The following is a 61,275-nucleotide window of genomic DNA, read 5'->3' as shown; positions in this document are numbered from 1 at the left end:
ACAAGAAACTAAAACTTTATAAGTTACACAAACTGTAATCAAAGTTGGAAATAGGAGCAACAATATCATTAGTAAAGATTTAAGCCAATATCCTCTTGAACCATACCATTTTCCTAGCATTTCCCTTAAACTGGGAAGATGATCATTCAGAGTGGAAATCCAATTTTTCATACGCATCATAAGCGGGGGTTGCATTAGAAGACTCATCAGGTATAAAAACAAAACGTTCACTATGTATTACAGCATAAGCTCCCCCTTGGGAAGCTGTTAGAATATTGAGGGCCATGCAATTCTGTAGGACTGCTTTTCTCATCATGGAAATTTCTGAACTGAGCAAACACACGGCTTGGTTACTATCATTTAAGGCTTGCTGGGTGAATTTTGTTAAAGCCTCTATATGAGTAATGATATCTTCTATTCCAAGTGAAGGAATAAATATTGCAGCCAAATAATCATACCATTGGAAAACTGACTGAACCCAACATGCCCACATTGAAAGCAGGATGACAGCGGCTGTTTTCAAGGCTACCTGTAGGTGACATTGAGCCTAAAGGAAACCAATTGTACACCTTCCTAACCAATCTGGGGAGATCCAAGGTCATAAATTTGTTGTATAAACCTATTGGGTCCTGTTAGAAGCTATCCCACAACTTTAACCTCTAGTGAAAACTGTCTTTCAGACATTGAAACATACACCCAAAGGTTATCAAATATTAGGTAGGATTCATTTGGGATTTAAAAACATTTACTAATGTGTATCTGAGGCCATCGTTCTGCAACTTGCAGTTTGAAGTCAGGAGGATGCTTTCTTCTTTTAGTGTCTCTCTTGTGGTTTGATGATTTTCTTCAGTGTTATGTTTGTGTTCTATTCTCTCTAGTTTTGGTAGATCTATAGTAGGTCTTTGATTTATGGTTACCATGGAGTTCATTTATGTTGACCTATAACTATTTGATTGCAACCGATAGTCATATATGTTCAAACACATTCTGAAAGCTCTACATTTTTTACTCACCTCCCAGCATTTTGTGTTTTTGATGTCATATTTCACATCTCCATGTCTATCATTTAACTGTTTATTGTAGTTACAGTTGATTTTACAATTTTTGTCTTTTAACCTTTGTACTAGCTTATTTAACTGGTAAATACCCAGCCTTTATGATATAATTGCTTCACCAGTATATTTTCCCCGTCCTTTAATTTCTTATTTCCTGTTGTAGCCAGTGTTTTTTTTTTTTTTTTACTTCAAGAAGACCTTTTAACCCTTCTTGTAAGGTTGGTTTAGTATTGATGAACTCTTTTAATTTTTGCTTGTCTGAGAAGCCTTTATCTCTCCTTCAATTCTGAATGATAACCTTGTTGGGTAAAGTATCCTAGGTTGTAGGGTTTTCCCTCTCAGCACTTTAAATCTTATCATGCCACTCCCTTCTGACATGCAAAGTTTATGCAGAAAAATTAGCTGATAGGCTTATGGGACTTCCCTTGTATGTGACTCTTGTTTTGCTCTTGCTACCTTTAGAATTCTCTCTTTAACTTTTGCCCTTTTAATTATATGTCTTGATGTGGATGTGTATGGGTTCATTTTGTTTGGGACTCTCTGTGCTTCCTCTGTGTTTCTTTCTTCAGATTAGGGAAGTTTTCAGCCATAATTTCATCAAATACATTTTCAACCCCTTTCTCTCTCTCTTCTCCTCTGGGACCCCTATAATGCAAATGTGAGTATGCTTGATGTTGTCCCACAGCTCCCTTAAATTATTCTCATTAAAAAAATTGTTTTTTGCACTTATGATTGAGTGATTTCCATTATTCTACTTTCCAGACTGCTTATGTGTTCTTCTCTGTCACCTAATCTGCTGTTAATTCCCTCTAGTGTATTTGTAATTTCAGTTATTATATTCGGCTCTGACTTGTCCTTTTTATATTTTCTAGTTCTTTGTTAAAAATTCTCACTGTTCATCTATTCTTTGCCCCAGTTCAGTTAGCATTCATATTACTACTGCTATGAACTCTTCATCAGTTAAATTATTTATCAGTTTCCTTAGGGTTTTTTTCAGCATTTTTTCTTGTCTTTAATTTGAAACATGTTCCCCTGTCTACTCATCTTTTTAAAACTTTCTCTGTCTCTATGAAATTAGGTGAGACAGTTATCTATCCCAGTCTTGAGGGTGTGTTCTTGTGTGGGACCATCCCTGTTCAGTCTGCACGTGCCCAGTGGCTCTGGAGGGAGAGCTAGATATGAAGTGAGCATGGGCTGCATCTTCCCCTAGGGCGTGGTGGCAGTCACTGCCTGGGTGGGAAACAGGTCTGGAGTTGAAGGGGCTAGAGCCAGAATAAGGTGTGAGCTGGGGCTGCTTCTCTGCTCAATGGCCCTCACTGCCCTTTCAGGTGTGGGGTTGGGACCTGAGGGGCCAGAGTTAAGAGCCCTGAGGAAGTTGGGTTTCTCCCAGGTGTGATGGCAGTCTCCACATTGGTCTGGGATATAGCCGGGTCCTGAGGGCTTGGGGCAGTATTTCTCTTCTGGTTTCACTTTTCCCCCAGTGTGCACACTGTGGTTAGAGGCTAGAGGGAATGGGCTCTGAGCCAGAGGGCTTCAGGCCGGAAGGGATGGTGCCATACCACTGAGCTGGTCCCATACCCTCCATAGTGTGCACAGGGAAGCGAGTTCCTGTGATGGTGGTCTCCAGCCTGTACTTAGCTTCACACTCTCCAGAGTGTCTGCAGGGACACAAGACCTGGAATGACTGTCTCTACAGGTTAGAGGCAGGTCGAAAGTCTACGCTGGCTCTGTTTCCTCAAAGTGCACACACACTCATTGGTAATGGCCTCAGCTCAGTGGGGAGCAGTGCCGAAGCAAGAGGGGCTAGAACATAAGCCTGGTACAGGCTGGACTGGGGGGGGGCACTGGGTACATCCTAGGAATCCAGCCAGAAGCCTGGGCACCAATCAAGCCCACCATCTCCAGGGAGGGGTTTGAGTGGATTAAATCCCACGAATGTCCTTTTCTGACCCTGAGGTCTGTGACTGCCCCATCCCACATGTGGTCTGTCCACCTGAGCTCATGCCATGGACTCTGGGAGCGAGTCACTGTGAGAATATGGGGGAAGGGTGGACTCAAGTGCTCCCCATTGTCCAGGCGCAGTCACTCCTTACTTCCCATCCTCACTGCGCCCACCCTGCCCCTGTCCCAGGTAGCTCATGTTGGGTGGTCACATATATGGGTCCCCTGATTCTAAGATGAGCTACTCTGAGGAGCCACTCTTCCCAATCTCATTCCATCCACACCCACAGTAGCTGTCAGACATCATAGGATCACAGAGTAGGATCGAGAGCCTCCTCCAGCGAATCCAACATTTCGAGCATCCCGACACCCTGTCGTGGGGTTTGGTGACTTCTGCATCCTCCCCCGCCTATGCTTTGGGAATTTAACGACAACCCTTGAACACAACAGATCCGACCCTTGCTTTTGCTCATTCAATGACTTACAGAACCTGGAGTAGCCTCTACTCTCTTTACTCCCTGAATCACATCTTTCTCCCTCAAGGGAGATTATCCCTGATTACTTTTATTCACACACAGGGACACACAGTCACCAACCTTGAATGTCCTATTTACCATCATACCCCCTTTTGTGTAGTAAAATACCGGTCTTTTGGGAAGGGTGCCAGGCAGAATCGCCTCACTCAAACACAGATCTGTCCCTCTGAGTCTCAGGCTAGTACAGCCCTGGGTCCCGGCTGAGGGAAGGAAGTGCTCCCCAACCTCCAGTGAGGGGGAAATTGAACATGGAGCTCAGAGTCAATCTCGTGTGTCCTAAAGAGGCAGTCTGGGAGATTGAGCTGGGACACAGAAATATAATTTCCAGGAAAATGTGTCATGGGGCTGGTGGAAGAGTATTTGACAGGGACCATGCAAGAACACAGACCTACTAACCACACTTGCCATAGAACCTGACGGGCCAATATCCACTCAAGGGTATAGAGACGACCAGGCTGGAGGAGGGTGGTCAGCTGGTGAGGGCAGGGAGGATGTGAATGCTTCCAGAGTGGAGCTCTGGAAGGGGGTCATGAGTTCCTGCTGATGGGGAGGGTGAATGGCAGAGATGAATGGGAACCACCAGACCCCAAAGGAGGAGGGTGGTTTGGAGAGAATTAGAAGAGGGCCTTCGGGGGCAAGGGAGGACGTGTCAATGTGGCCAGGGAGAGCACACAGACGACCCAGACCTGGGGCAGTCCGCTGACTTGACTGCAGGGATGGTAGCAGAGGCTGGTCCAGAGTCCCCACCACAGGATGCGACAGATACTGTTCTGGAAAAGGCTCTGACGTGGAGCAGTGCCCCGCCCCGGCCCCCTAACCCTACCCCTACCCCTCCAGAGAGAAGGCAGAACACATAATATGAGAGGTACTTTTTTTGGAAACTGCTGTGAAACTGGGGAGGGGGCAAAACAAGGGTAGAGGAAGCCCTAGCTGAGGCAGAACAGGAGGGAACGAGCTTGGCCACAGCTCCCGGGCTCCAAAGGTACCAGCTGCCCCTCCTGAAGGAAGACGATGGGCTCAACCTGTAAAACAGCAGAGTCAGGGAAGAGCCTCAAGCCAGGGCCGGCCCCCAGCCCTGCTCAACAGCCAGGACTGTGGGAAGGGGTACGGTGTGTGTAACACTCACTTCAAAGTTTCAGGATCTTGAGAGCCATGTCCTTCATGGTGTCTGCAACAGGGACAGGCATTAGTAGGCACTCCAGAGAGAGGGATATGGAAGCCCGTCCCCTATCCCCGTGAGGAACCGCGTAGCCCTGAAAGCTGAAACCCCCTCCAGACCCGATGCAAAGAGCTCTGGACCAGATCACTCCCCACCACCGGAATTGAATGTGGAACTGGTTCCTAAAGGGAAACAAAGTGTGCCAGCAGCTCTGATGCTGTGGGCCGTGCCACAACCAGTCAGATCCCGTCACACACACAAACAAACAATCCAACAAGAACCTTAGAAGCCACACCAAGCAGCAGTTCAAGGGAAAATCAACGAGGCATCTCTCAAAGTCCTATCAGAAGGAGATTCCCTAGGACTGGTCTGGTTGGCAAAGTGTGCATGCAGTCCAGACAGTACTTTGCTACTTGTACACACGCCCAGTTGTACATGCACAGCTGGCTCCAGGGCCAGGCCTGCTAGGTTCTCCTCGCCACAGGGATGTTGGTCCCTGCGAGGCCGACTGCACCTCCAGCCCACCCCCACCCCAGGTGCCCACCCGGGTTCTGAACTAAGACACCGCTCTCCGTCCCTGGTTCCTCATACCAAGTTTCTTCTTAAGGTTGTCTACTTCTCTCTGTAGCACGAGACACTAGGCCAGCAGACACAGGAGGAAGAGAAATGATTAGTATAATCTGGCCTCCTCTCTCCTCCACCTTCTCCTCTCCACTGGGCCCTGCACCCCAAAGCCGGGTGGCTAGAATGGCAAGCGCTCCTCAGTGGAAAGCAGGTGGGCTCCCTCCATGGGGTACGTGATGGGGGCAGGGGAGGGGTGGCCCCACACATGTCAGCTGAACTTGGACCCAGATCCCAGCCTCGAGTTTGGGCCTGCATTTCCAGGAGCCAGAGGAAGCATTACCCAAAGACAGCCCGGCATTCCCAGTGGCTGCTGCGGCATTTCCGGTCTTGGGGGATGGTCCAGTGGCTCCCAGTCACCTGAGAGGGAAAGGACACACAATCCAGCTTCGCAGGCTCCCAGTGAGGTGGAAAGGGCCAAGTGGGGTCTACGGTGAGGTGAGGCGGCACCACCCTCTGCTGGCGACCAGCTGCCCCTGCTCTGCCCAGAAGCCCGAACCTTCTCTCTGGGGCTGCCTCCGCTGTTACCCGGGGGCAGCCATTTCCCCATTGCATTGTGGTCCCCAAGCTATGTGCCTCTGGATTCGCCCCTCCCAGAGCTGCAGCCACAGCCAGCACGTGGGAGAGCAATGTGGGCGAAAAGGACTTAACAGAAAAGGCTGTTCCCCTGTAAATCTACACCCGGAGGAGCTGTGTGTGGCACTGCCACCGATCAGCCCTGCCGCACAAACCCCCCACACAGGATGATGTGGCTCAAGGCCAGCCCTGCCAGCACCCCGTCTCCTGTGGGAGAAGCTGCCTGAGAGAATGGCTGTGCCCCCAACAGAGACAGAGACAGAGGTTTCTGCCCTCCACCCCTCTCCCCTCCCCTCCTATCAAACCCACGACACTCACCTGAGGGGGCAGGCCCCCCGGGCATGACTTCTCCCTGGTTCAGGGCCAAGGGCTCTGAGTTTCTTGGATCTTGGGGGCCTCTGGTGTCGACCTCGCCACTGCTGGCTTTTCCACGATGCATGCGTGGATAAGATGTCCCTGGCCTGTGAGCTGGCAGCTGAAACAAAAATTTTTCACCGATTTGGACTAAGGAAGTCTGTCTGTGTGTGTGTTTGTGTGTGTGTGTGTGTGTGTGTGTGTGTGTGTGTGAGAGAGAGAGAGAGAGAGAGAGAGAGAGACAGAGAGAGAGAGAGAGAGAGAGAGAGAGAGTGTTGTGTGATTTGGGCCGGGGTGAGGCAGGGAATTGGGAAGGGAATTGAAAGGCTGATCTCATTAGCACTTTCTCCCTCCGTCAGCCCCAGGCCAGCAGGCAGAGGTGATCTAGGGACAACAGTGGGGCACTGAGTAAGCCCAGGGCCCCTGCAAGGAAGGTCTGGGGAACACCTAGGAGATAGGATTCAGGAAGCTGGTGAGTCTAAATACTGAGGCTTTTCGGGGAAGCTTTTAAGGGATCCCCCGACCCAATTCAGCTACCAACCCTCCCTTCCATCCCAGCCCCAGTCTCTCAGAGGACGCTGGAAACAGGCCAAGGGTGGAGAACCAGGCCCAGCACACCCGAAGTGCTACCTTACTGTTTGTCCCTAGTAAAAGGAGCCCGATCAGGCATCATAATGACCCAGTGACCGAGGGGCACCCAATGACGACCCCTGAGGGGTGGACAGAGGCAGCATGGGTGAAGACGTGTGCTCTGGGTGCGGTGGGGGCGGGGAAGAGTGGGGAGAGAGGAGGAGCCTGGCCTACTCACTTGGCCCTTTGGGGCTGGGTCTCTATTTGGGTCCTTATCTTCTCCCGCCACAGCCTCAGACTCCCTTGTCCACGTGACCACGGATTTCTTCCCAGCGCTGGTGTGCTTGGCCTGTTTGGTTCCAGAAGGGCCCAAGGTATACCTCTTGGATCTCCCAAGCAGCGGAATACCAGAGACTGGGGGGAAGGTGGCCGGTTCCAGCGGAGGTGCCCAGATTCGCTGCCCCCAGGAAGGGAAGTTTTTCCCCAGGGCAAGTGTGGAGGCTCCCCCGAGGGATTTCTTCTCCTGGGTCCCCTTCTTCCTAGGAGTGACCTGCAGCAGGCCACCTGCCGTAGCAGCAGCAGCAGCAGCTCCCGGGGAGCTGGGCTTGCTGCTCCCGTCCCCCCAGAGCACGCTCTGCATTTTCTTAGGGGAAGAGATGCCCTGCTCTCCCACGCCCTGCCTTTCCACAACCGAAGAGAGTCCTCGCAGAGCCGAGGACAGGGAAGAGCCTGTCACGTGAAGGAAATTCTCCCTGACTTGGAAATTCGAGTGACTGGGAGTGTCCCCGGGATCCTCGGGTCTGCTGGGCTCGGCCTGGCTTCCTCCTCCGGGGTAAGTACTCACCGTCATCAGCTCTGTGTCACTGAACTCATCTGAGGACTCGGAGTCGGATAGCAGCAGGCCCAGGGCTTCCGCGGAGAAGCGCTGGCAATCCGCAGCCACGTTCAACCTACGCTTAGTGGCTCTCTTAGGCTCCCCCCAGGCCCGACCCGCTTCGGACCCACCGAGGTGGAGAGGGCCGGCCAGAGCCGGCGGCGCTTCCCCACAGCTCTGGGCGGTCGCTCCTGGACCGCCGGGACCCGCCTCGAGGCCGGCGGACACTTCCAAAGAGGCGCAGGGCTCCGCCAACGGGTATCTGCAGAAGCCCAGCGTGTCCCAGTCGTACAGCTGCTGCATGGTGCCCGCCGCAGACTCCTCGACCAGGTCAAGGAGGTCCCTCATGTCATCAGCCGGGGAGCCAGGTCGGCCTTCACGGCCACACAGCACCGGACCTCCCGCTTCTAGCATCTCCCACTCTGACTGGAAGCTCTTGGGATCCGGGCAGCTGCTCCCGCCCCCGCCGCTCGGCGGCTTCCTGGGCTCGGGGCCGCGGTCGGGTCCCCGCGGAACTGCGCGGCCGGCTGGGCGGACGCCGGCCCGCTCCCCGCCCCCTGGGCCGAAACCCGTTCCCCACACAGACACCTCATCTGGGGAGCTCATGTCGCGACCCAGGCGGCCGCGGAACCGGGGCGACTGTTGATGGCCCGAGTCGCGGTCGCGGTCACGGCGGACGAGGCGGGCGGCGCTCAGACGGCAGCGTCAACCACCTCAGGCGCTGCACGAGCTCGTCTCAAACGAAACGACGCGCCACTTTCAGCGCGCCTCCCACGCCCGCGACGCGGCCTCCTCATTGGTCCGGCCCCCGCCAACCAGCGGGCGCCTTGTTCGCCTGTCCCCTCGAGGCCTAACCAATGGGGTCGAGGGCCTCTGCTTTGCCCTCAAGCCCGTGGGCGGTCCGAGCAGTTGGCTGCTGAAGGGGATGGTGGGAGTGCTTCCCTCTGTCAAGACTCTCGGCCCGCCTCCTCCTGTCCCGCCTCCCCTTTCCGGTTAGAGTCACAGCTCTGAGCCTCCGTTTCCCATCTATACAGGGGGTCGGGGAGTGAGGGCGCCGGGCTCCAGGGGTGGTGAGGATGAAATGTCAAGATGGAGGCACTGGATGCCTAGCACGCGCCAAAAGCATTTGCCAGCCTCCCTTCCACCGCAAGCCTTACGACCCAACAGGAGAATGGGCACAGGAGTCCCGCAGTCAGTGATCAGGGGTCGGCCAGAGAGCAAAGGGATCGTATTTTCGTTCTGTAAGGTCTCTGTCTCAACTGCTCCATCAAATGTGGCTCAGCAAACGTCATTGGCAGGCAGGTTTGGCGGACAGACTGGGGTTGGCGGACAGATTGGGGTTGGCCTCGCTGCATCAGCCCTTCCCCCTCTCTGAGGCAAATTCAAAGAAGAAGAAATCGCAGTGGCCAGTTACACCCCAAAAGATGCTCGCCACCGCTGATCCTGGAGATGTGAACTAAAACCACGAATCGGGTTTCACACACTAGGTTGACAACCTTCAAAGAGCTTAACCATTCCGAGGGTGGGAGAGGTGAGGAGCAAACCCCTGTGGCGGTGGTGCAAGAGACCCATTTGGGAGGTAATTTGGCAGAATCCATTGAAAGCAACTTAGTGCCAGCACGGACTCTGTGCCTGGCACTCTTCTAAGCGCTGGGCATAAATAGTAATGCATCAGCGTGACACTCCTAGAACTATAGTACCAACTATTACTGGCCTCTTACCGGTGAGCAAACAGGCACTGAGAGGTTCAGCCACTGGCCCAAGGTCATTCGGCTCGTGGGGATCAGCGGCAGGATTGAAACCAATCAATCTGACTCCAGAGTCCTTGCTTTGAGCCGAAGACCTTAAAAAGGAAGAAAAAAAAATAGGTATTTCCTCTATGTTCCGGCAAGTCCGCTGCCTGGTACTTCTTCCGGAGACACGCTGGTACCTGTAGTGTACAGGAGCCCATGCACAAGGGTGTTGGTGATGGGAAAAACTGGGAGCACTCCAAATTCCCATCAGTAAGGAAATGGATGAATGCAACGTGGCTTAGCATCCAGTAGCATAAAGCGTGGCAGTCCAACGGAATGCATCAGGCCATTCTCACAGCTTTCGAAAGCACCTGCCTGACTTCAAACTGCAAGTTGCAGAACGATGGCTTTGGATTCACATTTGTAAGTTAAATCACTTGCGTGCGTGGGCACACACACACACCAGTCAATCCTACGTAATATATGAGAATTCATTTAAGTATATGTACAAGTATGTTTTAAAGTTTTGAAGGACGCACAACCAAGGCCTACCAGTTGTGATGGCAGTCGGTGTGGATAGCCAGGTGTCTCTCAATTTTTCTTGGAACTGTCAGTTCTCAGCTTCCCTGAGCTGAGCAGTACTGATGTCTGGGGAGTGGTGCCTCCCTTGGTTTCTCTATGGCCCATGGGTGTTAGAATTTCCCTTGTCTGCCACCCAACTCCTACTCTGACACCCCTCCATTCCTCCCATACCTTCCTTCTGCTCCTTCCCGTTCATACTCCTCTGTCTTCAGTCACCTCTCTCTCCTGCATCCTGCTCTGGCTGACCTCCTGGAGAGTCCTGGCGTGTCTGAACCTCTGTTGCCTGTGGAACTCAAAGGCCCAGTTTTCTGGGCCTGAGTTTCTGCACCTGAGAAGCTGGCCATGCTGGAGAAGTTACAGAGCAGGGGAGACTGGGTGCACTGTAAATCTGCAATCCTCCTCCTCGAGCCTGCCCCCGATGGTGCCTGCCTGTTTGTGGATACCGCCCTCTTCCACTTCTCCCAGTGACTTTTTAAGGCATGGTGTGCTATTTCAAATATGTTAAAATGGATAAGGAAGGATATAGCAAAATCTCCTGCATCCACCAGCATCCTATGAAACATTACCAGTGGATCCAGTGGAAGCCTCCATCTTCCCTCTCACCATTTCCATTCCCTTCCTCCCTCCCCCATAGAGGGACTCCCGGAACTTCTCACCTTCTCCACTCTCTTCGTCCCTGTGGCTCTCCTACCTCCTTTTCCCATACATCCCATACGTCTCCAATGATGTCACTAATCTCTGCTTTACCCCGTTATGCTCACCAGGATCCAATACTGGCTTTGATGTACTCTCTTGGCCCGGGGTGGGAGCCAGTGGCAGAGGTTCCTTTTGGCCTTCCCCACCATGATAGCTCTTACTCCACAGACCAATGACCCAACGTGTAGGTCATTGCTCCAACTGCCAAGTGTATCACTTAGAATTATCAGCTTGGGGACTGGAGAAATGACCACTATGTTTGTCCAGGGACCCAGTCAGCTCACCGTGAACTGATCTCTATCCCCAACTCCTTTTACTGCCAGAACCTCATAAGCCCCACTCTAATGGGGCCCCATCATGACACTTTGGGCTTCCGGGATCAGTGTCAGCTCAGAAACAGTGTCCAGTAGTCCTAGATATGTCTGTGTCCGGTGCCAGTGTGCAGTCGCCCAAGCATCTAAGAAAAGTGCTGTGAACATTTGCATACAGATTTTTTGTGAATATAAGTTTTCATTTCTCTTGGGTAAATATCTAGGAGTTAACTTGCTGGATTGAATCGTTAGTGTATTTTTAACTGTTTCCAGAGAGTCTATACCATTTTTTGCATTCTCACCAGCAATGCAGGAGAGTTCTAGCTGTTCCTCAGTCTGTCTAGCACTTGGTATTGTCTGTATTTTGTTTTTATTTCAGCCATGTTTATAGCTATGTTGTCGTATTTCATTCTGGCTTTAGTTATGTCCCTAATGACTAATGAGGTGAAACATCTTCTCAGTAGCTTACTGACCATCCAGTAAGCACAATGTCAGTTCGATTTTTTTTTTTTGCTCATTGTTTATTGTGTTGTTTGATTTCTCATTACTGAATATCGAATGTTCTTTATCTCTTTCGGATACAAGTTTTTTATCATGTGTGCTTTGCAAATATTGTTTCCCAGTCTGTGGCTTATGCTTTCAAAAACAAAGAAACAGACAAAACCCAAATAACACAATTTAAAAATGGACAAAGGAATTGATTAGATATTTCTCCAAAGAAGACACATAAATGGACTACAGGTATATGAAAAATGCTCAACATCACTAGTCAACAGGGAAATGCAATTCAAAACCACAATGAGTTATCACCTCACAACTGCTAACATGGCCAGTATTAAAAAAAAAAAACAACTCAAAATAGCAAGTGTTGGCAAGGTAGTGAAGAAAATGAATTCCTTGTGCATTGCTGGTGGGAGTGTAAAATTGTGCACCCGCCATGGAAAACAGTATGGAAGTTCCTAAAAAAATAAAAATAGAACTCCCATATGATCCAGCATTCTCACTTCCGTATATTTACATTTACATTTACATTACAAAATAATTGAAATCAGGATCTTGCATAGATTATTGCACTCCCATGTTCACTGTACCACTATTCACAATAGCCAAGGGGTGAGGACAACCTAAATATCTATCAACAGGTGAATAGATAAAAGGTGGTATATATAATGTATACATATAACCGAATATTATTCAGCCTTTAAAAAGAAGGAAATCTTGCTATATGCTGTAGTATGGATGAACTTTGAGGATATTATACTAAGTGAAGCAAGCCACTCACAAAGGACAAATACAGCATGTTTCCACTTATATGGGGTACCTAAAGTAGTCAAACTCTTAGAAGCAGAAAGTAGAATCCTGGTTGCCAAAGGTTTGGGTGAGGGGGAAACGGGGAGTTGTTGTTCCATGAGTATAGATTTGCAGTCATGCAAGATGAAGAATTCCGGAGATCTGATTGCAACAATGTTCATATAGTTAACCACACTGTACACTAAAAAATTGTTAATAAGGTAGGTTTCCTAGTCTGTGTTTTTGCAATAAAAATGAATTAAGAAATAAAATGCCTTATTCAATGGCTTTTCGTATATTCACAGTTGTGCATCTGTCACAATCAATTTTAGGATATTTTTGTTAGCCCAAGAAGACGCCTTGTATCCCTTACCCAACACCCCGAACCCCCCAACCCACCCCCAGCCCTATAGGCAAGTAATAAACTACTTTCTGTCTCTATGATTTGCCTATTTAGGAAATTTTGTATAAATGGAATCACACAATATATAGTACATGTTGTCTGGCTTCTTTCACTTAATGTAATGTTTTCGAGGTTCACCCATGTTGTAGCATGTATCAGTACTTCAGTTATTTGTATTGCCAAATAATATTCCATGGTATGGGTATACCACATTCTATTTATACATTCATCAGTTTATGGGCATTTGGGTTGTGTTTAGTTTGGGAATGTTATGGATAATATTCCCAAACTCAATGCTGTTAAGCATATTCATATACATTTTGAGTTCATGAGTTTTTGTGTGAACATATGTTTTCAGTTCTCTTCGGTAGATCCCTAGGAATGGACATTCTGGATCATATGGTAACTCTATGTTTAACTTTTTAAGAAAACACCAGAATATTTTCCAAAAAGATTCAACTATTTTACATTATCACCAGAAGTGTATGAGGATTCAAATTTCTCCAAATCCAAATATTTGTTATTATCTGTATTTTGGATTATAGCCATCCTATTGTTTTGGCAACATGGTATCTCATTATGGTTTTGATTTATATTTCCCTACTGACTAGTGGCTGTGAACATCCTTTCATATGCTTATTAACCATTTCTATACCTTCTTTGGTTAAATGTCTATACAAATCTTTTACCCAATTTTTTAATGGGGTCATTTTCTTATTTATTTATTATTCTTATTCTTTATTCTGCATACAAGTTCTTTGTTAGATCTGTGACTTTCAAATATTTTCTCCCAGTCTGTACCTTGTCTTTTCATTTTCTGAATAGTGCCTTCTGAAGCATAAATGTTTTAAATTTTGACGAAGTCCAATTTATCAAGTTTTTCTTTTGTGGATCATGCTTTTGGTGTTGTATCTAAGAAATCATCGCCTAGCTCATGCGTACAAATATTTTTCTCCTAGGGTTTCTTTTAACAGATTTATAGTTGTAGGTTTTACTTTTAAGTCTCTGATCCATTTTGCATTAAGTTTTGTGTGTGCTGTGAAGTAAGGCTCGAAGTTTGTAGTTTTGCATGATATCCAGTTGTGCCAGCACCATATGTTGAAAAGACTATCCTTTCCCCATTGAATTGAAAATCATTGACCATAAATATAAGGAGAGTTCGTTATTTCTAACCTCTCGATTCTGTTCCAGTGATCTATCTCTATGTCGGTATCACACTAACTTGATTACCTTTATTTTTATCGTAAGTTTTGAAATCAGAAGGTGGAATCTTCCAAGTTTGTTCTTTTTTGAAGTAGTTTTGGATATTCTGTTTTGTTTTGTTTTTCATTTCCATATGAATTTTCTGGATCAGCCTGTGAGTTTCTACAAAGAAAGCCTGCTGAAATTTCGATAGAGATTGAATTGAATCTATATGTCAGTTTGGGGAGAATTACCATATAAATATTGAGTCTTACAACCATGAACATGCAATGCCTTTCCATTTATTTAGATCATCTTTAATTTCTCTCAACAAACATCAATTTGTGTTTCTCAGTGCATAAGTATTACATTTGGTTTGTTAAATATATGCCTAAGCATTTAATTCTTTTTGATGCTATTGTAGCTAGAATTAAGTGTTCCTTGATTTCATTTTTGGATTATTTGCTACATGTATATAGCAATAAAATTTGTTTTATGTATTACTCTTGTATTCTGTGATCTGTTGAACTTCTTTATTAGTTCTACCGTTAGATCCGTTTTTGTGGATTCCTTAGGATTGTCTGCATATGAAATCATGTCATCTGAGAATAAAAAAAGACTCCCTTTTTATTTCCTATCTGGATGACTTTTAGTTCTTCTTCTTCCCTGTTTGAACTGGCTCAAACTTCCAGTGCAATAATGAATAAAAGTAGTGAGCATGTCTTTGTTGCTGACTTTAGGGAAAAGGTATGCAGTCTTTCACTACTGAATATGATGTTAGCTGTAGGTTTTTCATAGATATCCTTTATGATGCTGAAGAAATTTCTTTCTATTCCTAGTTTTTTTAAATTGTTTTTATCATGAAAGGTGGTGGAATTTTGTCACATGCTCTTTCTGTGTCAGTTAATATGATAATGTTTCAGTGCTTTCTTCTTTTAAAATAGTGTGTTACATAAATTGATTTTTAGATGTTAAACCAACCTTGTATTTCTAGAATAAATCCCACTTGGTTATGGTATATAATCCTTTTTATATGTTTCTGAATTCCGTTTGTTAATATTTTCTTGAGGGTTATTTCATCTATATTCATGAGAAAGATTGGTATGCAATTTTCTTTATTTTGGATGTCTTTGTGTGTTTTGGGCATCAGGGTAATTGTGCTGGTCTCAGCCAATCGACAGTGATACTGTCAGCTAGAAATACCTGGAGGCACTTACCTGTACTCCAAGGCGAGCCCCCACAGATATTTCCCCTTTCAGAACCAATGTTGTGGTTGAACTAGCCCTTGTGGTTCTTATTATAATTGCAAGAGGCACCTCAGCAATAACCTTTAGGAGACTTTGTAAGGACGAAGTTTATTACTCATAAGTCATGGAGGGTACATGGCATGCCTTGGACCACACAGAAAGGTTGTGGGTGGAGAAAGAGAGCTGGGACCTGGGGTTATGTATGTATTGGGGTCAAGAGTGAGGGGCCTAGGGTTTCTCAGATTCACTCTTTATCGATGAACTTAACACAGAATGGGAATTAAAGCACAAGAAGGGAAAAACAAGTAGCCAAAGGGTCAGTTATCTAAGTCAATCAGAGATCTCTAAAACAAAGGAAACTTCAGGGGTGTGGTGGCCTGGCTCTTTACCTAGTCGTGTAGATGGCAATTTGTTCTTTTTGATATAGCTGTCTTTGAAGTGGTGCCTCAGCAATCAAAAGCTTAATGTCAGGCACTTGCATTACAATTAAGAAAAAAAAAACTGTCAGAGGCTCACACTACAGTAATATTGGCCTACTAGAGCTATTTTGAAAGTATTCATTCCTCTTCTATTTTCTGGAAGAATTTCTGGAGTGTTGCTATTATTTCCATCTGAAATGTTTGATAGCATTCAGCAGTGATGCCATCTGGACAGGAGCATCATTGTGGGAATATTTTTAATTATTAATTTAATTGATTGTCTATTATTGAGTCTGTTTTGAAGTTTGTGTCTCTCTACAAATGTTTTCATTGCATATATGTGTCTAATTTGTTGGTATAAAATTTTTCATACTATTTTCTTATGTTTTTTTAAATTCAATAGGCTCAATGGTGATGTCTCCCTTTTCAGCCCTGAGTTTAGTGATTCCTTAGGAATCTTTTTTTTTTTCTTGGTCTGTCTGCCTAAGGTTTGTGATTTGTTATCTTTTTAAAAAACCATCTTTTGGTTTCATTGTGTTGTCCAAAAAAATTAATCAAGAGTCAATCGAAGAAAAATGGAAATTTTTATTTGAGCCAACCTGAGGACTATAACCTGGGAGACAATCTTCAGAAAACTCTGAGGACTGTTCCACCCATTGGAGGTAAAACCGTGATATAAGTTTTTGAGACAAAGTAGCATATTAATAGTTTACATAGTCCAACAAGGCGAGTAGTGGGTATTAATGAGGCATTACAGGATTGAGAAAGGAAAGTTATCTCTTAAGGAGTTACCTCGCTGATTACAGGAGGAAATTTCTTTTTCTTCTTTCTTTCTTTCTTTCTTTCTTTCTTTCTTTCTTTCTTTCTTTCTTTTTTTTCTTTTCTTTTTTTTTGGTGTGTGGGCATTCCTGTATCTTTTAAGGGGATCTAGTTAATGTATAATGTGATGCACAAATCACACTAAAGGTGAGGGTGTAGTGGCTCAAATGGGCAGAGAGAGAATTTTATGTTTAAAATGTTTCTTGTCCTGCCTGAAAATAATTTTATTTCAGTAATTCCACTTTTGATCATTAATCTTTCAATAGAAAGCATTAGGTGATCAAGTATTTGGTCCCTAAATGCTAGGGTGGTTCTTTACGTGCCTTGGGTCCATCATGTCCCTCGATGCTGGGTCCTAATAGCCCGGTTCTTTCTTTCCTTTTAGGGGGTGGTACTAGTAAGATGTCTGGCAAGGACTAACGGCCAATTCCAAGTTGTCCAATAGGACTTGCACCAATTTTACCTTGCATGTGCATTGTGCATGTCCATTATTTTATAGAGAACTATAGATGTGATCAATAGTTTCCAGTTGTTTAGATATCATTATCTTAGTAGGAGCAGGTGATACACAGTGCAAAAAACAAGAAACTAAAACTTTATAAGTTACACAAACTGTAATCAAAGTTGGAAATAGGAGCAACAATATCATTAGTAAAGATTTAAGCCAATATCCTCTTGAACCATACCATTTTCCTAGCATTTCCCTTAAACTGGGAAGATGATCATTCAGAGTGGAAATCCAATTTTTCATACGCATCATAAGCGGGGGTTGCATTAGAAGACTCATCAGGTATAAAAACAAAACGTTCACTATGTATTACAGCATAAGCTCCCCCTTGGGAAGCTGTTAGAATATTGAGGGCCATGCAATTCTGTAGGACTGCTTTTCTCATCATGGAAATTTCTGAACTGAGCAAACACACGGCTTGGTTACTATCATTTAAGGCTTGCTGGGTGAATTTTGTTAAAGCCTCTATATGAGTAATGATATCTTCTATTCCAAGTGTGGGAATAAATATTGCAGCCAAATAATCATACCATTGGAAAACTGATTGAACCCAACATGCCCACATTGAAAGCAGGATGACAGCGGCTGTTTTCAAGGCTACCTGTAGGTGACATTGAGCCTAAAGGAAACCAATTGTACACCTTCCTAACCAATCTGGGGAGATCCAAGGTCATAAATTTGTTGTATAAACCTATTGGGTCCTGTTAGAAGCTATCCCACAACTTTAACCTCTAGTGAAAACTGTCTTTCAGACATTGAAACATACACCCAAAGGTTATCAAATATTAGGTAGGATTCATTTGGGATTTAAAAACATTTACTAATGTGTATCTGAGGCCATCGTTCTGCAACTTGCAGTTTGAAGTCAGGAGGATGCTTTCTTCTTTTAGTGTCTCTCTTGTGGTTTGATGATTTTCTTCAGTGTTATGTTTGTGTTCCTTTCTCTCTAGTTTTGGTAGATCTATAGTAGGTCTTTGATTTATGGTTACCATGGAGTTCATTTATGTTGACCTATAACTATTTGATTGCAACCGATAGTCATATATGTTCAAACACATTCTGAAAGCTCTACATTTTTTACTCACCTCCCAGCATTTTGTGTTTTTGATGTCATATTTCACATCTCCATGTCTATCATTTAACTGTTTATTGTAGTTACAGTTGATTTTACAATTTTTGTCTTTTAACCTTTGTACTAGCTTATTTAACTGGTAAATACCCAGCCTTTATGATATAATTGCTTCACCAGTATATTTTCCCCGTCCTTTAATTTCTTATTTCCTGTTGTAGCCAGTGTTTTTTTTTTTTTTTTACTTCAAGAAGACCTTTTAACCCTTCTTGTAAGGTTGGTTTAGTATTGATGAACTCTTTTAATTTTTGCTTGTCTGAGAAGCCTTTATCTCTCCTTCAATTCTGAATGATAACCTTGTTGGGTAAAGTATCCTAGGTTGTAGGGTTTTCCCTCTCAGCACTTTAAATCTTATCATGCCACTCCCTTCTGACATGCAAAGTTTATGCAGAAAAATTAGCTGATAGGCTTATGGGACTTCCCTTGTATGTGACTCTTGTTTTTCTCTTGCTACCTTTAGAATTCTCTCTTTAACTTTTGCCCTTTTAATTATATGTCTTGATGTGGATGTGTATGGGTTCATTTTGTTTGGGACTCTCTGTGCTTCCTCTGTGTTTCTTTCTTCAGATTAGGGAAGTTTCCAGCCATAATTTCATCAAATACATTTTCAACCCCTTTCTCTCTCTCTTCTCCTCTGGGACCCCTATAATGCAAATGTGAGTATGCTTGATGTTGTCCCACAGCTCCCTTAAATTATTCTCATTAAAAAAATTGTTTTTTGCACTTATGATTGAGTGATTTCCATTATTCTACTTTCCAGACTGCTTATGTGTTCTTCTCTGTCACCTAATCTGCTGTTAATTCCCTCTAGTGTATTTGTAATTTCAGTTATTATATTCGGCTCTGACTTGTCCTTTTTATATTTTCTAGTTCTTTGTTAAAAATTCTCACTGTTCATCTATTCTTTGCCCCAGTTCAGTTAGCATTCATATTACTACTGCTATGAACTCTTCATCAGTTAAATTATTTATCAGTTTCCTTAGGGTTTTTTTCAGCATTTTTTCTTGTCTTTAATTTGAAACATGTTCCCCTGTCTACTCATCTTTTTAAAACTTTCTCTGTCTCTATGAAATTAGGTGAGACAGTTATCTATCCCAGTCTTGAGGGTGTGTTCTTGTGTGGGACCATCCCTGTTCAGTCTGCACGTGCCCAGTGGCTCTGGAGGGAGAGCTAGATATGAAGTGAGCATGGGCTGCATCTTCCCCTAGGGCGTGGTGGCAGTCACTGCCTGGGTGGGAAACAGGTCTGGAGTTGAAGGGGCTAGAGCCAGAATAAGGTGTGAGCTGGGGCTGCTTCTCTGCTCAATGGCCCTCACTGCCCTTTCAGGTGTGGGGTTGGGACCTGAGGGGCCAGAGTTAAGAGCCCTGAGGAAGTTGGGTTTCTCCCAGGTGTGATGGCAGTCTCCACATTGGTCTGGGATATAGCCGGGTCCTGAGGGCTTGGGGCAGTATTTCTCTTCTGGTTTCACTTTTCCCCCAGTGTGCACACTGTGGTTAGAGGCTAGAGGGAATGGGCTCTGAGCCAGAGGGCTTCAGGCCGGAAGGGATGGTGCCATACCACTGAGCTGGTCCCATACCCTCCATAGTGTGCACAGGGAAGCGAGTTCCTGTGATGGTGGTCTCCAGCCTGTACTTAGCTTCACACTCTCCAGAGTGTCTGCAGGGACACAAGACCTGGAATGACTGTCTCTACAGGTTAGAGGCAGGTCGAAAGTCTACGCTGGCTCTGTTTCCTCAAAGTGCACACACACTCATTGGTAATGGCCTCAGCTGAGTGGGGAGCAGTGCCAAAGCAAGAGGGGCTAGAACATAAGCCTGGTACAGGCTGGACTGGGGGGGGCACTGGGTACATCCTAGGAATCCAGCCAGAAGCCTGGGCACCAATCAAGCCCACCATCTCCAGGGAGGGGTTTGAGTGGATTAAATCCCACGAATGTCCTTTTCTGACCCTGAGGTCTGTGACTGCCCCATCCCACATGTGGTCTGTCCACCTGAGCTCATGCCATGGACTCTGGGAGTGAGTCACTGTGAGAATATGGGGGAAGGGTGGACTCAAGTGCTCCCCATTGTCCAGGCGCAGTCACTCCTTACTTCCCATCCTCACTGTGCCCACCCTGCCCCTGTCCCGGGTAGCTCATGTTGGGTGGTCACATATATGGGTCCCCTGATTCTAAGATGAGCTACTCTGAGGAGCCACTCTTCCCAATCTCATTCCATCCACACCCACAGTAGCTGTCAGACATCATAGGATCACAGAGTAGGATCGAGAGCCTCCTCCAGCGAATCCAACATTTCGAGCATCCCGACACCCTGTCGTGGGGTTTGGTGACTTCTGCATCCTCCCCCGCCTATGCTTTGGGAATTTAACGACAACCCTTGAACACAACAGATCCGACCCGTGCTTTTGCTCATTCAATGCCTTACAGAACCTGGACTAGCCTCTACTCTCTTTACTCCCTGAATCACATCTTTCTCCCTCAAGGGAGATTATCCCTGATTACTTTTATTCACACACAGGGACACACAGTCACCAACCTTGAATGTCCTATCTACCATCATATCCCCGTTTGTGTAGTAAAACACCGGTCGTTTGGGAAGGGTGCCAGGCAGAATCGCCGCACTCCAACACAGATCTGTCCCTCTGAGTCTCAGGCTAGTACAGCCCTGGGTCCCGGCTGAGGGAAGGAAGTGCTCCCCAACCTCCAGTGAGGGGGAAATTGAACATGGAGCTCAGAGTCAATCTCGTGTGTCCTAAAGAGGCAGTCTGGGAGATTGAGCTGGGACACAGAAATATAATTTCCAGGAAAATGTGTCATGGGGCTGGTGGAAGAGTATTTGACAGGGACCATGCAAGAACACAGACCTACTAACCACACTTGCCATAGAACCTGACGGGCCAATATCCACTCAAGGGTATAGAGACGACCAGGCTGGAGGAGGGTGGTCAGCTGGTGAGGGCAGGGAGGATGTGAATGCTTCCAGAGTGGAGCTCTGGAAGGGGGTCATGAGTTCCTGCTGATGGGGAGGGTGAATGGCAGAGATGAATGGGAACAACCAGACCCCAAAGGAGGAGGGTGGTTTGGAGAGAATTAGAAGAGGGCCTTCGGGGGCAAGGGAGGACGTGTCAATGTGGCCAGGGAGAGCACACAGACGACCCAGACCTGGGGCAGTCCGCTGACTTGACTGCAGGGATGGTAGCAGAGGCTGGTCCAGAGTCCCCACCACAGGATGCGACAGATACTGTTCTGGAAAAGGCTCTGACGTGGAGCAGTGCCCCGCCCCGGCCCCCTAACCCTACCCCTACCCCTCCAGAGAGAAGGCAGAACACATAATATGAGAGGTACTTTTTTTGGAAACTGCTGTGAAACTGGGGAGGGGGCAAAACAAGGGTAGAGGAAGCCCTAGCTGAGGCAGAACAGGAGGGAACGAGCTTGGCCACAGCTCCCGGGCTCCAAAGGTACCAGCTGCCCCTCCTGCAGGAAGACGATGGGCTCAACCTGTAAAACAGCAGAGTCAGGGAAGAGCCTCAAGCCAGGGCCAGCCCCCAGCCCTGCTCAACAGCCAGGACTGTGGGAAGGGGTACGGTGTGTGTAACACTCACTTCAAAGTTTCAGGATCGTGAGAGCCATGTCCTTCATGGTGTCTGCAACAGGGACAGGCATTAGTAGGCACTCCAGAGAGAGGGATATGGAAGCCCGTCCCCTATCCCCGTGAGGAACCGCGTAGCCCTGAAAGCTGAAACCCCCTCCAGACCCGATGCAAAGAGCTCTGGACCAGATCACTCCCCACCACCGGAATTGAATGTGGAACTGGTTCCTCAAGGGAAACAAAGTGTGCCAGCAGCTCTGATGCTGTGGGCCGTGCCACAACCAGTCAGATCCCGTCACACACACAAACAAACAATCCAACAAGAACCTTAGAAGCCACACCAAGCAGCAGTTCAAGGGAAAATCAACGAGGCATCTCTCAAAGTCCTATCAGAAGGAGATTCCCTAGGACTGGTCTGGTTGGCAAAGTGTGCATGCAGTCCAGACAGTACTTTGCTACTTGTACACACGCCCAGTTGTACATGCACAGCTGGCTCCAGGGCCAGGCCTACTAGGTTCTCCTTGCCACAGGGATGTTGGTCCCTGCGAGGCCGACTGCACCTGCAGCCCACCCCCACCCCAGGTGCCCAACCGGGTTCTGAACTAAGACACCGCTCTCCGTCCCTGGTTCCTCATACCAAGTTTCTTCTTAAGGTTGTCTACTTCTCTCTGTAGCACGAGACACTAGGCCAGCAGACACAGGAGGAAGAGAAATGATTAGTATAATCTGGCCTCCTCTCTCCTCCACCTTCTCCTCTCCACTGGGCCCTGCACCCCAAAGCCGGGTGGCTAGAATGGCAAGCGCTCCTCAGTGGAAAGCAGGTGGGCTCCCTCCATGGGGTACGTGATGGGGGCAGGGGAGGGGTGGCCCCACACATGTCAGCTGAACTTGGACCCAGATCCCAGCCTCGAGTTTGGGCCTGCATTTCCAGGAGCCAGAGGAAGCATTACCCAAAGACAGCCCGGCATTCCCAGTGGCTGCTGCGGCATTTCCGGTCTTGGGGGATGGTCCAGTGGCTCCCAGTCACCTGAGAGGGAAAGGACACACAATCCAGCTTCGCAGGCTCCCAGTGAGGTGGAAAGGGCCAAGTGGGGTCTACGGTGAGGTGAGGCGGCACCACCCTCTGCTGGCGACCAGCCGCCCCTGCTCTGCCCAGAAGCCCAAACCTTCTCTCTGGGGCTGCCTCCGCTGTTACCCGGGGGCAGCCATTTCCCCATTGCATTGTGGTCCCCAAGCTATGTGCCTCTGGATTCGCCCCTCCCAGAGCTGCAGCCACAGCCAGCACGTGGGAGAGCAATGTGGGCGAAAAGGACTTAACAGAAAAGGTTGTTCCCCTGTAAATCTACACCCGGAGGAGCTGTGTGTGGCACTGCCACCGATCAGCCCTGCCGCACAAACCCCCCACACAGGATGATGTGGCTCAAGGCCAGCCCTGCCAGCACCCCGTCTCCTGTGGGAGAAGCTGCCTGAGAGAACGGCTGTGCCCCCAACAGAGACAGAGCCAGAGGTTTCTGCCCTCCACCCCTCTCCCCTCCCCTCCTATCAAACCCACGACACTCACCTGAGGGGGCAGGCCCCCCGGGCATGACTTCTCCCTGGTTCAGGGCCAAGGGCTCTGAGTTTCTTGGATCTTGGGGGCCTCTGGTGTCGACCTCGCCACTGCTGGCTTTTCCACGATGCATGCGTGGATAAGATGTCCCTGGCCTGTGAGCTGGCAGCTGAAACAAAATTTTTTCACCGATTTGGACTAAGGAAGTCTGTCTGTGTGTGTGTTTGTGTGTGTGTGTGTGTGTGTGTGTGTGTGTGTGTGAGAGAGAGAGAGAGAGAGAGAGAGAGAGAGAGAGAGAGAGAGAGAGTGTTGTGTGATTTGGGCCGGGGTGAGGCAGGGAATTGGGAAGGGAATTGAAAGGCTGATCTCATTAGCACTTTCTCCCTCCGTCAGCCCCAGGCCAGCAGGCAGAGGTGATCTAGGGACAACAGTGGGGCACTGAGTAAGCCCAAGGCCCCTGCAAGGAAGGTCTGGGGAACACCTAGGAGATAGGATTCAGGAAGCTGGTGAGTCTAAATACTGAGGCTTTTCGGGGAAGCTTTTAAGGGATCCCCCGACCCAATTCAGCTACCAACCCTCCCTTCCATCCCAGCCCCAGTCTCTCAGAGGACGCTGGAAACAGGCCAAGGGTGGAGAACCAGGCCCAGCACACCCGAAGTGCTACCTTACTGTTTGTCCCTAGTAAAAGGAGCCCGATCAGGCATCATAATGACCCAGTGACCGAGGGGCACCCAATGACGACCCCTGAGGGGTGGACAGAGGCAGCATGGGTGAAGACGTGTGCTCTGGGTGCGGTGGGGGCGGGGAAGAGTGGGGAGAGAGGAGGAGCCTGGCCTACTCACTTGGCCCTTTGGGGCTGGGTCTCTATTTGGGTCCTTATCTTCTCCCGCCACAGCCTCAGACTCCCTTGTCCACGTGACCACGGATTTCTTCCCAGCGCTGGTGTGCTTGGCCTGTTTGGTTCCAGAAGGGCCCAAGGTATACCTCTTGGATCTCCCAAGCAGCGGAATACCAGAGACTGGGGGGAAGGTGGCCGGTTCCAGCGGAGGTGCCCAGATTCGCTGCCCCCAGGAAGGGAAGTTTTTCCCCAGGGCAAGTGTGGAGGTTCCCCCGAGGGATTTCTTCTCCTGGGTCCCCTTCTTCCTAGGAGTGACCTGCAGCAGGCCACCTGCCGTAGCAGCAGCAGCAGCAGCAGCTCCCGGGGAGCTGGGCTTGCTGCTCCCGTCCCCCCAGAGCACGCTCTGCATTTTCTTAGGGGAAGAGATGCCCTGCTCTCCCACGCCCTGCCTTTCCACAACCGAAGAGAGTCCTCGCAGAGCCGAGGACAGGGAAGAGCCTGTCACGTGAAGGAAATTCTCCCTGACTTGGAAATTCGAGTGACTGGGAGTGTCCCCGGGATCCTCGGGTCTGCTGGGCTCGGCCTGGCCTCCTCCTCTGGGGTAAGTACTCACCGTCATCAGCTCTGTGTCACTGAACTCATCTGAGGACTCGGAGTCGGATAGCAGCAGGCCCAGGGCTTCCGCGGAGAAGCGCTGGCAATCCGCAGCCACGTTCAACCTACGCTTAGTGGCTCTCTTAGGCTCCCCCCAGGCCCGACCCGCTTCGGACCCACCGAGGTGGAGAGGGCCGGCCAGAGCCGGCGGCGCTTCCCCACAGCTCTGGGCGGTCGCTCCTGGACCGCCGGGACCCGCCTCGAGGCCGGCGGACACTTCCAAAGAGGCGCAGGGCTCCGCCAACGGGTATCTGCAGAAGCCCAGCATGTCCCAGTCGTACAGCTGCTGCGTGGTGCCCGCTGCAGACTCCTCGGCCAGGTCAAGGAGGTCCCTCATGTCATCAGCCGGGGAGCCAGGTCGGCCTTCACGGCCACACAGCACCGGACCTCCCGCTTCTAGCATCTCCCACTCTGACTGGAAGCTCTTGGGATCCGGGCAGCCGCTCCCGTCCCCGCCGCTCGGCGGCTTCCTGGGCTCGGGGCCGCGGTCGGGTCCCCGCGGAACTGCGCGGCCGGCCGGGCGGACGCCGGCCCGCTCCCCGCCCCCTGGGCCGAAACCCGTTCCCCACACAGACACCTCATCTGGGGAGCTCATGTCGCGACCCAGGCGGCCGCGGAACCGGGGCGACTGTTGATGGCCCGAGTCGCGGTCGCGGTCACGGCGGACGAGGCGGGCGGCGCTCAGACGGCAGCGTCAACCACCTCAGGCGCTGCACGAGCTCGTCTCAAACGAAACGACGCGCCACTTTCAGCGCGCCTCCCACGCCCGCGACGCGGCCTCCTCATTGGTCCGGCCCCCGCCAACCAGCGGGCGCCTTGTTCGCCTGTCCCCTCGAGGCCTAACCAATGGGGTCGAGGGCCTCTGCTTTGCCCTCAAGCCCGTGGGCGGTCCGAGCAGTTGGCTGCTGAAGGGGATGGGGGGAGTGCTTCCCTCTGTCAAGTCTCTCGGCCCGCCTCCCCTTTCCGGTTAGAGTCACTGCTCTGAGCCTCCGTTTCCCATCTATACAGGGGGTCGGGGAGTGAGGGCGCCGGGCTCCAGGGGTGGTGAGGATGAAATGTCAAGATGGAGGCACTGGATGCCTAGCACGCGCCAAAAGCATTTGCCAGCCTCCCTTCCACCGCAAGCCTTACGACCCAACAGGAGAATGGAGTCCCGCAGTCAGTGATCAGGGGTCGGCCAGAGAGCAAAGGGATCGTATTTTCGTTCTGTAAGGTCTCTGTCTCAACTGCTCCATCAAATGTGGCTCAGCAAACGTCATTGGCAGGCAGGTTTGGCGGACAGACTGGGGTTGGCGGACAGATTGGGGTTGGCCTCGCTGCATCAGCCCTTCCCCCTCTCTGAGGCAAATTCAAAGAAGAAGAAATCGCAGTGGCCAGTTACACCCCAAAAGATGCTCGCCACCGCTGATCCTGGAGATGTGAACTAAAACCACGAATCGGGTTTCACACACTAGGTTGACAACCTTCAAAGAGCTTAACCATTCCGAGGGTGGGAGAGGTGAGGAGCAAACGCCTGTGGCGGTGGTGCAAGAGACCCATTTGGGAGGTAATTTGGCAGAATCCATTGAAAGCAACTTAGTGCCAGCACGGACTCTGTGCCTGGCACTCTTCTAAGCGCTGGGCATAAATAGTAATGCATCAGCGTGACACTCCTAGAACTATAGTACCAACTATTACTGGCCTCTTACCGGTGAGCAAACAGGCACTGAGAGGTTCAGCCACTGGCCCAAGGTCATTCGGCTCGTGGGGATCAGCGGCAGGATTGAAACCAATCAATCTGACTCCAGAGTCCTTGCTTTGAGCCGAAGACCTTAAAAAGGAAGAAAAAAAAATAGGTATTTCCTCTATGTTCCGGCAAGTCCGCTGCCTGGTACTTCTTCCGGAGACACGCTGGTACCTGTAGTGTACAGGAGCCCATGCACAAGGGTGTTGGTGATGGGAAAAACTGGGAGCACTCCAAATTCCCATCAGTAAGGAAATGGATGAATGCAACGTGGCTTAGCATCCAGTAGCATAAAGCGTGGCAGTCCAACGGAATGCATCAGGCCATTCTCACAGCTTTCGAAAGCACCTGCCTGACTTCAAACTGCAAGTTGCAGAACGATGGCTTTGGATTCACATTTGTAAGTTAAATCACTTGCGTGCGTGGGCACACACACACACCAGTCAATCCTACGTAATATATGAGAATTCATTTAAGTATCTGTACAAGTATGTTTTAAAGTTTTGAAGGACGCACAACCAAGGCCTACCAGTTGTGATGGCGGTCGGTGTGGATAGCCAGGTGTCTCTCAATTTTTCTTGGAACTGTCAGTTCTCAGCTTCCCTGAGCTGAGCAGTACTGATGTCTGGGGAGTGGTGCCTCCCTTGGTTTCTCTATGGCCCATGGGTGTTAGAATTTCCCTTGTCTGCCACCCAACTCCTACTCTGACACCCCTCCATTCCTCCCATACCTTCCTTCTGCTCCTTCCCGTTCATACTCCTCTGTCTTCAGTCACCTCTCTCTCCTGCATCCTGCTCTGGCTGACCTCCTGGAGAGTCCTGGCGTGTCTGAACCGCTGTTGCCTGTGGAACTCAAAGGCCCAGTTTTCTGGGCCTGAGTTTCTGCACCTGAGAAGCTGGCCATGCTGGAGAAGTTACAGAGCAGGGGAGACTGGGTGCACTGTAAATCTGCAATCCTCCTCCTCGAGCCTGCCCCCGATGGTGCCTGCCTGTTTGTGGATACCGCCCTCTTCCACTTCTCCCAGTGACTTTTTAAGGCATGGTGTGCTATTTCAAATATGTTAAAATGGATAAGGAAGGATATAGCAAAATCTCCTGCATCCACCAGCATCCTATGAAACATTACCAGTGGATCCAGTGGAAGCCTCCATCTTCCCTCTCACCATTTCCATTCCCTTCCTCCCTCCCCCATAGAGGGACTCCCGGAACTTCTCACCTTCTCCACTCTCTTTGTCCCTGTGGCTTTCCTACCTCCTCTTCCCATACATCCCATACGTCTCCAATGATGTCACTAATCTCTGCTTTACCCCGTTATGCTCACCAGGATCCAATACTGGCTTTGATGTACTCTCTTGGCCCGGGGTGGGAGCCAGTGGCAGAGGTTCCTTTTGGCCTTCCCCACCATGATAGCTCTTACTCCACAGACCAATGACCCAACGTGTAGGTCATTGCTCCAACTGCCAAGTGTATCACTTAGAATTATCAGCTTGGGGACTGGAGAAATGACCACTATGTTTGTCCAGGGACCCAGTCAGCTCACCGTGAACTGATCTCTATCCCCAACTCCTTTTACTGCCAGAACCTCATAAGCCCCACTCTAATGGGGCCCCATCATGACACTTTGGGCTTCCGGGATCAGTGTCAGCTCAGAAACAGTGTCCAGTAGTCCTAGATATGTCTGTGTCCGGTGCCAGTGTGCAGTCGCCCAAGCATCTAAGAAAAGTGCTGTGAACATTTGCATACAGATTTTTTGTGAATATAAGTTTTCATTTCTCTTGGGTAAATATCTAGGAGTTAACTTGCTGGATTGAATCGTTAGTGTATTTTTAACTGTTTCCAGAGAGTCTATACCATTTTTTGCATTCTCACCAGCAATGCAGGAGAGTTCTAGCTGTTCCTCAGTCTGTCTAGCACTTGGTATTGTCTGTATTTTGTTTTTATTTCAGGCATGTTTATAGCTATGTTGTCGTATTTCATTCTGGCTTTAGTTATGTCCCTAATGACTAATGAGGTGAAACATCTTCTCAGTAGCTTACTGACCATCCAGTAAGCACAATGTCAGTTCGATTTTTTTTTTTTTGCTCATTGTTTATTGTGTTGTTTGATTTCTCATTACTGAATATCGAATGTTCTTTATCTCTTTCGGATACAAGTTTTTTATCATGTGTGCTTTGCAAATATTGTTTCCCAGTCTGTGGCTTATGCTTTCAAAAACAAAGAAACAGACAAAACCCAAATAACACAATTTAAAAATGGACAAAGGAATTGATTAGATATTTCTCCAAAGAAGACACATAAATGGACTACAGGTATATGAAAAATGCTCAACATCACTAGTCAACAGGGAAATGCAATTCAAAACCACAATGAGTTATCACCTCACAACTGCTAACATGGCCAGTATTAAAAAAAAAAAACAACTCAAAATAGCAAGTGTTGGCAAGGTAGTGAAGAAAATGAATTCCTTGTGCATTGCTGGTGGGAGTGTAAAATTGTGCACCCGCCATGGAAAACAGTATGGAAGTTCCTAAAAAAATAAAAATAGAACTCCCATATGATCCAGCATTCTCACTTCCGTATATTTACATTTACATTTACATTACAAAATAATTGAAATCAGGATCTTGCATAGATTATTGCACTCCCATGTTCACTGTACCACTATTCACAATAGCCAAGGGGTGAGGACAACCTAAATATCTATCAACAGGTGAATAGATAAAAGGTGGTATATATAATGTATACATATAACCGAATATTATTCAGCCTTTAAAAAGAAGGAAATCTTGCTATATGCTGTAGTATGGATGAACTTTGAGGATATTATACTAAGTGAAGCAAGCCACTCACAAAGGACAAATACAGCATGTTTCCACTTATATGGGGTACCTAAAGTAGTCAAACTCTTAGAAGCAGAAAGTAGAATCCTGGTTGCCAAAGGTTTGGGTGAGGGGGAAACGGGGAGTTGTTGTTCCATGAGTATAGATTTGCAGTCATGCAAGATGAAGAATTCCGGAGATCTGATTGCAACAATGTTCATATAGTTAACCACACTGTACACTAAAAAATTGTTAATAAGGTAGGTTTCCTAGTCTGTGTTTTTGCAATAAAAATGAATTAAGAAATAAAATGCCTTATTCAATGGCTTTTCGTATATTCACAGTTGTGCATCTGTCACAATCAATTTTAGGATATTTTTGTTAGCCCAAGAAGACGCCTTGTATCCCTTACCCAACACCCCGAACCCCCCAACCCACCCCCAGCCCTATAGGCAAGTAATAAACTACTTTCTGTCTCTATGATTTGCCTATTTAGGAAATTTTGTATAAATGGAATCACACAATATATAGTACATGTTGTCTGGCTTCTTTCACTTAATGTAATGTTTTCGAGGTTCACCCATGTTGTAGCATGTATCAGTACTTCAGTTATTTGTATTGCCAAATAATATTCCATGGTATGGGTATACCACATTCTATTTATACATTCATCAGTTTATGGGCATTTGGGTTGTGTTTAGTTTGGGAATGTTATGGATAATATTCCCAAACTCAATGCTGTTAAGCATATTCATATACATTTTGAGTTCATGAGTTTTTGTGTGAACATATGTTTTCAGTTCTCTTCGGTAGATCCCTAGGAATGGACATTCTGGATCATATGGTAACTCTATGTTTAACTTTTTAAGAAAACACCAGAATATTTTCCAAAAAGATTCAACTATTTTACATTATCACCAGAAGTGTATGAGGATTCAAATTTCTCCAAATCCAAATATTTGTTATTATCTGTATTTTGGATTATAGCCATCCTATTGTTTTGGCAACATGGTATCTCATTATGGTTTTGATTTATATTTCCCTACTGACTAGTGGCTGTGAACATCCTTTCATATGCTTATTAACCATTTCTATACCTTCTTTGGTTAAATGTCTATACAAATCTTTTACCCAATTTTTTAATGGGGTCATTTTCTTATTTATTTATTATTCTTATTCTTTATTCTGCATACAAGTTCTTTGTTAGATCTGTGACTTTCAAATATTTTCTCCCAGTCTGTACCTTGTCTTTTCATTTTCTGAATAGTGCCTTCTGAAGCATAAATGTTTTAAATTTTGACGAAGTCCAATTTATCAAGTTTTTCTTTTGTGGATCATGCTTTTGGTGTTGTATCTAAGAAATCATCGCCTAGCTCATGCGTACAAATATTTTTCTCCTAGGGTTTCTTTTAACAGATTTATAGTTGTAGGTTTTACTTTTAAGTCTCTGGTCCATTTTGCATTAAGTTTTGTGTGTGCTGTGAAGTAAGGCTCGAAGTTTGTAGTTTTGCATGATATCCAGTTGTGCCAGCACCATATGTTGAAAAGACTATCCTTTCCCCATTGAATTGAAAATCATTGACCATAAATATAAGGAGAGTTCGTTATTTCTAACCTCTCGATTCTGTTCCAGTGATCTATCTCTATGTCGGTATCACACTAACTTGATTACCTTTATTTTTATCGTAAGTTTTGAAATCAGAAGGTGGAATCTTCCAAGTTTGTTCTTTTTTGAAGTAGTTTTGGATATTCTGTTTTGTTTTGTTTTTCATTTCCATATGAATTTTCTGGATCAGCCTGTGAGTTTCTACAAAGAAAGCCTGCTGAAATTTCGATAGAGATTGAATTGAATCTATATGTCAGTTTGGGGAGAATTACCATATAAATATTGAGTCTTACAACCATGAACATGCAATGCCTTTCCATTTATTTAGATCATCTTTAATTTCTCTCAACAAACATCAATTTGTGTTTCTCAGTGCATAAGTATTACATTTGGTTTGTTAAATATATGCCTAAGCATTTAATTCTTTTTGATGCTATTGTAGCTAGAATTAAGTGTTCCTTGATTTCATTTTTGGATTATTTGCTACATGTATATAGCAATAAAATTTGTTTTATGTATTACTCTTGTATTCTGTGATCTGTTGAACTTCTTTATTAGTTCTACCGTTAGATCCGTTTTTGTGGATTCCTTAGGATTGTCTGCATATGAAATCATGTCATCTGAGAATAAAAAAAGACTCCCTTTTTATTTCCTATCTGGATGACTTTTAGTTCTTCTTCTTCCCTGTTTGAACTGGCTCAAACTTCCAGTGCAATAATGAATAAAAGTAGTGAGCATGTCTTTGTTGCTGACTTTAGGGAAAAGGTATGCAGTCTTTCACTACTGAATATGATGTTAGCTGTAGGTTTTTCATAGATATCCTTTATGATGCTGAAGAAATTTCTTTCTATTCCTAGTTTTTTTAAATTGTTTTTATCATGAAAGGTGGTGGAATTTTGTCACATGCTCTTTCTGTGTCAGTTAATATGATAATGTTTCAGTGCTTTCTTCTTTTAAAATAGTGTGTTACATAAATTGATTTTTAGATGTTAAACCAACCTTGTATTTCTAGAATAAATCCCACTTGGTTATGGTATATAATCCTTTTTATATGTTTCTGAATTCCGTTTGTTAATATTTTCTTGAGGGTTATTTCATCTATATTCATGAGAAAGATTGGTATGCAATTTTCTTTATTTTGGATGTCTTTGTGTGTTTTGGGCATCAGGGTAATTGTGCTGGTCTCAGCCAATCGACAGTGATACTGTCAGCTAGAAATACCTGGAGGCACTTACCTGTACTCCAAGGCGAGCCCCCACAGATATTTCCCCTTTCAGAACCAATGTTGTGGTTGAACTAGCCCTTGTGGTTCTTATTATAATTGCAAGAGGCACCTCAGCAATAACCTTTAGGAGACTTTGTAAGGACGAAGTTTATTACTCATAAGTCATGGAGGGTACATGGCATGCCTTGGACCACACAGAAAGGTTGTGGGTGGAGAAAGAGAGCTGGGACCTGGGGTTATGTATGTATCGGGGTCAAGAGTGAGGGGCCTAGGGTTTCTCAGATTCACTCTTTATCGATGAACTTAACACAGAATGGGAATTAAAGCACAAGAAGGGAAAAACAAGCAGCCAAAGGGTCAGTTATCTAAGTCAATCAGAGATCTCTAAAACAAAGGAAACTTCAGGGGTGTGGTGGCCTGGCTCTTTACCTAGTCGTGTAGCTGGCAATTTGTTCTTTTTGATATAGCTGTCTTTGAAGTGGTGCCTCAGCAATCAAAAGCTTAATGTCAGGCACTTGCATTACAATTAAGAAAAAAAAAACTGTCAGAGGCTCACACTACAGTAATATTGGCCTACTAGAGCTATTTTGAAAGTATTCATTCCTCTTCTATTTTCTGGAAGAATTTCTGGAGTGTTGCTATTATTTCCATCTGAAATGTTTGATAGCATTCAGCAGTGATGCCATCTGGACAGGAGCATCATTGTGGGAATATTTTTAATTATTAATTTAATTGATTGTCTATTATTGAGTCTGTTTTGAAGTTTGTGTCTCTCTACAAATGTTTTCATTGCATATATGTGTCTAATTTGTTGGTATAAAATTTTTCATACTATTTTCTTATGTTTTTTTAAATTCAATAGGCTCAATGGTGATGTCTCCCTTTTCAGCCCTGATTTTAGTGATTCCTTAGGAATCTTTTTTTTTTTCTTGGTCTGTCTGCCTAAGGTTTGTGATTTGTTATCTTTTTAAAAAACCATCTTTTGGTTTCATTGTGTTGTCCAAAAAAATTAATCAAGAGTCAATCGAAGAAAAATGGAAATTTTTATTTGAGCCAACCTGAGGACTATAACCTGGGAGACAATCTTCAGAAAACTCTGAGGACTGTTCCACCCATTGGAGGTAAAACCGTGATATAAGTTTTTGAGACAAAGTAGCATATTAATAGTTTACATAGTCCAACAAGGCGAGTAGTGGGTATTAATGAGGCATTACAGGATTGAGAAAGGAAAGTTACCTCTTAAGGAGTTACCTCGCTGATTCCAGGAGGAAATTTCTTTTTCTTCTCTTTTTCTTTACTTTCTTTCTTTTTCTTTCTTTCTTTCTTTCTTTCTTTCTTTCTTTCTTTCTTTCTTTTCTTTTCTTTTTTTTGGTGTGTGGGCATTCCTGTATCTTTTAAGGGGATCTAGTTAATGTATAATGTGATGCACAAATCACACTAAAGGGGAGGGTGTAGTGGCTCAAATGGGCAGAGAGAGAATTTTATGTTTAAAATGTTTCTTGTCCTGCCTGAAAATAATTTTATTTCAGTAATTCCACTTTTGATCATTAATCTTTCAATAGAAAGCATTAGGTGATCAAGTATTTGGTCCCTAAATGCTAGGGTGGTTCTTTACGTGCCTTGGGTCCATCATGTCCCTCGATGCTGGGTCCTAATAGCCCGGTTCTTTCTTTCCTTTTAGGGGGTGGTACTAGTAAGATGTCTGGCAAGGACTAACGGCCAATTCCAAGTTGTCCAATAGGACTTGCACCAATTTTACCTTGCATGTGCATTGTGCATGTCCATTATTTTATAGAGAACTATAGATGTGATCAATAGTTTCCAGTTGTTTAGATATCATTATCTTAGTAGGAGCAGGTGATACACAGTGCAAAAAACAAGAAACTAAAACTTTATAAGTTACACAAACTGTAATCAAAGTTGGAAATAGGAGCAACAATATCATTAGTAAAGATTTAAGCCAATATCCTCTTGAACCATACCATTTTCCTAGCATTTCCCTTAAACTGGGAAGATGATCATTCAGAGTGGAAATCCAATTTTTCATACGCATCATAAGCGGGGGTTGCATTAGAAGACTCATCAGGTATAAAAACAAAACGTTCACTATGTATTACAGCATAAGCTCCCCCTTGGGAAGCTGTTAGAATATTGAGGGCCATGCAATTCTGTAGGACTGCTTTTCTCATCATGGAAATTTCTGAACTGAGCAAACACACGGCTTGGTTACTATCATTTAAGGCTTGCTGGGTGAATTTTGTTAAAGCCTCTATATGAGTAATGATATCTTCTATTCCAAGTGTGGGAATAAATATTGCAGCCAAATAATCATACCATTGGAAAACTGATTGAACCCAACATGCCCACATTGAAAGCAGGATGACAGCGGCTGTTTTCAAGGCTACCTGTAGGTGACATTGAGCCTAAAGGAAACCAATTGTACACCTTCCTAACCAATCTGGGGAGATCCAAGGTCATAAATTTGTTGTATAAACCTATTGGGTCCTGTTAGAAGCTATCCCACAACTTTAACCTCTAGTGAAAACTGTCTTTCAGACATTGAAACATACACCCAAAGGTTATCAAATATTAGGTAGGATTCATTTGGGATTTAAAAACATTTACTAATGTGTATCTGAGGCCATCGTTCTGCAACTTGCAGTTTGAAGTCAGGAGGATGCTTTCTTCTTTTAGTGTCTCTCTTGTGGTTTGATGATTTTCTTCAGTGTTATGTTTGTGTTCCTTTCTCTCTAGTTTTGGTAGATCTATAGTAGGTCTTTGATTTATGGTTACCATGGAGTTCATTTATGTTGACCTATAACTATTTGATTGCAACCGATAGTCATATATGTTCAAACACATTCTGAAAGCTCTACATTTTTTACTCACCTCCCAGCATTTTGTGTTTTTGATGTCATATTTCACATCTCCATGTCTATCATTTAACTGTTTATTGTAGTTACAGTTGATTTTACAATTTTTGTCTTTTAACCTTTGTACTAGCTTATTTAACTGGTAAATACCCAGCCTTTATGATATAATTGCTTCACCAGTATATTTTCCCCGTCCTTTAATTTCTTATTTCCTGTTGTAGCCAGTGTTTTTTTTTTTTTTTTTACTTCAAGAAGACCTTTTAACCCTTCTTGTAAGGTTGGTTTAGTATTGATGAACTCTTTTAATTTTTGCTTGTCTGAGAAGCCTTTATCTCTCCTTCAATTCTGAATGATAACCTTGTTGGGTAAAGTATCCTAGGTTGTAGGGTTTTCCCTCTCAGCACTTTAAATCTTATCATGCCACTCCCTTCTGACATGCAAAGTTTATGCAGAAAAATTAGCTGATAGGCTTATGGGACTTCCCTTGTATGTGACTCTTGTTTTGCTCTTGCTACCTTTAGAATTCTCTCTTTAACTTTTGCCCTTTTAATTATATGTCTTGATGTGGATGTGTATGGGTTCATTTTGTTTGGGACTCTCTGTGCTTCCTCTGTGTTTCTTTCTTCAGATTAGGGAAGTTTTCAGCCATAATTTCATCAAATACATTTTCAACCCCTTTCTCTCTCTCTTCTCCTCTGGGACCCCTATAATGCAAATGTGAGTATGCTTGATGTTGTCCCACAGCTCCCTTAAATTATTCTCATTAAAAAAATTGTTTTTTGCACTTATGATTGAGTGATTTCCATTATTCTACTTTCCAGACTGCTTATGTGTTCTTCTCTGTCACCTAATCTGCTGTTAATTCCCTCTAGTGTATTTGTAATTTCAGTTATTATATTCGGCTCTGACTTGTCCTTTTTATATTTTCTAGTTCTTTGTTAAAAATTCTCACTGTTCATCTATTCTTTGCCCCAGTTCAGTTAGCATTCATATTACTACTGCTATGAACTCTTCATCAGTTAAATTATTTATCAGTTTCCTTAGGGTTTTTTTCAGCATTTTTTCTTGTCTTTAATTTGAAACATGTTCCCCTGTCTACTCATCTTTTTAAAACTTTCTCTGTCTCTATGAAATTAGGTGAGACAGTTATCTATCCCAGTCTTGAGGGTGTGTTCTTGTGTGGGACCATCCCTGTTCAGTCTGCACGTGCCCAGTGGCTCTGGAGGGAGAGCTAGATATGAAGTGAGCATGGGCTGCATCTTCCCTTAGGGCGTGGTGGCAGTCACTGCCTGGGTGGGAAACAGGTCTGGAGTTGAAGGGGCTAGAGCCAGAATAAGGTGTGAGCTGGGGCTGCTTCTCTGCTCAATGGCCCTCACTGCCCTCTCAGGTGTGGGGTTGGGACCTGAGGGGCCAGAGTTAAGAGCCCTGAGGAAGTTGGGTTTCTCCCAGGTGTGATGGCAGTCTCCACATTGGTCTGGGATATAGCTGGGTCCTGAGGGCTTGGGGCAGTATTTCTCTTCTGGTTTCACTTTTCCCCCAGTGTGCACACTGTGGTTAGAGGCTAGAGGGAATGGGCTCTGAGCCAGAGGGCTTCAGGCCGGAAGGGATGGTGCCATACCACTGAGCTGGTCCCATACACTCCATAGTGTGCACAGGGAAGCGAGTTCCTGTGATGGTGGTCTCCAGCCTGTACTTAGCTTCACACTCTCCAGAGTGTCTGCAGGGACACAAGACCTGGAATGACTGTCTCTACAGGTTAGAGGCAGGTCGAAAGTCTACGCTGGCTCTGTTTCCTCAAAGTGCACACACACTCATTGGTAATGGCCTCAGCTCAGTGGGGAGCAGTGCCGAAGCAAGAGGGGCTAGAACATAAGCCTGGTACAGGCTGGACTGGGGGGGGCACTGGGTACATCCTAGGAATCCAGCCAGAAGCCTGGGCACCAATCAAGCCCACCATCTCCAGGGAGGGGTTTGAGTGGATTAAATCCCATGAATGTCCTTTTCTGACCCTGAGGTCTGTGACTGCCCCATCCCACATGTGGTCTGTCCACCTGAGCTCATGCCATGGACTCTGGGAGCGAGTCACTGTGAGAATATGGGGGAAGGGTGGACTCAAGTGCTCCCCATTGTCCAGGCGCAGTCACTCCTTACTTCCCATCCTCACTGCGCCCACCCTGCCCCTGTCCCAGGTAGCTCATGTTGGGTGGTCACATATATGGGTCCCCTGATTCTAAGATGAGCTACTCTGAGGAGCCACTCTTCCCAATCTCATTCCATCCACACCCACAGTAGCTGTCAGACATCATAGGATCACAGAGTAGGATCGAGAGCCTCCTCCAGCGAATCCAACATTTCGAGCATCCCGACACCCTGTCGTGGGGTTTGGTGACTTCTGCATCCTCCCCCGCCTATGCTTTGGGAATTTAACGACAACCCTTGAACACAACAGATCCGACCCTTGCTTTTGCTCATTCAATGACTTACAGAACCTGGACTGGCCTCTACTCTCTTTACTCCCTGAATCACATCTTTCTCCCTCAAGGGAGATTATCCCTGATTACTTTTATTCACACACAGGGACACACAGTCACCAACCTTGAATGTCCTATCTACCATCATACCCCCTTTTGTGTAGTAAAACACCGGTCATTTGGGGAGAGTGCCAGGCAGAATCGCCGCACTCCAACACAGATCTGTCCCTCTGAGTCTCAGGCTAGTACAGCCCTGGGTCCCTGCTGAGGGAAGGAAGTGCTCCCCAACTTCTAGTGAGGGGGAAATTGAACATGGAGCTCAGAGTCAATCTCGTGTGTCCTAAAGAGGCAGTCTGGGAGATTGAGCTGGGACACAGAAATATAATTTCCAGGAAAATGTGTCATGGGGCTGGTGGAAGAGTATTTGACAGGGACCATGCAAGAACACAGACCTACTAACCACACTTGCCATAGAACCTGACGGGCCAATTTCCACTCAAGGGTATAGAGACGACCAGGCTGGAGGAGGGTGGTCAGCTGGTGAGGGCAGGGAGGATGTGAATGCTTCCAGAGTGGAGCTCTTGAAGGGGGTCATGAGTTCCTGCTGATGGGGAGTGGGAATGGCAGAGATGAATGGGAACAACCAGACCCCAAAGGAGGAGGGTGGTTTGGAGAGAATTAGAAGAGGGCCTTCGGGGGCAAGGGAGGACGTGTCAATGTGGCCAGGGAGAGCACACAGACGACCCAGACCTGGGGCAGTCCGCTGACTTGACTGCAGGGATGGTAGCAGAGGCTGGTCCAGAGTCCCCACCACAGGATGCGACAGATACTGTTCTGGAAAAGGCTCTGACGTGGAGCAGTGCCCCGCCCCGGCCCCCTAACCCTACCCCTACCCCTCCAGAGAGAAGGCAGAACACATAATATGAGAGGTACTTTTTTTGGAAACTGCTGTGAAACTGGGGAGGGGGCAAAACAAGGGTAGAGGAAGCCCTAGCTGAGGCAGAACAGGAGGGAACGAGCTTGGCCACAGCTCCCGGGCTCCAAAGGTACCAGCTGCCCCTCCTGAAGGAAGACGATGGGCTCAACCTGTAAAACAGCAGAGTCAGGGAAGAGCCTCAAGCCAGGGCCGGCCCCCAGCCCTGCTCAACAGCCAGGACTGTGGGAAGGGGTACGGTGTGTGTAACACTCACTTCAAAGTTTCAGGATCTTGAGAGCCATGTCCTTCATGGTGTCTGCAACAGGGACAGGCATTAGTAGGCACTCCAGAGAGAGGGATATGGAAGCCCGTCCCCTATCCCCGTGAGGAACCGCGTAGCCCTGAAAGCTGAAGCCCTCTCCAGACCCGATGCAGAGAGCTCTGGACCAGATCACTCCCCACCACCGGAATTGAATGTGGAACTGGTTCCTCAAGGGAAACAAAGTGTGCCAGCAGCTCTGATGCTGTGGGCCATGCCACAACCAGTCAGATCCCGTCACACACACAAACAAACAATCCAACAAGAACCTTAGAAGCCACACCAAGCAGCAGTTCAAGGGAAAATCAACGAGGCATCTCTCAAAGTCCTATCAGAAGGAGATTCCCTAGGACTGGTCTGGTTGGCAAAGTGTGCATGCAGTCCAGACAGTACTTTGCTACTTGTACACACGCCCAGGTGTACATGCACAGCTGGCTCCAGGGCCAGGCCTGCTAGGTTCTCCTCGCCACAGGGATGTTGGTCCCTGCGAGGCCGACTGCACCTGCAGCCCACCCCCACCCCAGGTGCCCACCCGGGTTCTGAACTAAGACACCGCTCTCCGTCCCTGGTTCCTCATACCAAGTTTCTTCTTAAGGTTGTCTACTTCTCTCTGTAGCACGAGACACTAGGCCAGCAGACACAGGAGGAAGAGAAATGATTAGTATAATCTGGCCTCCTCTCTCCTCCACCTTCTCCTCTCCACTGGGCCCTGCACCCCAAAGCCGGGTGGCTAGAATGGCAAGCGCTCCTCAGTGGAAAGCAGGTGGGCTCCCTCCATGGGGTACGTGATGGGGGCAGGGGAGGGGTGGCCCCACACATGTCAGCTGAACTTGGACCCAGATCCCAGCCTCGAGTTTGGGCCTGCATTTCCAGGAGCCAGAGGAAGCATTACCCAAAGACAGCCCGGCATTCCCAGTGGCTGCTGCGGCATTTCCGGTCTTGGGGGATGGTCCAGTGGCTCCCAGTCACCTGAGAGGGAAAGGACACACAATCCAGCTTCGCAGGCTCCCAGTGAGGTGGAAAGGGCCAAGTGGGGTCTACGGTGAGGTGAGGCGGCACCACCCTCTGCTGGCGACCAGCCGCCCCTGCTCTGCCCAGAAGCCCGAACCTTCTCTCTGGGGCTGCCTCCGCTGTTACCCGGGGGCAGCCATTTCCCCATTGCATTGTGGTCCCCAAGCTATGTGCCTCTGGATTCGCCCCTCCCAGAGCTGCAGCCACAGCCAGCACGTGGGAGAGCAATGTGGGCGAAAAGGACTTAACAGAAAAGGCTGTTCCCCTGTAAATCTACACCCGGAGGAGCTGTGTGTGGCACTGCCACCGATCAGCCCTGCCGCACAAACCCCCCACACAGGATGATGTGGCTCAAGGCCAGCCCTGCCAGCACCCCGTCTCCTGTGGGAGAAGCTGCCTGAGAGAACGGCTGTGCCCCCAACAGAGACAGAGCCAGAGGTTTCTGCCCTCCACCCCTCTCCCCTCCCCTCCTATCAAACCCACGACACTCACCTGAGGGGGCAGGCCCCCCGGGCATGACTTCTCCCTGGTTCAGGGCCAAGGGCTCTGAGTTTCTTGGATCTTGGGGGCCTCTGGTGTCGACCTCGCCACTGCTGGCTTTTCCACGATGCATGCGTGGATAAGATGTCCCTGGCCTGTGAGCTGGCAGCTGAAACAAAAATTTTTCACCGATTTGGACTAAGGAAGTCTGTCTGTGTGTGTGTTTGTGTGTGTTTGTGTGTGTGTGTGTGTGTGTGAGAGAGAGAGAGAGGGAGAGAGAGAGAGAGAGAGTGTTGTGTGATTTGGGCCGGGGTGAGGCAGGGAATTGGGAAGGGAATTGAAAGGCTGATCTCATTAGCACTTTCTCCCTCCGTCAGCCCCAGGCCAGCAGGCAGAGGTGATCTAGGGACAACAGTGGGGCACTGAGTAAGCCCAGGGCCCCTGCAAGGAAGGTCTGGGGAACACCTAGGAGATAGGATTCAGGAAGCTGGTGAGTCTAAATACTGAGGCTTTTCGGGGAAGCTTTTAAGGGATCCCCCGACCCAATTCAGCTACCAACCCTCCCTTCCATCCCAGCCCCAGTCTCTCAGAGGACGCTGGAAACAGGCCAAGGGTGGAGAACCAGGCCCAGCACACCCGAAGTGCTACCTTACTGTTTGTCCCTAGTAAAAGGAGCCCGATCAGGCATCATAATGACCCAGTGACCGAGGGGCACCCAATGACGACCCCTGAGGGGTGGACAGAGGCAGCATGGGTGAAGACGTGTGCTCTGGGTGCCGTGGGGGCGGGGAAGAGTGGGGAGAGAGGAGGAGCCTGGCCTACTCACTTGGCCCTTTGGGGCTGGGTCTCTATTTGGGTCCTTATCTTCTCCCGCCACAGCCTCAGACTCCCTTGTCCACGTGACCACGGATTTCTTCCCAGCGCTGGTGTGCTTGGCCTGTTTGGTTCCGGAAGGGCCCAAGGTATACCTCTTGGATCTCCCAAGCAGCGGAATACCAGAGACTGGGGGGAAGGTGGCCGGTTCCAGCGGAGGTGCCCAGATTCGCTGCCCCCAGGAAGGGAAGTTTTTCCCCAGGGCAAGTGTGGAGGCTCCCCCGAGGGATTTCTTCTCCTGGGTCCCCTTCTTCCTAGGAGTGACCTGCAGCAGGCCACCTGCCGTAGCAGCAGCAGCAGCAGCAGCTCCCGGGGAGCTGGGCTTGCTGCTCCCGTCCCCCCAGAGCACGCTCTGCATTTTCTTAGGGGAAGAGATGCCCTGCTCTCCCACGCCCTGCCTTTCCACAACCGAAGAGAGTCCTCGCAGAGCCGAGGACAGGGAAGAGCCTGTCACGTGAAGGAAATTCTCCCTGACTTGGAAATTCGAGTGACTGGGAGTGTCCCCGGGATCCTCGGGTCTGCTGGGCTCGGCCTGGCCTCCTCCTCTGGGGTAAGTACTCACCGTCATCAGCTCTGTGTCACTGAACTCATCTGAGGACTCGGAGTCGGATAGCAGCAGGCCCAGGGCTTCCGCGGAGAAGCGCTGGCAATCCGCAGCCACGTTCAACCTACGCTTAGTGGCTCTCTTAGGCTCCCCCCAGGCCCGACCCGCTTCGGACCCACCGAGGTGGAGAGGGCCGGCCAGAGCCGGCGGCGCTTCCCCACAGCTCTGGGCGGTCGCTCCTGGACCGCCGGGACCCGCCTCGAGGCCGGCGGACACTTCCAAAGAGGCGCAGGGCTCCGCCAACGGGTATCTGCAGAAGCCCAGCGTGTCCCAGTCGTACAGCTGCTGCGTGGTGCCCGCCGCAGACTCCTCGGCCAGGTCAAGGAGGTCCCTCATGTCATCAGCCGGGGAGCCAGGTCGGCCTTCACGGCCACACAGCACCGGACCTCCCGCTTCTAGCATCTCCCACTCTGACTGGAAGCTCTTGGGATCCGGGCAGCCGCTCCCGTCCCCGCCGCTCGGCGGCTTCCTGGGCTCGGGGCCGCGGTCGGGTCCCCGCGGAACTGCGCGGCCGGCCGGGCGGACGCCGGCCCGCTCCCCGCCCCCTGGGCCGAAACCCGTTCCCCACACAGACACCTCATCTGGGGAGCTCATGTCGCGACCCAGGCGGCCGCGGAACCGGGGCGACTGTTGATGGCCCGAGTCGCGGTCGCGGTCACGGCGGACGAGGCGGGCGGCGCTCAGACGGCAGCGTCAACCACCTCAGGCACTGCACGAGCTCGTCTCAAACGAAACGACGCGCCACTTTCAGCGCGCCTCCCACGCCCGCGACGCGGCCTCCTCATTGGTCCGGCCCCCGCCAACCAGCGGGCGCCTTGTTCGCCTGTCCCCTCGAGGCCTAACCAATGGGGTCGAGGGCCTCTGCTTTGCCCTCAAGCCCGTGGGCGGTCCGAGCAGTTGGCTGCTGAAGGGGATGGTGGGAGTGCTTCCCTCTGTCAAGACTCTTGGCCCGCCTCCTCCTGTCCCGCCTCCCCTTTCCGGTTAGAGTCACAGCTCTGAGCCTCCGTTTCCCATCTATACAGGGGGTCGGGGAGTGAGGGCGCCGGGCTCCAGGGGTGGTGAGGATGAAATGTCAAGATGGAGGCACTGGATGCCTAGCACGCGCCAAAAGCATTTGCCAGCCTCCCTTCCACCGCAAGCCTTACGACCCAACAGGAGAATGGGCACAGGAGTCCCGCAGTCAGTGATCAGGGGTCGGCCAGAGAGCAAAGGGATCGTATTTTCGTTCTGTAAGGTCTCTGTCTCAACTGCTCCATCAAATGTGGCTCAGCAAACGTCATTGGCAGGCAGGTTTGGCGGACAGACTGGGGTTGGCGGACAGATTGGGGTTGGCCTCGCTCCATCAGCCCTTCCCCCTCTCTGAGGCAAATTCAAAGAAGAAGAAATCGCAGTGGCCAGTTACACCCCAAAAGATGCTCGCCACCGCTGATCCTGGAGATGTGAACTAAAACCACTAATCGGGTTTCACACACTAGGTTGACAACCTTCAAAGAGCTTAACCATTCCGAGGGTGGGAGAGGTGAGGAGCAAACGCCTGTGGCGGTGGTGCAAGAGACCCATTTGGGAGGTAATTTGGCAGAATCCATTGAAAGCAACTTAGTGCCAGCACGGACTCTGTGCCTGGCACTCTTCTAAGCGCTGGGCATAAATAGTAATGCATCAGCGTGACACTCCTAGAACTATAGTACCAACTATTACTGGCCTCTTACCGGTGAGCAAACAGGCACTGAGAGGTTCAGCCACTGGCCCAAGGTCATTCGGCTCGTGGGGATCAGCGGCAGGATTGAAACCAATCAATCTGACTCCAGAGTCCTTGCTTTGAGCCGAAGACCTTAAAAAGGAAGAAAAAAAAATAGGTATTTCCTCTATGTTCCGGCAAGTCCGCTGCCTGGTACTTCTTCCGGAGACACGCTGGTACCTGTAGTGTACAGGAGCCCATGCACAAGGGTGTTGGTGATGGGAAAAACTGGGAGCACTCCAAATTCCCATCAGTAAGGAAATGGATGAATGCAACGTGGCTTAGCATCCAGTAGCATAAAGCGTGGCAGTCCAACGGAATGCATCAGGCCATTCTCACAGCTTTCGAAAGCACCTGCCTGACTTCAAACTGCAAGTTGCAGAACGATGGCTTTGGATTCACATTTGTAAGTTAAATCACTTGCGTGCGTGGGCACACACACACACCAGTCAATCCTACGTAATATATGAGAATTCATTTAAGTATATGTACAAGTATGTTTTAAAGTTTTGAAGGACGCACAACCAAGGCCTACCAGTTGTGATGGCGGTCGGTGTGGATAGCCAGGTGTCTCTCAATTTTTCTTGGAACTGTCAGTTCTCAGCTTCCCTGAGCTGAGCAGTACTGATGTCTGGGGAGTGGTGCCTCCCTTGGTTTCTCTATGGCCCATGGGTGTTAGAATTTCCCTTGTCTGCCACCCAACTCCTGCTCTGACACCCCTCCATTCCTCCCATACCTTCCTTCTGCTCCTTCCCGTTCATACTCCTCTGTCTTCAGTCACCTCTCTCTCCTGCATCCTGCTCTGGCTGACCTCCTGGAGAGTCCTGGCGTGTCTGAACCTCTGTTGCCTGTGGAACTCAAAGGCCCAGTTTTCTGGGCCTGAGTTTCTGCACCTGAGAAGCTGGCCATGCTGGAGAAGTTACAGAGCAGGGGAGACTGGGTGCACTGTAAATCTGCAATCCTCCTCCTCGAGCCTGCCCCCGATGGTGCCTGCCTGTTTGTGGATACCGCCCTCTTCCACTTCTCCCAGTGACTTTTTAAGGCATGGTGTGCTATTTCAAATATGTTAAAATGGATAAGGAAGGATATAGCAAAATCTCCTGCATCCACCAGCATCCTATGAAACATTACCAGTGGATCCAGTGGAAGCCTCCATCTTCCCTCTCACCATTTCCATTCCCTTCCTCCCTCCCCCATAGAGGGACTCCCGGAACTTCTCACCTTCTCCACTCTCTTCGTCCCTGTGGCTCTCCTACCTCCTCTTCCCATACATCCCATACGTCTCCAATGATGTCACTAATCTCTGCTTTACCCCGTTATGCTCACCAGGATCCAATACTGGCTTTGATGTACTCTCTTGGCCCGGGGTGGGAGCCAGTGGCAGAGGTTCCTTTTGGCCTTCCCCACCATGATAGCTCTTACTCCACAGACCAATGACCCAACGTGTAGGTCATTGCTCCAACTGCCAAGTGTATCACTTAGAATTATCAGCTTGGGGACTGGAGAAATGACCACTATGTTTGTCCAGGGACCCAGTCAGCTCACCGTGAACTGATCTCTATCCCCAACTCCTTTTACTGCCAGAACCTCATAAGCCCCACTCTAATGGGGCCCCATCATGACACTTTGGGCTTCCGGGATCAGTGTCAGCTCAGAAACAGTGTCCAGTAGTCCTAGATATGTCTGTGTCCGGTGCCAGTGTGCAGTCGCCCAAGCATCTAAGAAAAGTGCTGTGAACATTTGCATACAGATTTTTTGTGAATATAAGTTTTCATTTCTCTTGGGTAAATATCTAGGAGTTAACTTGCTGGATTGAATCGTTAGTGTATTTTTAACTGTTTCCAGAGAGTCTATACCATTTTTTGCATTCTCACCAGCAATGCAGGAGAGTTCTAGCTGTTCCTCAGTCTGTCTAGCACTTGGTATTGTCTGTATTTTGTTTTTATTTCAGCCATGTTTATAGCTATGTTGTCGTATTTCATTCTGGCTTTAGTTATGTCCCTAATGACTAATGAGGTGAAACATCTTCTCAGTAGCTTACTGACCATCCAGTAAGCACAATGTCAGTTCGATTTTTTTTTTTTGCTCATTGTTTATTGTGTTGTTTGATTTCTCATTACTGAATATCGAATGTTCTTTATCTCTTTCGGATACAAGTTTTTTATCATGTGTGCTTTGCAAATATTGTTTCCCAGTCTGTGGCTTATGCTTTCAAAAACAAAGAAACAGACAAAACCCAAATAACACAATTTAAAAATGGACAAAGGAATTGATTAGATATTTCTCCAAAGAAGACACATAAATGGCCTACAGGTATATGAAAAATGCTCAACATCACTAGTCAACAGGGAAATGCAATTCAAAACCACAATGAGTTATCACCTCACAACTGCTAACATGGCCAGTATTAAAAAAAAAACAACTCAAAATAGCAAGTGTTGGCAAGGTAGTGAAGAAAATGAATTCCTTGTGCATTGCTGGTGGGAGTGTAAAATTGTGCACCCGCCATGGAAAACAGTATGGAAGTTCCTAAAAAAATAAAAATAGAACTCCCATATGATCCAGCATTCTCACTTCCGTATATTTACATTTACATTACAAAATAATTGAAATCAGGATCTTGCATAGATTATTGCACTCCCATGTTCACTGTACCACTATTCACAATAGCCAAGGGGTGAGGACAACCTAAATATCTATCAACAGGTGAATAGATAAAAGGTGGTATATATAATGTATACATATAACCGAATATTATTCAGCCTTTAAAAAGAAGGAAATCTTGCTATATGCTGTAGTATGGATGAACTTTGAGGATATTATACTAAGTGAAGCAAGCCACTCACAAAGGACAAATACAGCATGTTTCCACTTATATGGGGTACCTAAAGTAGTCAAACTCTTAGAAGCAGAAAGTAGAATCCTGGTTGCCAAAGGTTTGGGTGAGGGGGAAACGGGGAGTTGTTGTTCCATGAGTATAGATTTGCAGTCATGCAAGATGAAGAATTCCGGAGATCTGATTGCAACAATGTTCATATAGTTAACCACACTGTACACTAAAAAATTGTTAATAAGGTAGGTTTCCTAGTCTGTGTTTTTGCAATAAAAATGAATTAAGAAATAAAATGCCTTATTCAATGGCTTTTCGTATATTCACAGTTGTGCATCTGTCACAATCAATTTTAGGATATTTTTGTTAGCCCAAGAAGACGCCTTGTATCCCTTACCCAACACCCCGAACCCCCCAACCCACCCCCAGCCCTATAGGCAAGTAATAAACTACTTTCTGTCTCTATGATTTGCCTATTTAGGAAATTTTGTATAAATGGAATCACACAATATATAGTACATGTTGTCTGGCTTCTTTCACTTAATGTAATGTTTTCGAGGTTCACCCATGTTGTAGCATGTATCAGTACTTCAGTTATTTGTATTGCCAAATAATATTCCATGGTATGGGTATACCACATTCTATTTATACATTCATCAGTTTATGGGCATTTGGGTTGTGTTTAGTTTGGGAATGTTATGGATAATATTCCCAAACTCAATGCTGTTAAGCATATTCATATACATTTTGAGTTCATGAGTTTTTGTGTGAACATATGTTTTCAGTTCTCTTCGGTAGATCCCTAGGAATGGACATTCTGGATCATATGGTAACTCTATGTTTAACTTTTTAAGAAAACACCAGAATATTTTCCAAAAAGATTCAACTATTTTACATTATCACCAGAAGTGTATGAGGATTCAAATTTCTCCAAATCCAAATATTTGTTATTATCTGTATTTTGGATTATAGCCATCCTATTGTTTTGGCAACATGGTATCTCATTATGGTTTTGATTTATATTTCCCTACTGACTAGTGGCTGTGAACATCCTTTCATATGCTTATTAACCATTTCTATACCTTCTTTGGTTAAATGTCTATACAAATCTTTTACCCAATTTTTTAATGGGGTCATTTTCTTATTTATTTATTATTCTTATTCTTTATTCTGCATACAAGTTCTTTGTTAGATCTGTGACTTTCAAATATTTTCTCCCAGTCTGTACCTTGTCTTTTCATTTTCTGAATAGTGCCTTCTGAAGCATAAATGTTTTAAATTTTGACGAAGTCCAATTTATCAAGTTTTTCTTTTGTGGATCATGCTTTTGGTGTTGTATCTAAGAAATCATCGCCTAGCTCATGCGTACAAATATTTTTCTCCTAGGGTTTCTTTTAACAGATTTATAGTTGTAGGTTTTACTTTTAAGTCTCTGATCCATTTTGCATTAAGTTTTGTGTGTGCTGTGAAGTAAGGCTCGAAGTTTGTAGTTTTGCATGATATCCAGTTGTGCCAGCACCATATGTTGAAAAGACTATCCTTTCCCCATTGAATTGAAAATCATTGACCATAAATATAAGGAGAGTTCGTTATTTCTAACCTCTCGATTCTGTTCCAGTGATCTATCTCTATGTCGGTATCACACTAACTTGATTACCTTTATTTTTATCGTAAGTTTTGAAATCAGAAGGTGGAATCTTCCAAGTTTGTTCTTTTTTGAAGTAGTTTTGGATATTCTGTTTTGTTTTGTTTTTCATTTCCATATGAATTTTCTGGATCAGCCTGTGAGTTTCTACAAAGAAAGCCTGCTGAAATTTCGATAGAGATTGAATTGAATCTATATGTCAGTTTGGGGAGAATTACCATATAAATATTGAGTCTTACAACCATGAACATGCAATGCCTTTCCATTTATTTAGATCATCTTTAATTTCTCTCAACAAACATCAATTTGTGTTTCTCAGTGCATAAGTATTACATTTGGTTTGTTAAATATATGCCTAAGCATTTAATTCTTTTTGATGCTATTGTAGCTAGAATTAAGTGTTCCTTGATTTCATTTTTGGATTATTTGCTACATGTATATAGCAATAAAATTTGTTTTATGTATTACTCTTGTATTCTGTGATCTGTTGAACTTCTTTATTAGTTCTACCGTTAGATCCGTTTTTGTGGATTCCTTAGGATTGTCTGCATATGAAATCATGTCATCTGAGAATAAAAAAAGACTCCCTTTTTATTTCCTATCTGGATGACTTTTAGTTCTTCTTCTTCCCTGTTTGAACTGGCTCAAACTTCCAGTGCAATAATGAATAAAAGTAGTGAGCATGTCTTTGTTGCTGACTTTAGGGAAAAGGTATGCAGTCTTTCACTACTGAATATGATGTTAGCTGTAGGTTTTTCATAGATATCCTTTATGATGCTGAAGAAATTTCTTTCTATTCCTAGTTTTTTTAAATTGTTTTTATCATGAAAGGTGGTGGAATTTTGTCACATGCTCTTTCTGTGTCAGTTAATATGATAATGTTTCAGTGCTTTCTTCTTTTAAAATAGTGTGTTACATAAATTGATTTTTAGATGTTAAACCAACCTTGTATTTCTAGAATAAATCCCACTTGGTTATGGTATATAATCCTTTTTATATGTTTCTGAATTCCGTTTGTTAATATTTTCTTGAGGGTTATTTCATCTATATTCATGAGAAAGATTGGTATGCAATTTTCTTTATTTTGGATGTCTTTGTGTGTTTTGGGCATCAGGGTAATTGTGCTGGTCTCAGCCAATCGACAGTGATACTGTCAGCTAGAAATACCTGGAGGCACTTACCTGTACTCCAAGGCGAGCCCCCACAGATATTTCCCCTTTCAGAACCAATGTTGTGGTTGAACTAGCCCTTGTGGTTCTTATTATAATTGCAAGAGGCACCTCAGCAATAACCTTTAGGAGACTTTGTAAGGACGAAGTTTATTACTCATAAGTCATGGAGGGTACATGGCATGCCTTGGACCACACAGAAAGGTTGTGGGTGGAGAAAGAGAGCTGGGACCTGGGGTTATGTATGTATCGGGGTCAAGAGTGAGGGGCCTAGGGTTTCTCAGATTCACTCTTTATCGATGAACTTAACACAGAATGGGAATTAAAGCACAAGAAGGGAAAAACAAGCAGCCAAAGGGTCAGTTATCTAAGTCAATCAGAGATCTCTAAAACAAAGGAAACTTCAGGGGTGTGGTGGCCTGGCTCTTTACCTAGTCGTGTAGCTGGCAATTTGTTCTTTTTGATATAGCTGTCTTTGAAGTGGTGCCTCAGCAATCAAAAGCTTAATGTCAGGCACTTGCATTACAATTAAGAAAAAAAAAACTGTCAGAGGCTCACACTACAGTAATATTGGCCTACTAGAGCTATTTTGAAAGTATTCATTCCTCTTCTATTTTCTGGAAGAATTTCTGGAGTGTTGCTATTATTTCCATCTGAAATGTTTGATAGCATTCAGCAGTGATGCCATCTGGACAGGAGCATCATTGTGGGAATATTTTTAATTATTAATTTAATTGATTGTCTATTATTGAGTCTGTTTTGAAGTTTGTGTCTCTCTACAAATGTTTTCATTGCATATATGTGTCTAATTTGTTGGTATAAAATTTTTCATACTATTTTCTTATGTTTTTTTAAATTCAATAGGCTCAATGGTGATGTCTCCCTTTTCAGCCCTGATTTTAGTGATTCCTTAGGAATCTTTTTTTTTTTCTTGGTCTGTCTGCCTAAGGTTTGTGATTTGTTATCTTTTTAAAAAACCATCTTTTGGTTTCATTGTGTTGTCCAAAAAAATTAATCAAGAGTCAATCGAAGAAAAATGGAAATTTTTATTTGAGCCAACCTGAGGACTATAACCTGGGAGACAATCTTCAGAAAACTCTGAGGACTGTTCCACCCATTGGAGGTAAAACCTTGATATAAGTTTTTGAGACAAAGTAGCATATTAATAGTTTACATAGTCCAACAAGGCGAGTAGTGGGTATTAATGAGGCATTACAGGATTGAGAAAGGAAAGTTACCTCTTAAGGAGTTACCTCGCTGATTCCAGGAGGAAATTTCTTTTTCTTCTTTCTTTCTTTCTTTCTTTCTTTCTTTCTTTCTTTCTTTCTTTCTTTCTTTTTTTTCTTTTCTTGTTTTTTGGTGTGTGGGCATTCCTGTATCTTTTAAGGGGATCTAGTTAATGTATAATGTGATGCACAAATCACACTAAAGGGGAGGGTGTAGTGGCTCAAATGGGCAGAGAGAGAATTTTATGTTTAAAATGTTTCTTGTCCTGCCTGAAAATAATTTTATTTCAGTAATTCCACTTTTGATCATTAATCTTTCAATAGAAAGCATTAGGTGATCAAGTATTTGGTCCCTAAATGCTAGGGTGGTTCTTTACGTGCCTTGGGTCCATCATGTCCCTCGATGCTGGGTCCTAATAGCCCGGTTCTTTCTTTCCTTTTAGGGGGTGGTACTAGTAAGATGTCTGGCAAGGACTAACGGCCAATTCCAAGTTGTCCAATAGGACTTGCACCAATTTTACCTTGCATGTGCATTGTGCATGTCCATTATTTTATAGAGAACTACAGATGTGATCAATAGTTTCCAGTTGTTTAGATATCATTATCTTAGTAGGAGCAGGTGATACACAGTGCAAAAAACAAGAAACTAAAACTTTATAAGTTACACAAACTGTAATCAAAGTTGGAAATAGGAGCAACAATATCATTAGTAAAGATTTAAGCCAATATCCTCTTGAACCGTACCATTTTCCTAGCATTTCCCTTAAACTGGGAAGATGATCATTCAGAGTGGAAATCCAATTTTTCATACGCATCATAAGCGGGGGTTGCATTAGAAGACTCATCAGGTATAAAAACAAAACGTTCACTATGTATTGCAGCATAAGCTCCCCCTTGGGAAGCTGTTAGAATATTGAGGGCCATGCAATTCTGTAGGACTGCTTTTCTCATCATGGAAATTTCTGAACTGAGCAAACACACGGCTTGGTTACTATCATTTAAGGCTTGCTGGGTGAATTTTGTTAAAGCCTCTATATGAGTAATGATATCTTCTATTCCAAGTGAAGGAATAAATATTGCAGCCAAATAATCATACCATTGGAAAACTGACTGAACCCAACATGCCCACATTGAAAGCAGGATGACAGCGGCTGTTTTCAAGGCTACCTGTAGGTGACATTGAGCCTAAAGGAAACCAATTGTACACCTTCCTAACCAATCTGGGGAGATCCAAGGTCATAAATTTGTTGTATAAACCTATTGGGTCCTGTTAGAAGCTATCCCACAACTTTAACCTCTAGTGAAAACTGTCTTTCAGACATTGAAACATACACCCAAAGGTTATCAAATATTAGGTAGGATTCATTTGGGATTTAAAAACATTTACTAATGTGTATCTGAGGCCATCATTCTGCAACTTGCAGTTTGAAGTCAGGAGGATGCTTTCTTCTTTTAGTGTCTCTCTTGTGGTTTGATGATTTTCCTCAGTGTTATGTTTGTGTTCCTTTCTCTCTAGTTTTGGTAGATCTATAGTAGGTCTTTGATTTATGGTTACCATGGAGTTCATTTATGTTGACCTATAACTATTTGATTGCAACCGATAGTCATTAAGTTCAAACACATTCTGAAAGCTCTACATTTTTTACTCACCTCCCAGCATTTTGTGTTTTTGATGTCATATTTCACATCTCCATGTCTATCATTTAACTGTTTATTGCAGTTACAGTTGATTTTACAATTTTTGTCTTTTAACCTTTGTACTAGCTTATTTAACTGTTAAATACCCAGCCTTTATGATATAATTGCTTCACCAGTATATTTTCCCCGTCCTTTAATTTCTTAATTCCTGTTGTAGCCAGTGTTTTTTTTTTTTTTTTTTTACTTCAAGAAGACCTTTTAACCCTTCTTGTAAGGTTGGTTTAGTATTGATGAACTCTTAATTTGTGCTTGTCTGAGAAGCCTTTATCTCTCCTTCAATTCTGAATGATAACCTTGTTGGGTAAAGTATCCTAGGTTGTAGGGTTTTCCCTCTCAGCACTTTAAATCTTATCATGCCACTCCCTTCTGACATGCAAAGCTTATGCAGAAAAATTAGCTGATAGGCTTATGGGACTTCCCTTGTATGTGACTCTTGTTTTTCTCTTGCTACCTTTAGAAAGTTCTCTCTTTAACTTTTGCCGTTTTAATTATATGTCTTGATGTGGATGTGTATGGGTTCATTTTGTTTGGGACTCTCTGTGCTTCCTCTGTGTTTCTTTCTTCAGATTAGGGAAGTTTTCAGCCATAATTTCATCAAATACATTTTCAACCCCTTTCTCTCTCTCTTCTCCTCTGGGACCCCTATAATGCAAATGTGAGTATGCTTGATGTTGTCCCACAGCTCCCTTAAATTATTCTCATTAAAAAAATTGTTTTTTGCACTTATGATTGAGTGATTTCCATTATTCTACTTTCCAGACTGCTTATGTGTTCTTCTCTGTCACCTAATCTGCTGTTAATTCCCTCTAGTGTATTTGTAATTTCAGTTATTATATTCGGCTCTGACTTGTCCTTTTTATATTTTCTAGTTCTTTGCTAAAAATTCTGTGTTCATCTATTCTTTGCTCCAGTTCAGTTAGCATTCATACTACTACTTCTATGAACTCTTCATCAGTTAAATTATTTATCAGTTTCCTTAGGGTTTTTTTCAGCATTTTTTCTTGTCTTTAATTTGAAACATGTTCCCCTGTCTACTCATCTTTTTAAAACTTTCTCTGTCTCTATGAAATTAGGTGAGACAGTTATCTATCCCAGTCTTGAGGGTGTGTTCTTGTGTGGGACCATCCCTGTTCAGTCTGCACGTGCCCAGTGGCTCTGGAGGGAGAGCTAGATATGAAGTGAGCATGGGCTGCATCTTCCCCTAGGGCGTGGTGGCAGTCACTGCCTGGGTGGGAAACAGGTCTGCAGTTGAAGGGGCTAGAGCCAGAATAAGGTGTGAGCTGGGGCTGCTTCTCTGCTCAATGGCCCTCACTGCCCTTTCAGGTGTGGGGTTGGGACCTGGGGGGCCAGAGTTAAGAGCCCTGAGGAAGTTGGGTTTCTCCCAGGTGTGATGGCAGTCTCCACATTGGTCTGGGATATAGCCGGGTCCTGAGGGCTTGGGGCAGTATTTCTCTTCTGGTTTCACTTTTCCCCCAGTGTGCACACTGTGGTTAGAGGCTAGAGGGAATGGGCTCTGAGCCAGAGGGCTTCAGGCCGGAAGGGATGGTGCCATACCACTGAGCTGGTCCCATACCCTCCATAGTGTGCACAGGGAAGCGAGTTCCTGTGATGGTGGTCTCCAGCCTGTACTTAGCATCACACTCTCCAGAGTGTCTGCAGGGACACAAGACCTGGAATGACTGTCTCTACAGGTTAGAGGCAGGTCCAAAGTCTACGCTGGCTCTGTTTCCTCGAAGTGCACACACACTCATTGGTAATGGCCTCAGCTCAGTGGGGAGCAGTGCCGGAGCAAGAGGGGCTAGGACATAAGCCTGGTACAGGCTGGACTGGGGGGGGCACTGGGTACATCCTAGGAATCCAGCCAGAGGCCTGGGCAGCAATCCAGCCCACCTTCTCCAGGGAGGGGTTTGAGTGGATTAAGTCCCACGAATGTCCTTTTTAGACCCTGAGGTCTGTGACTGCCCCATCCCACATGTGGTCTGTCCACCTGAGCTCATGCCATGGACTCTGGGAGCGAGTCACTGTGAGAATATGGGGGAAGGGTGGACTCAAGTGCTCCCCATTGTCCAGGCGCAGTCACTCCTTACTTCCCATCCTCACTGCGCCCACCCTGCCCCTGTCCCGGGTAGCTCATGTTGGGTGGTCACGTATATGGGTCCCCTGATTCTAAGATGAGCTACTCTGAGGAGCCACTCTTCCCAATCTCATTCCATCCACACCCACAGTAGCTGTCAGACATCATAGGATCACAGAGTAGGATCGAGAGCCTCCTCCAGCGAATCCAACATTTCGAGCATCCCGACACCCTGTCATGGGGTTTGGTGACTTCTGCATCCTCCCCTGCCTATGCTTTGGGAATTTAATGACAACCCTTGAACACAACAGATCCGACCCTTGCTTTTGCTCATTCAATGCCTTACAGAACCTGGACTAGCCTCTACTCTCTTTACTCCCTGAATCACATCTTTCTCCCTCAAGGGAGATTATCCCTGATTACTTTTATTCACACACAGGGACACACAGTCACCAACCTTGAATGTCCTATCTACCATCATACCCCCTTTTGTGTAGTAAAACACCGGTCATTTGGGAAGGGTGCCAGGCAGAATCGCCGTACTCAAACACAGATCTGTCCCTCTGAGTCTCAGGCTAGTACAGCCCTGGGTGCCGGCTGAGGGAAGGAAGTGCTCCCCAACCTCCAGTGAGGGGGAAATTGAACATGGAGCTCAGAGTCAATCTCGTGTGTCCTAAAGAGGCAGTCTGGGAGATTGAGCTGGGACACAGAAATATAATTTCCAGGAAAATGTGTCATGGGGCTGGTGGAAGAGTATTTGACAGGGACCATGCAAGAACACAGACCTACTAACCACACTTGCCATAGAACCCGACGGGCCAATTTCCACTCAAGGGTATAGAGACGACCAGGCTGGAGGAGGGTGGTCAGCTGGTGAGGGCAGGGAGGATGTGAATGCTTCCAGAGTGGAGCTCTGGAAGGGGGTCATGAGTTCCTGCTGATGGGGAGTGGGAATGGCAGAGATGAATGGGAACCACCAGACCCCAAAGGAGGAGGGTGGTTTGGAGAGAATTAGAAGAGGGCCTTCGGGGGCAAGGGAGGACGTGTCAATGTGGCCAGGGAGAGCACACAGACGACCCAGACCTGGGGCTGTCCGCTGACTTGACTGCAGGGATGGTAGCAGAGGCTGGTCCAGAGTCCCCACCACAGGATGCGACAGATACTGTTCTGGAAAAGGCTCTGACGTGGAGCAGTGCCCCGCCCCGGCCCCCTAACCCTACCCCTACCCCTCCAGAGAGAAGGCAGGACACATAATATGAGAGGTACTTTTTTTGGAAACTGCTGTGAAACTGGGGAGGGGGCAAAACAAGGGTAGAGGAAGCCCTAGCTGAGGCAGAACAGGAGGGAACGAGCTTGGCCACAGCTCCCGGGCTCCAAAGGTACCAGCTGCCCCTCCTGCAGGAAGACGATGGGCTCAACCTGTAAAACAGCAGAGTCAGGGAAGAGCCTCAAGCCAGGGCCAGCCCCCAGCCCTGCTCAACAGCCAGGACTGTGGGAAGGGGTACGGTGTGTGTAACACTCACTTCAAAGTGCCAGGATCTTGAGAGCCATGTCCTTCATGGTGTCTGCAACAGGGACAGGCATTAGTAGGCACTCCAGAGAGAGGGATATGGAAGCCCGTCCCCTATCCCCGTGAGGAACCGCGTAGCCCTGAAAGCTGAAACCCCCTCCAGACCCGATGCAAAGAGCTCTGGACCAGATCACTCCCCACCACCGGAACTGAATGTGGAACTGGTTCCTAAAGGGAAACAAAGTGTGCCAGCAGCTCTGATGCTGTGGGCCGTGCCACAACCAGTCAGATCCCGTCACACACACAAACAAACAATCCAACAAGAACCTTAGAAGCCACACCAAGCAGCAGTTCAAGGGAAAATCAACGAGGCATCTCTCAAAGTCCTATCAGAAGGAGATTCCCTAGGACTGGTCTGGTTGGCAAAGAGTGCATGCAGTCCAGACAGTACTTTGCTACTTGTACACACGCCCAGGTGTACAGGCACAGCCGGCTCCAGGGCCAGGCCTGCTAGGTTCTCCTCGCCACAGGGATGTTGGTCCCTGCGAGGCCGACTGCACCTGCAGCCCACCCCCACCCCAGGTGCCCACCCGGGTTCTGAACTAAGACACCGCTCTCCGTCCCTGGTTCCTCATACCAAGTTTCTTCTTAAGGTCGTCTACTTCTCTCTGTAGCACGAGACACTAGGCCAGCAGACACAGGAGGAAGAGAAATGATTAGTATAATCTGGCCTCCTCTCTCCTCCACCTTCTCCTCTCCACTGGGCCCTGCACCCCAAAGACGGGTGGCTAGAATGGCAAGCGCTCCTCAGTGGAAAGCAGGTGGGCTCCCTCCATGGGGTACGTGATGGGGGCAGGGGAGGGGTGGCCCCACACATGTCAGCTGAACTTGGACCCAGATCCCAGCCTCGAGTTTGGGCCTGCATTTCCAGGAGCCAGAGGAAGCATTACCCAAAGACAGCCCGGCATTCCCAGTGGCTGCTGCGGCATTTCCGGTCTTGGGGGATGGTCCAGTGGCTCCCAGTCACCTGAGAGGGAAAGGACACACAATCCAGCTTCGCAGGCTCCCAGTGAGGTGGAAAGGGCCAAGTGGGGTCTACGGTGAGGTGAGGCGGCACCACCCTCTGCTGGCGACCAGCCGCCCCTGCTCTGCCCAGAAGCCCGAACCTTCTCTCTGGGGCTGCCTCCGCTGTTACCCGGGGGCAGCCATTTCCCCATAGCATTGTGGTCCCCAAGCTATGTGCCTCTGGATTCGCCCCTCCCAGAGCTGCAGCCACAGCCAGCACGTGGGAGAGCAATGTGGGCGAAAAGGACTTAACAGAAAAGGCTGTTTCCCTGTAAATCTACACCCGGAGGAGCTGTGTGTGGCACTGCCACCGATCAGCCCCGCCGCACAAACCCCACACAGAGGATGATGTGGCTCAAGGCCAGCCCTGCCAGCACCCCGTCTCCTGTGGGAGAAGCTGCCTGAGAGAACGGCTGTGCCCCCAACAGAGACAGAGCCAGAGGTTTCTGCCCTCCACCCCTCTCCCCTTCCCTCCTATCAAACCCACGACACTCACCTGAGGGGGCAGGCCCCGCGGGCATGAATTCTCCTTGGTTCAGGGACAAGGGCTCTGAGTTTCCTGGATCTTGGTGGCCTCTGGTGTTGACCTCGCCACTGCTGGCTTTTCCACGATGCATGCGCGGATAAGATGGCCCTGGCCTGTGAGCTGGCAGCTGAAACAAAAATTTTTCACAGATTTGGACTAAGGAAGTCTGTCTGTGTGTATGTTTGTGTGTGTGTGTGTGTGTGTGTGTGTGTGTGTGAGAGAGAGAGAGAGAGAGAGAGAGAGAGAGAGAGAGAGAGAGAGTTGTGTGATTTGGGCCGGGGTGAGGCAGGGAATTGGGAAGGAATTGAAAGGCTATTCTCATTAGCACTTTCTCCCTCCGTCAGCCCCAGGCCAGCAGGCAGAGGTGATCTAGGGACAACAGTGGGGCACTGAGTTAGCCCAGGGCCCCTGCAAGGAAGGTCTGGGGAACACCTAGGAGATAGGATTCAGGAAGCTGGTGAGTCTAAATACTGAGGCTTTTCGGGGAAGCTTTTAAGGGATCCCCCGACCCAATTCAGCTACCAACCCTCCCTTCCATCCCAGCCCCAGTCTCTCAGAGGACGCTGGAAACAGGCCAAGGGTGGAGAACCAGGCCCAGCACACCCGAAGTGCTACCTTACTGTTTGTCCCTAGTAAAAGGAGCCCGATCAGGCATCATAATGACCCAGTGACCGAGGGGCACCCAATGACGACCCCTGAGGGGTGGACAGAGGCAGCATGGGTGAAGACGTGTGCTCTGGGTGCGGTGGGGGCGGGGAAGAGTGGGGAGAGAGGAGGAGCCTGGCCTACTCACTTGGCCCTTTGGGGCTGGGTCTCTATTTGGGTCCTTATCTTCTCCCGCCACAGCCTCAGACTCCCTTGTCCACGTGACCACGGATTTCTTCCCAGCGCTGGTGTGCTTGGCCTGTTTGGTTCCGGAAGGGCCCAAGGTATACCTCTTGGATCTCCCAAGCAGTGGAATACCAGAGACTGGGGGGAAGGTGGCCGGTTCCAGCGGAGGTGCCCAGATTCGCTGCCCCCAGGAAGGGAAGTTTTTCCCCAGGGCAAGTGTGGAGGCTCCCCCGAGGGATTTCTTCTCCTGGGTCCCCTTCTTCCTAGGAGTGACCTGCAGCAGGCCACCTGCCGTAGCAGCAGCAGCAGCAGCAGCTCCCGGGGAGCTGGGCTTGCTGCTCCCGTCCCCCCAGAGCACGCTCTGCATTTTCTTAGGGGAAGAGATGCCCTGCTCTCCCACGCCCTGCCTTTCCACAACCGAAGAGAGTCCTCGCAGAGCCGAGGACAGGGAAGAGCCTGTCATGTGAAGGAAATTCTCCCTGACTTGGAAATTCGAGTGACTGGGAGTGTCCCCGGGATCCTCGGGTCTGCTGGGCTCGGCCTGGCCTCCTCCTCTGGGGTAAGTACTCACCGTCATCAGCTCTGTGTCACTGAACTCATCTGAGGACTCGGAGTCGGATAGCAGCAGGCCCAGGGCTTCCGCGGAGAAGCGCTGGCAATCCGCAGCCACGTTCAACCTACGCTTAGTGGCTCTCTTAGGCTCCCCCCAGGCCCGACCCGCTTCGGACCCACCGAGGTGGAGAGGGCCGGCCAGAGCCGGCGGCGCTTCCCCACAGCTCTGGGCGGTCGCTCCTGGACCGCCGGGACCCGCCTCGAGGCCGGCGGACACTTCCAAAGAGGCGCAGGGCTCCGCCAACGGGTATCTGCAGAAGCCCAGCGTGTCCCAGTCGTACAGCTGCTGCGTGGTGCCCGCCGCAGACTCCTCGGCCAGGTCAAGGAGGTCCCTCATGTCATCAGCCGGGGAGCCAGGTCGGCCTTCACGGCCACACAGCACCGGACCTCCCGCTTCTAGCATCTCCCACTCTGACTGGAAGCTCTTGGGATCCGGGCAGCCGCTCCCGCCCCCGCCGCTCGGCGGCTTCCTGGGCTCGGGGCCGCGGTCGGTTCCCCGCGGAACTGTGCGGCCGGCCGGGCGGACGCCGGCCCGCTCCCCGCCCCCTGGGCCGAAACCCGTTCCCCACACAGACACCTCATCTGGGGAGCTCATGTCGCGACCCAGGCGGCCGCGGAACTGGGGCGACTGTTGATGGCCCGAGTCGCGGTCGCGGTCACGGCGGACGAGGCGGGCGGCGCTCAGACGGCAGCGTCAACCACCTCAGGCGCTGCACGAGCTCGTCTCAAACGAAACGACGCGCCACTTTCAGCGCGCCTCCCACGCCCGCGACGCGGCCTCCTCATTGGTCCGGCCCCCGCCAACCAGCGGGCGCCTTGTTCGCCTGTCCCCTCGAGGCCTAACCAATGGGGTCGAGGACCTCTGCTTTGCCCTCAAGCCCGTGGGCGGTCCGAGCAGTTGGCTGCTGAAGGGGATGGTGGGAGTGCTTCCCTCTGTCAAGACTCTCGGCCCGCCTCCTCCTGTCCCGCCTCCCCTTTCCGGTTAGAGTCACAGCTCTGAGCCTCCGTTTCCCATCTATACAGGGGGTCGGGGAGTGAGGGCGCCGGGCTCCAGGGGTGGTGAGGATGAAATGTCAAGATGGAGGCACTGGATGCCTAGCACGCGCCAAAAGCATTTGCCAGCCTCCCTTCCACCGCAAGCCTTACGACCCAACAGGAGAATGGGCACAGGAGTCCCGCAGTCAGTGATCAGGGGTCGGCCAGAGAGCAAAGGGATCGTATTTTCGTTCTGTAAGGTCTCTGTCTCAACTGCTCCATCAAATGTGGCTCAGCAAACGTCATTGGCAGGCAGGTTTGGCGGACAGACTGGGGTTGGCGGACAGATTGGGGTTGGCCTCGCTGCATCAGCCCTTCCCCCTCTCTGAGGCAAATTCAAAGAAGAAGAAATCGCAGTGGCCAGTTACACCCCAAAAGATGCTCGCCACCGCTGATCCTGGAGATGTGAACTAAAACCACGAATCGGGTTTCACACACTAGGTTGACAACCTTCAAAGAGCTTAACCATTCCGAGGGTGGGAGAGGTGAGGAGCAAACGCCTGTGGCGGTGGTGCAAGAGACCCATTTGGGAGGTAATTTGGCAGAATCCATTGAAAGCAACTTAGTGCCAGCACGGACTCTGTGCCTGGCACTCTTCTAAGCGCTGGGCATAAATAGTAATGCATCAGCGTGACACTCCTAGAACTATAGTACCAACTATTACTGGCCTCTTACCGGTGAGCAAACAGGCACTGAGAGGTTCAGCCACTGGCCCAAGGTCATTCGGCTCGTGGGGATCAGCGGCAGGATTGAAACCAATCAATCTGACTCCAGAGTCCTTGCTTTGAGCCGAAGACCTTAAAAAGGAAGAAAAAAAAATAGGTATTTCCTCTATGTTCCGGCAAGTCCGCTGCCTGGTACTTCTTCCGGAGACACGCTGGTACCTGTAGTGTACAGGAGCCCATGCACAAGGGTGTTGGTGATGGGAAAAACTGGGAGCACTCCAAATTCCCATCAGTAAGGAAATGGATGAATGCAACGTGGCTTAGCATCCAGTAGCATAAAGCGTGGCAGTCCAACGGAATGCATCAGGCCATTCTCACAGCTTTCGAAAGCACCTGCCTGACTTCAAACTGCAAGTTGCAGAACGATGGCTTTGGATTCACATTTGTAAGTTAAATCACTTGCGTGCGTGGGCACACACACACACACCAGTCAATCCTACGTAATATATGAGAATTCATTTAAGTATATGTACAAGTATGTTTTAAAGTTTTGAAGGACGCACATCCAAGGCCTACCAGTTGTGATGGCGGTCGGTGTGGATAGCCAGGTGTCTCTCAATTTTTCTTGGAACTGTCAGTTCTCAGCTTCCCTGAGCTGAGCAGTACTGATGTCTGGGGAGTGGTGCCTCCCTTGGTTTCTCTATGGCCCATGGGTGTTAGAATTTCCCTTGTCTGCCACCCAACTCCTGCTCTGACACCCCTCCATTCCTCCCATACCTTCCTTCTGCTCCTTCCCGTTCATACTCCTCTGTCTTCAGTCACCTCTCTCTCCTGCATCCTGCTCTGGCTGACCTCCTGGAGAGTCCTGGCGTGTCTGAACCGCTGTTGCCTGTGGAACTCAAAGGCCCAGTTTTCTGGGCCTGAGTTTCTGCACCTGAGAAGCTGGCCATGCTGGAGAAGTTACAGAGCAGGGGAGACTGGGTGCACTGTAAATCTGCAATCCTCCTCCTCGAGCCTGCCCCCGATGGTGCCTGCCTGTTTGTGGATACCACCCTCTTCCACTTCTCCCAGTGACTTTTTTTTCTCCCAGTGACTTTTT

At 47.6% G+C, this 61,275-nt stretch overlaps 4 protein-coding genes across 4 annotated transcripts; all 4 read right to left on the bottom strand.

Annotated features, from left to right (window-relative positions):
* Window positions 1-6,904: 6,904 nt before the first annotated feature.
* On the bottom strand, window positions 6,905-8,292 carry LOC308609361 (uncharacterized protein CXorf49 homolog; the record flags this gene model as incomplete). The annotated part of the gene is made up of 2 exons (XM_081223039.1): window positions 6,905-6,952; window positions 7,051-8,292. 2 exons carry the CDS (start codon window positions 8,290-8,292, stop codon window positions 6,905-6,907), a joined length of 1,290 nt encoding a protein of 429 aa, XP_081079165.1.
* Window positions 8,293-22,971: 14,679 nt separating this feature from the next.
* LOC308608832 (uncharacterized protein CXorf49 homolog) lies at window positions 22,972-25,228 on the bottom strand (the record flags this gene model as incomplete). Its single annotated transcript, XM_081222166.1, has 3 exons — window positions 22,972-23,042; window positions 23,154-23,310; window positions 23,984-25,228. The coding sequence occupies 3 exons, from the start codon at window positions 25,226-25,228 to the stop codon at window positions 22,972-22,974; spliced, it is 1,473 nt and encodes a 490-aa protein (XP_081078292.1).
* Window positions 25,229-40,755: 15,527 nt separating this feature from the next.
* Window positions 40,756-42,146, bottom strand: LOC308609360 (uncharacterized protein CXorf49 homolog; the record flags this gene model as incomplete). The annotated part of the gene is made up of 2 exons (XM_081223038.1): window positions 40,756-40,803; window positions 40,902-42,146. 2 exons carry the CDS (start codon window positions 42,144-42,146, stop codon window positions 40,756-40,758), a joined length of 1,293 nt encoding a protein of 430 aa, XP_081079164.1.
* A 15,534-nt stretch (window positions 42,147-57,680) lies between these two features.
* LOC308609359 (uncharacterized protein CXorf49 homolog) lies at window positions 57,681-59,071 on the bottom strand (the record flags this gene model as incomplete). Its single annotated transcript, XM_081223037.1, has 2 exons — window positions 57,681-57,728; window positions 57,827-59,071. The coding sequence occupies 2 exons, from the start codon at window positions 59,069-59,071 to the stop codon at window positions 57,681-57,683; spliced, it is 1,293 nt and encodes a 430-aa protein (XP_081079163.1).
* Window positions 59,072-61,275: the final 2,204 nt, after the last annotated feature.

Source organism: Mesoplodon bidens, assembly GCF_964165515.1.
Source record: "Mesoplodon bidens genome assembly, chromosome: X".
Taxonomy (NCBI): Eukaryota; Metazoa; Chordata; class Mammalia; order Artiodactyla; family Ziphiidae; genus Mesoplodon; species Mesoplodon bidens.
The sequence above is the reverse complement of the archived record's forward strand: the minus strand, read 5'-3'. Positions and strand labels throughout refer to the sequence as shown.